At 40.3% G+C, this 60,948-nt stretch overlaps 1 protein-coding gene across 1 annotated transcript; it reads left to right on the top strand.

Moving 5' to 3' along the window:
• Positions 1-372: 372 nt before the first annotated feature.
• LOC114642849 (butyrophilin subfamily 1 member A1-like) lies at positions 373-46,141 on the top strand. The gene is made up of 7 exons (XM_051922408.1): positions 373-505; positions 10,112-10,186; positions 10,874-10,903; positions 37,217-37,255; positions 43,280-43,306; positions 43,392-43,418; positions 43,548-46,141. Exons 2-7 carry the CDS (start codon positions 10,114-10,116, stop codon positions 44,045-44,047), a joined length of 696 nt encoding a protein of 231 aa, XP_051778368.1. The 5' UTR covers positions 373-505; positions 10,112-10,113; the 3' UTR covers positions 44,048-46,141.
• The last annotated feature ends 14,807 nt before the right edge of the window (positions 46,142-60,948 follow it).

The raw sequence follows: 60,948 nt of genomic DNA, 5'->3' as shown, positions 1-60,948 counted from the left end.
AACTTTCATTCGCTGTGTAAATAACTTTCATGACCAGATTTCAAGTACAGGTACAAAAACAAGGGAAATTCTCAATTCACAATAAAGGGAGTCTGAACAGCAGGGAGGCTCTACTGATACCGTATATGAATGGTTCACTTATAATTTTTTCATTGGCCCTTACATAACAAAAAGAAGGATATTTTTTTGCACTCTATGCAGTTACAGCAAAAAAAAGTAAATTAAAAGAGTACAAATTACAAGAAGCCTGACAAGTTCAAGCCTATACATGCTTCAATTCTGTTTTTAAAGTAGATGTTAGGCAGAATTAAAGCAGATTGAGTAATACTTAGTCATTGGCAATAAAGTAGAACAGGAAGAACAAGGAAGTTGCAGGTGATCTGTGTGCGTAGGTTAATATTTACTTTAGCCAGTGGATTATAGATTAATAAGGAGCTTTTGTTTCAATTCAGCATTTTCATCCAACACGAGAACATATACATATATTATGCTTCTCTCTCTTAAGGTGAGTGAATTTACTTTTTTATGATACTTTGATTTAAGTTAGATGTTTGCTATTCTAGTCCTTCTGTCTGCCTCACTGTGTGACCTGAAATGCTTAATTAACACGTCATTGTAAAAACTGTTTTTAAACAAAATGTACAATGTCTTTATCTTCTTAAGTTAATATATCTGCAGATAAATACAGCTGCCCTAATACACAATAACAAAAGCAACATCTTAAAACTTTCAGATTTGAAAACCTGTTTGTTAGGCAAGAACTGGAGTAAAGTTAATATTGCAGTTTTATGTGCTATATCTGATATTTATGATATTATGCATGGAATACTGTGCATTAGTTCATAATTAAGTTTACATTTATATTTGTATGAAACCTGAAGAGAAGTATGCTATATATACAATATGTAACAGCATGTGTACTAAATGTAAAATGCTAAAGTGGTATCACCAGATAGTGATACTATATGAAGTAATCCAGAAGTGAAGTGTATGAACTCATTTGCTAAGTGAGAAAAGTACTAAAAATAAACCAACACACATTCTTCCACATAAAAAATACAATTAAAGGGAAAAGTAGAAAGTCAGTGTTTCCGTTCTTAGACCTTGTAAACGGTGCTATATAGCGCCCGACCCGGCATAGACTGACGCAGAGGCACGTGTAAAATCCAACAGGCTTTTTATTTTTCTTCACTTGTGGGGCAGGTCTTCCCTGTGAACCCCACAGGCAATACACACTCCCAAAGCACTTAAACAAGACACACAACTCTCCACCTTGGCACCACCACTCCTCCCAGGCAACCTCATCCTCTTCCTCCTGATTCTGGCCGTGGAGTGGTGGTGGCTGGCCCCTTTTATAGCCCACTCAGAAGTGTTCCAGGTGCTTGACCACTTGGTCCTAATTGCATTCCTGGGTGGGGCTGAAGACTTGTCCAGCCGGGCTGTTAAATCCATGCAGCACCCCATAGCGGCCACCCCAGCTCCTAACCAGGCTGTGGAGGACTCCATCTCCCATCACCGTTGGCCAAGGAGGCTGCCACCAAGCATCCCAGGGGAGGTATTGAGTTGCCCATGGTTGCTCCCCTGGAACATATGCAGCAGGGGCGTTCCGGCTGGGCATGAGACCCAGCCGCCCGTCACACCGTTCATTGGGTGTGACACTAGCAAGGAATGACTGTGTTTGATATTAAAGTGCTCTACATTATGGCTACATTATGCACAGATTGAATTCTAATTGTTCTACAGACTAGCGTTATAGTGACCTCAATAAACGTTTCTGGATGTATAATGGATTCAGGTTCAGAAGGGACTTTTTCTGGATCAAGCATTTTTGATAAAGCGTTGGCTTTCCCATTATGTTTTTTAGCTAAGGAATGCCCAAAATAAGTTGAGATATGTATTTAAAAAAAACCACAAAGAACATAATAGTTTTTTGATTAAACAGACCTATTTTAAAGTGTATAGGAGGACTAATATAATCTAACAGTCCTTTGCCAATTGGATTCCCATCTACTGATAAACAAGGATAGTGGTTTAATACCAAGTGCTTATAAAATATATTTGCTAGTAAAATGTTCCACTGCCTCATTATCCATCATAACCATAATGTTCATCTCATCAATTACTGTAGGCACCAGGATTACATTTTTACACAGAGCTTAACTATTCAGACCGATTTTCCTTATGCCAAGGCTGGCTAACTGGATAGGGCTGTTGTTTAAACCCCTTGATATTTACATTCAGTTAATTTCTCAGTGCCTCTTTAAATGACCTGTATGTTGTTTTTTAAGTGCACAATTTCATCATACATACCAAAGCAAACTTTACTTTTACTAATCTCTGTAGTGACTGAGATTCTGACTCTAACAGTCTATGAGACAGAAAGATTTTTTGAAATGGACTGGAATAGAAAATATAACCAGAGACACACAAAGTTCATTAGCCAGAAGGCAATTCTATTTTTCATTAAAACAAAAAGGTAAAAATCAAAATCATCATCAAAAATCGGAAAGAAATAGGTTCTTTTATGCCAGAAAATTCAAAGAAATGATTGCCAAAGAGTTCACAAGTTTTTATACATTCTTGGATAAATCAGAAGCAAAAAGAACAACCTTTAAATAGTCACATCAATGACATCATCGTTGCACTGTCCTGGTGAACTGTGGGAAACATTGCCCAGATAAAAACAACATTACATCCACAAAGCAGCAGCAACCATTGTCCACACACGATGGGACTAAACAATAAAATAAATAATACATTTTTTTAAATTATTTTTATTAATTTTATCTAAAAACAAATAACAATCCAAACAATCAATTCACACTTAATAAAACCAAAACCCTTACCCAAAAGAAAGAAAGAGAGGAAAGTCAGCCAAAATATCAAATCTTTAAAAGCAGCAAGGAAGGAAGAGTACCTTTTTTCCTGATATAGAAGTTTATTCTAAAACGTTATTGATTAGATCCTACCATATTTTTAAAAACAAGTTTTGAGCAGATCCTCTGAGTATTTGATTGTTTCTAATTTCAGATAGTATTGGACATAAGTTACCCACTGCCTTAAAAGAAGTGATGGGTTGGGATTCTTCCAGTTGAGCAAGATAAGCTTACATGTTAGTAGTGAGGTAAAAGCAATTACAGTTTGTTTGTTCTTCTCCTCTTTAAGTCCATCTGGTTAGGAGTGATTGTGACACCAAGGCTGTCTGATAGGCATTCAAAGATTTCTGTCCAAAATTATGTTAATCTGGTGCACATGCAAAACACGTGGCCCAGTGAGGCTGGAGCTAGAGTGCAATGTTCACAGGTTGCATCTTGCCCTGGAAATATTTTAGATAGTTTAAATCAAAATAAATACACTCGATCGAAAATTTCAAGTTCACAAAATATATCTATACTAATAAAAGGCAAAGCCCTCACTGACTCACTCACTCACTCACTCACTGACTGACTGACTGACTGACTGACTGACTCACTCATCACTAATTGTCCAACTTCCCGTATAGGTGGAAAGCTGAAATTTGGCAGGCTCATTCCTTACAGCTTACTTACAAAAGTTAGGCAGGTTTCATTTCGAAATTCTATGTGTAATGGTCATAACTGGAATCTCTTTTTTGTCCATATACTGTAATGGAGGGTGCGGAGTCGCGTATCGCGTCATCATGCCTCCTATGTAATCATGTGAACTGAAAACAAAGAAGAGATTTACAGCACGAGTCAAACGCGGGAACGAAGGTAAATGACATTAATTGTTGCGTGTCTTTTAATACTGTGTAAGCATACATATTAACAGATGTGCAATTAAACGTGTGCATTTACGGGGTGATTTCTCAGGTTTAAAAGCTCGCCTTTTATTAAAAAGGTAAATGCAAACTGTTTTCATTCTGAAGGGCACAAACCTTGTTAGATTTCAGCCGTTAAACGTGTAAAAATGTCAGTACACCAGATAAATAAGCGCAACATATTATCAGTTGTATTGTATGCTTACAATACATATAGAAATGTGTTAATCGTTAACTAATAGTATGGGATGGTGTTTTTCGACTCGCGCCTTGATTTAAACGATTGCATGTCTTGGTGCGTTTGCGTAGCTTATTGTCAATATCTTTACACCTCTTTTTAAGACTTATTGACTGAAATGGGCTTTCACGAAAAAAGTTAGGGCTTTGCTACAGGATACACCCTCCACAAGTTAAGGAAGTAAAAATAAAGGTATATATTTCTGTTTTATTTAAACCTTTTAAGTTCGTATGCATAGCCCCATTTGGCTGTTTTAGTTTTTTTTTTTCTTTCTTCAGTAATATTTAATCTCCTTAAAGAAAAACAACATATGCATTTTACTTTTTTTGTATCTCTTTAGTAATATTTTAGTGTAAAAGGATAACCGGTATTTAAACCTTTTATGTTACTTTATAAAGTTATTTTACACAATGTTGAAAAATTAATAAGAAAGCTACATATTTTGGCAGCTGCTGCTTTAATTTTCAATGAAATGAAAAAAGCTCTCCAAGAGAAAACCTCAATGAAGAAGAAACAGTTTGCACTATCTAAAAAGGAGAAACCCTCATTTATAAAGGTTTGCTGCAGATGACTTAACTGAATAGTTAAATAAATGAATAGTTCCTATGTGTATAATACATATTTATCTATTTGACTTATGCCTTTATTCCAGCAACTTGCAACATCTGAGGTACAATTTGTTACATTACTTTTGTTTTTTGCAGCACAGGCAGGTGAAGTGACTTCCTCAGGGTCACACAGTGGTGTCAGTACCAGGATTTGAACTGACAAGCTCCAGGTTTGCTGAAATATTACTGAAGAAAGAAAAAAAACGAAAACGGGCAAATAGGGCTATGCATACAAATGTCCATCCATCCATTATCCAACCCGCTATATCCTAAATACAGTAGCCAATCCCTGCCAACACAGGGCACAAGGCAGGAAACAAACCCCGGGCAAGGTGCCAGCCCACCACAGGGCGCACACACCCACGCACACCCACACACCACGGACAATTTAGAATCGCCAATGCACCTAACCTGCATGTCTTTGGACTGTGGGAGGAAACCCAGACAGACACGGGGAGAACATTCAAACTCCACGCAAGGAAGCGAACCCGGGTCTCCTAACTGGCACCTTTCACTGCACCACCATGCCGCCCGCATACAAACTTAAAAGGTTTAAATAAAACAGAAATATATACCTTTATTTTTACTTCCTTAACTTGTGGAGGGTGTATCCTGTAGCAAAGCCCTAACTTTTTTCATGAAAGCCCCTTTCAGTCAATAAGCCTTAAAAACAGGTGTAAAGCTAAACTTGCAGCACCGCTATTCAATTACACTTGCCTAACGCCTCTCCTAAGGGGAGATACTGTGGGATCTGGGCATCAGTCAAAGCACCAATCACAGGCCCGATTAGAAAGCGGGAAGCTGTGATTTGTCGTCTCCCTCCCATGTAACAATCACAGCCTGTGTTATAACGCACTATGTATGTATGTATGTATATATGTATATGTGTGTGTTTATGTATGTGTGTATATGTATGTGTATATATATATATATATATATGTTCATATGTGTATATATATATGTATATATATGTGGATGTGTATCTATAATAATAAAAGGCAAAGTCCTCACTGACTGACTGACTCACTCACTCACTGACTGACTCATCACTAATTCTCCAACTTCCCGTGTAGGTGGAAGGCTGAAATTTGGCAGGCTCATTCCTTACAGCTTACTTACAAAAGTTAGGCAGGTTTCATTTCGAAATTCAAAGCGTAATGGTCATAACTGGAACATATTTTTTGTCCATACACTGTAATGGAGGAGGCGGAGTCACGTATCGCGTCATCACGCCTCCTACGTAATCACGTGAACTGAAAACAAGGAAGAGATTTACAGCACGAGTCACACGCGGGAACGAAGGTAAATGACGTTAATTTTTGACTGTCTTTTAATACTGTGTAAGCATACATATTAACACATGTGCAATTAAACGTGTGCATTTACGGGGTGATTTCTCAGGCTTAAAAGCTCACCTTTTATGAAACGCGGGAACGAAGGTAAATGACGTTGTTCACTGTCTTTTAATACTGTGTAACCATACATATTAACACATGTCCAATTAAACGTGTGTATTTACGCGGTGATTTCTCAGGCTTAAAAGCTCGCCTTTTACTAAAAAGGTAAATGCAAAACTATTTTCAATCAGTTTATTGAAACGCTCCCGTTAAGGATTGCAATAACATTCGCGAGATAAAACAATGAAGTAGGGGGAAATGGAGGAACAGCCGCAAACAGAGAAGAGCAAAAAATTTATTAAACAATTGAGAACGGAGCGAGTTAAGCATACAATAATAATAAATAATAATTCATTACATTTATATAGCGCTTTTCTCAGTACTCAAAGCGCTATCCACACAGGGAGGAACCGGGAAGCGAACCCACAATCCTCCTACAAGCATGTTCATAAGGGAAACAAAGCACGGTGTAAAACATAAGTTTTAATTAAGTTTATAGAAACGCTCCCGCTGCGGATTGCAATAACATATTCGCGAGATAAAAGTTTAATGAGAAGACACGAGGTATAAACGAACCACACGCCGTGGCGCAACGTTAGGGGCAACAGTTTCAACCATTCTATGATCTGCTTCTCGCAACTGAAAGACGGCACATGGCGGATATTAGCCGACTTGCTGACCGCAACGTTAGGGGCTTCAACTATGGCGCTGACGCCATATCTCAGTGCCAACACTTTGCAGACTGTACTTAAAAGACACGCCCTCCTCACTGGACAGTTAAAAACACCAATCAAACTAACGATGACATCAAGTATTACCCAATCAAAAGTAGGAAAGGAGGCATCTTCATAAAATGCGTGTGGGATGATTTGCATGAGACGCTGCTTTAAAAAAAAAATGATAAAAAAAATACGGGATAAATCCCGTCCAGTATTGATTCAAAACGGGACGCGCAATTTCATTCTCAAACGCGGCACGATTCCGTATTTTAAAGGACGGGTGGCAACCCTACAGTGCCAGGTAACCACCCATACAATCAGATTGTGATTCAGACTAGGAATGCAATGAATGTAATTACCCCGATCTACATACAAGGCGAAAGTCTTGCAACATTCAAAGATGATGGTTTGGGATAATTAGTACTTATTAAGTACAACATTGAACATAAAAGAGCTTATGAAGCCTTGAACCGATAAAAGCAAGATCTCAGAGATCGTAAAAAAAAAAAAGGAGGTAATGTCGTTTTACTCGCTGTAGATTTTACTCAAACATTACCAGTTATTCCACGAGGGAGACCAGCAGATGAACTCAACGCGCGTTTAAAATCCATGCTTCTCCCACGGTCGGTGATATGTCGCGTGTTCTCGGGTAGGTACACCAAAAAATGTATACATTTAAGCATGTAATGGGCAAAGAAAAAATGAGGTATACCTGAAGGCACTGCAGTAGTACTCAATGTAACTTTACTTCTTAAATGTTAATGTTTTACTGTTTAATAATTTATACACTTCTTATATATTGTTCAAATTCTTTTATGAAAATACCAGTGACAGCGCAATGCACGATAACATGGAGTGAATACACCATACGCATCTGCCCACGGCTGCCCTGGTGTGCGCAGATAGGAGTTGATTCTAAAATAAAATAAACATAAAAACAGTAATACATTCATCACCCATAAAGCAGATAGCAGACGTGACGTATTATATGTGTACCACATTTCAAGTCAATACGTGAAACGGTTTGCAAGCTACAGGTGATTTAAAATCCTGGACAGACCAACGAAAAGCCACGGTAGCAAATTATTGAAGAAGATTTTACTGTTTAATAATTTATATTTATATGAAATGTGCTTCTTATATATTACTTCATATTCTCATATGATAATGATGTTAATGTCGTTTATATTGATTTCTATGTTATTGTAAGTGCATCTATGTGTGTATATGTATGTATGTATGTGTATATATATATATAAAAAATATATATATTAAAAATATATGTGTATATGTATATATAATATATCTGTATATGTGTGTATATGTGTGTGTATATGTCTATATGTATATATATATGACAGCAACACTCATAACAATGACAACACAATTACATTGACAATCATGTTACGTTATTTTTAAAATGTTTCCTTTACTTTTTCATAACCTCTTTAACACAGTACTTCTCCACTGCGAAGCGCGGGTATTTTGCTAGTATGTATATATGTATATGTATATATATGTTTACATAACCTCTTTAACACACTACTTCTCCGCTGCGAAGTGCGGGTATTTTGCTAGTATATATATATATATAGATATATAAAACTACTCAAAAAAATTAAAGGAATACTTTGAAAACACATCAGATCTCAATGGAAAAAAAAATCCTGCTGGCTATCTCTACTGATATGGACTGGGTAATGTGTTAGGAATGAAAGGACGCCACATCGTTTGATGGAAATGAAAATTATTAACCTACAGAGGGCTGAATTCAAAGACATCCCGAAAATCAAACTGAAAAAAATTATGTCGCAGGCGAGTCCATTTCATTGCAGCAACTCCAAATCGTACTCAGTAGTTTGTATGACCCCACGTGCTTGTATTCATGCCTGACAACGTCGGAGCATGCTCCTAATGAGACAAGGGATGATGTCCTGGGGGATCTCCTCCCAGATCTGGACCAGGGTATTACTGAGCTCCTGGACAGTATGAGGTGCAACCTGGCAGCGTCGGATGGACTGAAACATAATGTCCTAGGGGTGTTCTATTGGATTTAAGTCAGGTGAGAGTTGGGGCCAGTCAATGGTATCAATTTCTTCATCCTCCAGGAACTGACTGCATACTCTCACCACATGAGGCTGGGCATTGTTGTGCACCAGGAGGAACCCAGGAGCCACTGCACCAGCATAGGGTCTGACAATGGGTTCAAGGATTTCATCACACTACCTAATGGCAGTGAAGGTGCTGTTGTCTAGCCTGTAGAGGTCTGTGTGCCCCTCCATCGATATGCCTCCCCAGACCATCACTGACCCACCACCAAACCGGTCATGTTGAATGATGTTACAGGCAGCATAACGTTCTCCACGGCTTCTCCAGACTCTTTCACGTCTGTCACATGTGCTCAGGGTGAACCTGCTCTCATCTATGAAAAACACAAGGTGTCAGTGGTGGACCTGCCAATTCTGGTATTTTATGGCAAATGCCAATCGAGCTCCACGGTGCAGGACACTGAGCATAGGGCCCACTAGAGGATGTTGGGACCTCAGGCTACCCTCATGAAGTCTGTTTCTGATTGTTTGGTCAGAGACATTCACACCAGTGGCCTGCTGGAGGTAATTTTGTAGGCTCTGGTAATGCTCATCCTGTTCCTGCTTGCCCAGAGGAGCAGATTCCAGTCCTGCTGATGGGTAAAGGACCTTCTACCACCCTGTCCAGCTCTCCTAGAGTAACTGCTTGTCTCCTGGAATCTCCTTCATGCCCTTGAGACTGTGCTGGGAAACACAGCAAACCTTCTGGCAATGGCACGTATTGATGTGCCATCCTGGAGAAATTGGACTACCTGTGCCACCTCTGTAGGGTCCAGGTATCGCCCCATGCTACCAGTAGTGACACTGACCGTAGCCAAATGCAAAACTAGGGAAGAAACAGATGAGAAGAGAAAAATGTCAGTGGCCTCCACCTGTTAAACCATTCCTGTTTTGGGGGTCGTCTCATTGTTGCCCCTCTAGTGCACCTGTTGTTAATTTCATTAACACCAATGCAGCTGAAACTGATTAACAACCCTCTCTGCTACTTAACTGACCAGATCAATATCAGTAGAAGTTTTATTGACTTGATGCTTTACTCTGATTAAAAGTGTTCCTTTAATTTTTTTGAGTAGTATATACAGTATATGCATGGAATCTTTTGCAGGGTCACTTCAGAACATTTATGTAAAAGAAATCCATGATGGTATGCATTGAAATGCAAAAGTCTGTCAAAGATCTCTTTGTTTGAAATGGTAACGAGCAGAAACTTTTTAGATGGAAAATATACATATTTGAAGAGTTTTGAATGAGATATGGTGTTATCTTTTCTGTTTTTCTTTACAGATATGGACAAGTGGAAGATAACTGCATTATTATTAATTTTTTTATGTTTTTTCTTATTCGCTACTATTCTTGCATGTAAGTAGCTCATATAAATTATTATTTGATTATTATTTTCATTTTCTCAGTTACTCAACACAACACATTTGTTTATTTGGCATTTATCACATAAAAAGGCACCATTATAAAGAGACTTGCCTCAACCTACCTTTAACAAAGATGGATGCATTTTAACGTCAGTAAACAGTAATTTGGAAGTGCAGTGTTAAAGTGTGGGGGTTACAGTGGTGGAGTGTTTTACACTTCTGACTTGTTGTTCTTTTTCCAGCCTGGTCACTCACAATGTTACACTTGCATGATCTCACTGTGTCTCTTCATTTGTCCTCCATGTACCCTCTTTCCTCCCACATTCTAAAGATCTCCTCTTAGGCTGATTGTCATGATATATAGGGATTTGTCTCCACATCCAGATTTGACATTTCTTGCAACCATAAAGGAAGTAAAGAGGCTGAAAAAAGGGTATGATTTGTTGAAACACATTTGACATTAGGTTAAGTGATTGTTAGTGGATGTCATTTTTAGTTTTATGAGCTGAGGAAAATTGCATTTCTAAATGTATAAAGCTTATCAGACTTGTAAATGGGAAGTATGCCCTGTAACAATAAGTTCAATTGAATGAGAGGGAAGCATGAATGAATTTAAGTGTATATCTTAGTTGAGAAAATTAGCTTAACAAAAACTAACTAAATTTAATATGTTTTTTAGGTTTTTACATATGGTGTAAAAGGAATAATGGTAAGTGTGCTAAAGAGGTATTCATTAATGCTAGCAGAATCGATTAGTTGGTAACACTTTAGGTTAGATACAGTCATATGAAAAAGTTTGGGAACCCCTCTTAATTCTTTGGATTTTTGTTTATCATTGGCTGAGCTTTCAAAGTAGCAACTTCCTTTTAATATATGACATGCCTTATGGAAACAGTAGTATTTCATCAGTGACATTAAGTTTATTGGATTAACAGAAAATATGCAATATGTATCATAACAAAATTAGACAGGTGCATAAATTTGGGCACTCCAACAGAGATATTACATCAATATTTAGTTGATCCTCCTTTTACAAATCTAACAGCCTCTAGATGCCTCCTATAGCCTTTGATGAGTGTCTGGATTCTGGATGGAGGTATTTTTGACCATTCTTCCATACACAATCTCTTCAGTTCAGTTAAACTTGATGGCTGCCGAGCATGGACAGCCTGCTTCAAATCATCCCATAGATTTTCGATGATATTCAAGTCAGGGGACTGTGACGGCCATTCCAGAACATTGTACTTCTCCCTCTGCATGAATGTCTTTGTAGATTTCAAACTGTGTTTTGGGTCATTGTCTTGTTGGAATATCCAACCCCTGCGTAACTTCAACTTTGTGACTGATGCTTGAACGTTATCCTGAAGAATTTGTTGATATTGGGTTGAATTCATCCGACCCTCGACTTTAACAAGGGCCCCAGTCCCTGAACTAGCCACACAGCCCCACAGCATGATGGAACCTCCACCAAATTTGACAGTAGGTAGCAGGTGTTTTCCTTGGAATGCGGTGTTCTTATTCTGCCATGCAAAGCACTTTTTGTTATGAACAAATAACTCAATTTATGTGTCATCAGTCCAAAGCACTTTGTTCCAAAATGAATCTGGCTTGTCAAAATGAGTATTTGCATACAACAAGCGACTCTGTTTGTGGCGTGAGTGCAGGAAGGGCTTCTTTCTCATCACCCTGCCATACAGATGTTCTTTGTGCAAATTGTGCTGAATTGTAGAACGATGTACAGATACATCATCTACAGCAAGATGTTCTTGCAGGTCTTTGGAGGTGATCTGTGGGTTGTCTGTAACCATTCTCACAATCCTGCGCATATGCCGCTCCTGTATTTTTCTTGGCCTGCCAGACCTGCTGGGTTTAACAGCAACTGTGCCTGTGGCCTTCCATTTCCTGATTCCATTCCTTACAGTTGAAACTGACAGTTTAAACCTCTGAGATAGCTTTTTGTAGCCTTCCCCTAAACCATGAGACTCAACAATCTTTGTCTTCAGATCTTTTGAGAGTTGGTTTGAGGATCCCATGCTGTCACTCTTCAGAGGAGAGTCAAAGGGAAGCACAACTTGCTATTGACCACCTTAAATACCTTTTATATCTCATGATTGGACACACCTGTCTATGAAGTTCAAGGCTTAATGAGCTAATCCAACCAATTTGGTGTTACAAGTAATCAGCATTGAGCAGTGACAGGCATTTAAATCAGCAAAATTACAAGGGGACCTACATTTGTGCACAGCCAGTTTTTCACATTTGATTTAATTTCATACAACTAAATTCTGCTTCACTAAAAATCTTTGTTCGGAAAACACCACAGTACTCAGATGTTCCTAGGAAATAAAAGACATACCACTGTTATCTTTTTTGTTGAAAGTAGAGTAAATTATTATGCAGGCTGAGAGGGGTTCCCAAACTTTTTCATATGACTGTAACTTCAAAATTACATCTTTTAATCATAACATGTAAGAAGCAACATTAAAGTGTTTATTTTTCTCTATAATGTGGCTTACTAAAATAACCAGATACATGATTGTCCTGATATTACATATTTGAGCATAACTTTTCATATTCACAAGTAATTTAACCAGCATATCAAAGGCTCTTAATTTACCACATTTCATAGAAATGAGTAACAACCTTATTGATGCTTTCTTAGTGTTAACAAGATCAAGAGAAGCCTTTGTTAAGGTCTTGTAATGTAACATTATTTGAGTAATAGATGCAATTTTGCAGTAACTAAATTGTTATCTATTCTTTCATACAAGTTACCCTTACCTGTTAAAGACAGGTTATAAAATAAATGTTAAAATATTTGATGTAAATGATATATGTAAAAAAATATTTTTATTACATTGATAATTGTTGTAAATATAATTAAGTTTATGATTTGCATGGAGACTAAGGAAAAATGTAATTCAGTTAATAACTTCTTCTTCTTTCGGCTAACAAACTTAAAAATGTTTTTTAAATAATTATTTTCTTCATCAAACAAAATTAATTTATGCATGACTACTTCTGGGGCGGCACGGTGGCGCAGTGGGTAGTGCTGCTGCCTCGCAGTTGGGAGATCTGGGGACCTGGGTTCGCTTCCCGGGTCCTCCCTGCGTGGAGTTTGCATGTTCTCCCCGTGTCTGCGTGGGTTTCCTCCGGGCGCTCCGGTTTCCTCCCACAGTCCAAAGACATGCAGGTTAGGTGGATTGGCGATTCTAAATTGGCCCTAGTGTGTGCTTGGTGTGTGGGTGTGTTTGTGTGTGTCCTGTGGTGGGTTGGCACCCTGCCCAGGATTGGTTCCCTGCCTTGTGCCCTGTGTTGGCTGGGATTGGCTCCAGCAGACCCCCGTGACCCTATGTTTGGATTCAGCGGGTTGGAAAATGGATGGATGTCTACTTCTATATCTGACTAATCAACATATAACTGAAACATAATTTACACCAAAATCTACTGCTACTATTTGCCTCTCCTTACCCAGCTAACCCCTGTTCTACTTTTAGCTCTATAGGACGTCTCTCAACACTATGCTTCTTTTATCATTATTTCTTTCCTCACCAGCCATCATGACCTTCTCATCTTCTCTTCTCTTGACTCGTGATAGAGCCACATGTAGCTAGCCATGTGCAAACACTGTTTGAGGAAGATATACACCCACCTTTTCTTATGTCTGTCCCTGAGCTTTGTCTCTGTATCTTTGCATGCTTTGACCTCTTTTACCTTACATGTACCTGAAGCAGCTCCTCCTACACCTCTTCTTGGTATCCTCACATGTGTCAACCTCTGCTGGACAATGTGTATACTCAGTGTTCTTTCTACGCCTTTCCTTGGTTTCCTCATGTGTGTCAACCTCTCTTGCCTGACACTTCCTCTCTTAATTACATTTCTGTAAAGCTTGCTTCTCAGGACCAGGTTTATACTTCACAAGACGCTATGCACTTGCCTGCGGACTCTACTGCTACGCAAGCGGTGCACTGTTTATACTTGCGTGCGTCCTTCATGTAAATCTTGAGGATTCCACCAGATGTCTTTGACATCATCATTGTGAGAAAACAACATTCTGCTTTGGCATGTTGTGAATTGCCTGAAACATCCATTAAATTCCTAGGACACCTTGCTACAATATCTCTGAAAAGGTTGGATGCTTAATGACTATGTCCATCAATCCAGGGAGACAGAAACAATCTCACAGGGCTTCAGCTCATCGCAAGGTGAATACACACATCTACTAGCATCATTTTAGCTTCACCAAATCCCCAAACCTGCATGTCTTTGGAAGGAAACCGTAGCATACTGTGGAAACCCACCAGGAAAACATGCAGACTCCTGGCAGGGAAGATTAGGGACATGACTCCTTACTGTGAGGCAGCAGCACTAACGCTCCGCCACCGTGCCGCCGCCACATGTGTAATTATGAACAGCATTAATTATTTAAATGAAGTTAACGATTTATATGTAAAATATAACATACTACATTAACACATTTCATCATGAAAGTGATATCAAGTATAACTCTAAGGATTCTAAATGTGCATAAAGATGGAATATCATAAATTTAATGTAATTTGTGTGGCAATTGCTTCCTGCCACTGCTGTCAGTGCAGGAGGAAGCCCCAGAAGCACAGAAGGATTAACAACTAGGTCGGTTTTAAGATGACGTTTACAATGTACTATTTTAATTCCAAAATAAACTAAGAGATTAAATTTCCATTTTAATCACGAAATAGACCTTTTTTTACTTCACTAATTTTTTTTTCTCTGTGTCTTAAATACGTTTCTGTACATTCTGATGCTGTTGTGAAGGTGCAAAAAAAAAAAAAAGAGAACAAAAGTAAAAAAGAAAAAAGAGATAGTATGTGAGACCTTTAAAATGTATTGTGTCATTATGATGGGTAATATGCGACACTTGTATTGCCTGTGCGAGAAATAGATGAAGAAAAACACCACGGATACATTTGTATGTCAGCATTTAAGTCTGATGATTTACTTCACCACATCGAATCATTTATCAAACATCAAAGCACACACATTGATCCTTTAGGATCTGCAAAGCAGTTTGCTGTCACATGTTGATAGTAAACAAAGACTCTGATATCACATTCCAACTTGAACGCACTGTGCCCCCGATTTTTTGCTGGTACTGCATCTCACACACGTGTTGCATTAATTTCTGAGGATGTGCTGAGAGAAACCTCAGACAGCTCCCATTACCTGCTGTGAAAACATCATTTATATTCTTGTGAATACTGTCCACCTTTGATGGTGACTCAAAATGTGTTGCATTAGTATTTAGTGACCCAACGTCATTCAGTAAGTTATTTGCTTTATTGTGGTTGAAATGCTCCATTATAACTCTTTTTTGGAAAAAATAGAAAAAAGAAATCACAATGAGGACTTGAACTTTGCAGTCAGATAGTGACATAATCTGAGTCTCATAATATGTTGATCTGACACAACAACAGCGTATGACAACTATCAGAGCAACCAGACCAATAAAAGGTGTACCCATCTATAGAGATATGGCCACTCCCAGGTCTGCACACCTCAGAGTGTGCCGCCACTGAAATACAGAGTTTAAGAAACTATTCAGACAGCAGAAGAAATAGTTGTGACTAGATGGGTCCAGTTAAATTGTGACCTGAATGACACCAGTTCTGATCCTCAACAGGCCTCAACCCACTGGCTCTCTGGTAGTTTCAACTTTCCCAGTGATGAGGCTTCTTGAGGGCTTTCCCCCATTCCCTTCGTAATGCAAGCAACTTTCCTATGGACTGCTACTGCAAAGCTACTCCTGCAAAGGGCAGAAAGGAGCCCTATTGTCGTTTCGGAGTTGCGTAACATTTTTACAGTGGTTGGAGTGGCACCAACCCCCAAGTCTTCCCTGCAAGTTAGAGTACCACTTGCAGAGCCAGAGGTAATTTAACGTCATACCAAGGACAGGACAATACAATACCTCTTTTTATATTCATGTAACCTGGGTCAGGTTTCAAAAAAAGGAATATATATATATATATAACTGCGAGTTTTGTGTAAATAAAGTTTATTGAAGTTAAGGATGTATACGTAGGTGTCCTCGGATTGGCCAGAAAAAAAAAAAAGACCGGGTTGCAAGTGAGTAAAAAAAATAAAAAGAAGGTACAAAAAGGAGAAGAGGGGAGTGTGAGAGAGGAAGAGAAGAAAAGAGAGTTCAGGCAAAACGCCTAAACGAATAGAGGAAAGAGAGTTTCAGGCAAAACGCCTAGACGAAAGAAAGAAAGAGAGTCGCATTTGAGGCATCATGCCGAAGTTAGACGGACAGAAAGAGAAAAGAGAGTCGCAGTTGAAGCACAACGCTGAAACAAGACGGAGAAAGAACTAGAAGGAGTCACGGTTGAGGCAGCAAGCTGAAACAAGACAGAAAGAACGAGAAAGTCGGAGTTGAGGCAGCACGCTGAAACAAGACGAATAGAACGAAAGAGAAAAGAGAGGCAGGTTGAGGCAAAACGCCGAAACAAGACAGAGAGAGAAAGAAAGAGGGTGTTAAATGTAGCAAACGGCTACAACACAAAGAAGAGTTGGTTGATAAAGGGAAAGACGGCAGGCAGGACACAAGGCAGAAATGGTGATCAGTGAGTAAAGAGGGTGTTTGAGAGAGAGGGAGAAGGAGGAATATATATAACCAAGGTCGGTGTGTTTTTTTTGTTTATTTGTTTTAAAGTGGCTTGAGTAAATTCTCAAGTGAAGGGGCCAGTTTTTGTGTTGTTTGTTTGGCCACTACGCACCCGAGCTACGTTTGGGGCCCCCAACGGATTGAGTAATATTCATTGACTGTGGAAATATGTCCGGGTGAGCTCACCAATAGTGTCGGGACCAATATATATATCGGGTTATAAATAAGTTACTGTTTGTGTTTTATGTATAGTGTGTATATTGTAAATTATCAATTTAAAAAAAAACTGTTTCACTTTCAATTTAGTAAAGAGAGTTTTGTTTATATATTTGAGTAACTGATTTGATTATTGATTATAAGGTTGAAGGTGGGTGATTGTGTACCTTCCCACCATAGAGGTGGCGACACCATTATAAAAGAGCTCAGGACCTTGCATACCGATAACGGAAAGGTGTTGCAAGGGGGTTAGACATGGAGGCACCGCTGGGATATTTTATTTAAGATTTACGTTGGATACCTAAGGGTTCACTTTAAGTTTTCTTTCTTTCTATTTAAAGTATATGTTCTGTGATATTATTGTGAAACTTGTATATTGTGTAATGTTCAAATTTTGAATTTTATGCTGGTCTGATTCTTGAGTGGTTTAATACATTGCTGGGTGAGACACAGGATTGTTTGTGTGTGTAAGCATGGAAGATGCAGAAGGGAGTAATCTCTTGTCGGTTGACTTGCGCAACTGGTGCAGAGGAGAAGGTATAGACCCTGCTCATGCTGTAATGTTAACTGGTATAAGAGAAGACACTGAGATAGCACATATTGAGGAAGCCTTGCATGGTATTAAAGTTTTAGGACGTGTTCGAGTAAGGGGCAAAATGTACAGCCCTACACAGAGGAGTTTAAAGGTGCTTTGCGAATGCCGATCTGAGGTGGATCCAGCAGCACTTCCCCCAGAAGTATTACCTAATGGTGGGGAGGGGGGTGTTTGGAAACTGGTGACTACCAATAGAGTGAGTGGTAGCCCAGAAAGTTTCGCTGGAAAATTTGAAAAACTACTTAAAGATGAAGGGATGACTATGGACGATGTACAAGCTCTGTACATGTGTGATAAGTCTGGTCAAAGTAACCCAGAGTCTATTATCCGGGCTGTTGGGGAGCTGATAGGAAAGACAGTCAGGCCCTCAAATGAAAATAATGCCTATAGGCGTTTAAGGGTTTTTTCTGGTGTGAGTCCCACACCTGCAGGTGAAGAAGGCTTAGATGTTTGGGCTGATCAAGCAAGGCTTATGGTGGAGGAATGTGACTGCTCCGATAGAGAAAAACGGAGGAGGTTGATTGAGAGTCTGAAAGGGCCAGCTTTAGAAGTCATTCAAGCCGTAAGAGTGGCTAATCCTGATGCTCGGCCTGCAGAATATATTGAGGCTGTAGAAAATATATTTGGGACAACTGAGTCAGGGGAAGACTTGTACATTGCATTTAGGATGCTACGTCAGCAACGAGGGGAACTATTGTCCGCGTTCCTTAGGAGATTAGAGAAGTTACTTGCTAAAGTAGTGCGGAAAGGAGGTCTTTCGGCTGATCTAGCAGATAAAGCCCGGGTGGAACAGTTATTAAGAGGGGCTACTGAGTCTGAAATTATGCTGTTACATCTCAGGCTAAGGGAGAGAAAGCCAAACCCCCCATTTTTTTTGAAACTGCTCACCGAAATTCGTGAGGAGGAGGAATGGGAAGAGCGTAGACAACAGTCCAGTTGGAGCACAAAACAACCCCGAGTTCGCTCAGCTCATGTGCAGGAAGAGGTTAATCCTGGGTCATTTGACTTTAACAGTTTAAAAGCAGAAATTTCCGATTTGAAAGTACAGTTAGAGAAGACTCCTAGATTGGCACAGTCCCAAGTTGCAAGTGTCCCTGCTGAGACAAAACAGACAAAAAACATGAAGTTGGAGAAAGATGCTGAACTGCAGGCATTACAGAAACAAGCATTGGACCTGCAGAGGGAGCTAAAAGTGTTAACTGTACATTCCTTGCAGAAACATATACCTGAGTCAAAAAAGACTTTTGGGAAATCCAGTGAAGTGGATAGAGATAGTGTTGGTGATAGGAAGATTCCAACCATAAGGAGAAAAGATGATTACTTCTGCTATAAGTGTGGAGAGGATGGTCATGTATCAAATAGATGTCAAAATGCTGAAAACTATACTGTGGTAATACAGAAGTTGTTATGTGCGATGCGTAAATTAAAGAACAGTGCACCAGGAACTATGGTTGCTAAGAACCAACAAAGTTATTTTGTTAAGAAACATACTACACAGATTTCGCCGGTTACCCATGATTTGCCAAAGGGACTAGTGGGACCCTCAGCTGTATTGTCTGTTAGGGTATGTGGGGTCCCCTGCAGTGCTTTATTAGACAGCGGGTCTCAGGTGACCATTGTGTTTGAAAAGTGGTATACCAAGCATTTGTCGCATGTGCCTATGTACCCAGTATCAGGGCTTTGCATATGGGGTCTGAGTGAGTCCAGTTACCCATATAAAGGATACGTAATAGTGGAACTTGAATTCCCCCAGGACTTGACTGGAGTGAAAGAGTCTTTATCAGTACTGGCATTAGTTTGTCCGGAGCCTAGAGGTCCAGATCATGTGCCTGTGATTATTGGGACCAATGCTAATCTTTTCATGCGATTGTCTAAACTATGTCAGGGAACTATTGGAGCCAAGTGGACACAGTCACTACGTATAAGTTCCCAGGTGAGCGAGATTCCCCAACAGCCTGCAGTGCAAAATCAACAATTACGTGAAGAGGTTGGAGGAGTAGTAAGATGGGTGGGACCCAAACCCTTAACCATCGCACCTCTGGGAGACTGCTATGCCATTTGTCAACTGGAGCAGCTACAGTGTGGGCCTGCAGATATTGTTATGGTAGATGTCTCCGCAGATGACGCCCTTCCACTGGGACTCTTAGTGCAGCCAATAGTACTCCCCGTAGAAAACAGAGAAGGTGATCAAGTTAAAGTGTTGATACAGAACGAGTCCATGAGACAGACCATGGTTCCAGTGGGGACGATTATAGCCAAAGTTTATAAAGTAGACACAGTGACAGCCCCTATGAAGATACCCCAGGCACCCCAGGAGTTGAAGACGGAGTTTTTTAACTTTGGGGATTCCCCAATTTCACCAGAATGGAAGAAGAGGATTAGTAGGAAATTAGCTGAGAGACAGAATGTTTTCTCAGTGCAAAAGTGGGATGTGGGATTAGTGAAAGGAGTGGAGCACCATATTCGATTAAGTGATGCTAGGCCTTTTCGAGAAAGATCACGCCGCTTGGCACCTGCTGATGTAGAGGATGTAAGGCGACATCTACAGGAGTTGATGGCCGCTGGAATAATCAAAGAATCCCGCAGCCCTTATGCTTCACCCATTGTAGTGGCTCGGAAAAAGAATGGAGACATAAGAATGTGCATAGATTATCGTACGTTAAATAGTCGCACCATACCGGATCAGTATACCACACCGCGCATTGAAGAGGCGTTAGACTGTTTAGCCGGGAGCAAATGGTTCTCTGTTTTAGACCTCTGCAGCGGATATTATCAAATAGCAATGGCAGATAAAGACAAGGAGAAGACTGCGTTTATATGCCCGCTTGGGTTCTACCAGTTCGAGCGGATGCCCCAAGGTATCACAGGAGCTCCTGCCACTTTCCAAAGACTGATGGAGAAAGCTCTGGGAGATATGCATCTTCTTCAAGTAATGGTATATCTTGATGACATAATTATTTTTAGCAAGACTTTAGAGGAGCATGAAGAACGGTTACTACGGGTCCTTGACAGGCTGGAGGAGGTTGGGTTAAAGGTCTCTGTAGATAAATGTCAATTTTGTCAACCTCGTGTTAAATATGTGGGGCACATTGTATCTGCAGCTGGCATTGCCACCGACCCTGAAAAAATAGAGGCGTTGACATGCTGGAAGCCGCCTTGTAATCTGAAAGAACTGAGGTCATTTCTGGGATTTTGTGGTTACTATAGGCGCTTCGTGGCAAACTACTCCACCGTGGTCCGACCTTTAACGGAGCTCACTAAGGGTTTTCCTCCTAAGCAACGGGATCGGAGACGCACTATTGCAACTACAAAGAAATATTTTAAAGAAGCTGACCCTTTTGATGAGAGATGGGATGAGTCCTGTACCACAGCGTTTCGGCAGATAATCCATTGTCTGACTCACGCCCCTGTATTGGCATTTGCAGACCCCAGTAAGCCCTACATTTTACATATTGATGCCAGTATGAATGGGCTTGGAGCTGTACTTAACCAGGAGTACCCGGAAGGTGTGCGGCCTGTGGCTTTTGCAAGTCGTAAACTTAGCAACAGTGAGCGGCGTTGCCCAGTACACCAATTGGAATTTTTGGCACTCAAGTGGGCTGTAGTAGACAAGTTCCACGATTACCTATACGGTGTAAAGTTTACCGTCCGTACGGACAATAACCCATTAACTTATGTGTTGACTACGGCTAAGCTGAACGCCACTGGGCATCGATGGCTCGCTGCATTATCTACCTATGATTTTAACCTACAGTATCGCCCTGGAAAACACAATATAGATGCAGATATGCTATCTAGGCATCCATATGAAAGGGATGATGGAGAACCTTGGACAGAGATACCACAGGCAGGGATTAAGGCCATTTGCAGACCAATATGCACTCAGGTGAATTTTGAGGGTTCTTATCGCCTAGTGGACCAGTTGGGCGTTTCACCTGCAGCCATTCCACCAGCATATGCATTTCCCACACATCTGGAGATGTGTCCACTAGTACAACTGACCCCACAGGAGATACAGAAAGGCCAGGAATCAGATTCCCTCATAGGGAAAGTTAGACAGGATGTGATGAAAGGAACTTTGGCAACCTCCTTACCCAGGGATGGTACGGATGCCACTCTCCTACAACGGGAGGGGAATAAATTAGTGGTGAGAGAAGGTCTACTGTACAGAGTAACTAAAACAACACTGGGGAAAGAGCGGCAACAGCTGGTATTACCCAACAAATATCGAAGAATGGTGGTGAAGGCACTACATGACGATTGTGGACACCTTGGTATTGAATGTACTACGGAGCTGGTTAAAGATCGTTTTTTCTGGCCCAAAATGACGTTGGAGATAGAGCAGTATGTAAAAAACTGTGGCAGATGTATAGCCAGGAAGACAATTCCTACAAGGGTTTCAGTTTTACATCGGATAACAAGTAGTGGGCCCATGGACCTAGTGTGCATTGATTTTTTATCCATAGAGCCAGATTCTAGGGGAATAGCTAATGTATTGGTGATAACTGATCATTTTACCAGATATGCCCAAGCTTTTCCTACCAAAGACCAGAAAGCGATAACCGTGGCTAAGGTTCTGTGTGAGAAATTTTTTGTGCATTATGGACTCCCATCTAGGATCCACTCTGATCAAGGCCGTGACTTTGAGAGCAGATTAATTAAAGAACTGTTGAGTATGATGGGAATAAAAAAATCTAGGACTTCTCCCTATCACCCTCAAGGAGATGCACAGCCCGAGCGGTTTAATCGTACTTTGCTGTCAATGCTGGGCACTCTTGATCCAGTCCAGAAAGGAAAATGGAGCCAGCATATTAGTCAGTTAGTACATGCATATAATTGTACCAAAAATGATGCAACAGGATATTCCCCTTATCTGCTGATGTTTGGACGTGAAGCACGGTTGCCTATCGACATTTGTTTCGGCACTTCTCTGAATGAAAGTCATAATGTTAATCACCAAAATTATGTCAGAAGGATGAGGGAGGAGTTACACCAAGCTTACCAGCTTGCATCTGAAGCAGCAAATCGATCACATCTTAAAAATAAGGCTCGGTATGACCAAAGTGTGAAGCAACACCCCCTGGAAAAAGGTGACAGAGTTTTGCTTCGGAATGTTGGCATCACAGGAAGACATAAGTTAATGGATAGATGGAAATCTGATCCCTATATAGTGGTGGAGAGATTGCCCAATTTACCTGTCTACCGTATTAAACCAGAGAATGGAATTGGAGTGGTGAAGACCATGCATAGAGACCATCTATTGCCAATAGGTCAACTGGTTAGAATACCTACCGCTCCTCGGGTGGAAAAGTCCAGTCGGAGGCCAATGACTAGGGGGCGGAGAGTACCCAATGAGAATGCCTTTCCCAACCGAAACGAAATTCCAAGTACAAGTACTGTAGTTGACTCTGAGTCTGAAGAGTATTTGTCTGGATTAGAGGTGGAAGATTATTATGAGCCAAGTAGAGTGATTACAGAACAAGGGTTGCCACAGTTAAAGACTTTGTCTCAGTCACTGCCATATACTTCTACTGAACCAGGTAATAACGTAGAATGTAGGTCAGAGGCAGATGAGGTAGAAAGGGAGCCTGAATCATTGGAAGAAACTGAAAGTGAAAATGGTGGTCATTTGGACTCTGAGGCTGTGGGGAACGACAATTTAGAGAGGGGAGCTGTTCCTAGTATGAGTGATTCACAGGAAGGGGCAGGAATTGTGACAGACGGTATACCCCGACGAATGGTGAAGCCCGTTATCCGTCTGACTTACGACCGTATCGGGGAGCCAACTGATGTGCCTTTGACTGTGATACACCAGGGAATAGTTTTACAGATTGGAGGTGGACCAGAGGTTCAGGAGGTTGAGAAATACAAAGGTTCATCTCACCATGCAAATTCATGTGCTACTTGTGCTAGGTTTGTGCCTTACCCCTTAAGGGAATTGGTGAAACGAGTCTGATGGGGACATCAAGACTTTAGATGGGGGAGGGTGTAACCTGGGTCAGGTTTCAAAAAAAGGAATATATATATATATATAACTGCGAGTTTTGTGTAAATAAAGTTTATTGAAGTTGAGGATGTATACGTAGGTGTCCTCGGATTGGCCAGAAAAAAAAAAAAGACCGGGTTGCAAGTGAGTAAAAAAAAAAAAAAGAAGGTACGAAAAGGAGAAGAGGGGAGTGTGAGAGAGGAAGAGAAGAAAAGAGAGTTCAGGCAAAACGCCTAAACGAATAGAGGAAAGAGAGTTTCAGGCAAAACGCCTAGACGAAAGAAAGAAAGAGAGTCGCATTTGAGGCATCACGCCGAAGTTAGACGGACAGAAAGAGAAAAGAGAGTCGCAGTTGAAGCACAACGCTGAAACAAGACGGAGAAAGAACTAGAAGGAGTCACGGTTGAGGCAGCAAGCTGAAACAAGACAGAAAGAACGAGAAAGTCGGAGTTGAGGCAGCACGCTGAAACAAGACGAATAGAACGAAAGAGAAAAGAGAGGCAGGTTGAGGCAAAACGCCGAAACAAGACAGAGAGAGAAAGAAAGAGGGTGTTAAATGTAGCAAACGGCTACAACACAAAGAAGAGTTGGTTGATAAAGGGAAAGACGGCAGGCAGGACACAAGGCAGAAATGGTGATCAGTGAGTAAAGAGGGTGTTTGAGAGAGAGGGAGAAGGAGGAATATATATAACCAAGGTCGGTGTGTTTTTTTTGTTTATTTGTTTTAAAGTGGCTTGAGTAAATTCTCAAGTGAAGGGGCCAGTTTTTGTGTTGTTTGTTTGGCCACTACGCACCCGAGCTACGTTTGGGGCCCCCAACGGATTGAGTAATATTCATTGACTGTGGAAATATGTCCGGGTGAGCTCACCAATAGTGTCGGGACCAATATATATATCGGGTTATAAATAAGTTACTGTTTGTGTTTTATGTATAGTGTGTATATTGTAAATTATCAATTTAAAAAAAAACTGTTTCACTTTCAATTTAGTAAAGAGAGTTTTGTTTATATATTTGAGTAACTGATTTGATTATTGATTATAAGGTTGAAGGTGGGTGATTGTGTACCTTCCCACCATAGAGGTGGCGACACCATTATAAAAGAGCTCAGGACCTTGCATACCGATAACGGAAAGGTGTTGCAAGGGGGTTACATTCATAATACAATATCCCAGCCACAAGGTATGCACAAACCAGTGTCTTTCTTCGTGCCAGTCCCAAGCCCAGATAAATGGGGAGGGTGACATTGGAAAGGGCATCAGATGTAAAATTTTGCCAGATCAATATACAGACAACAATACAGATTTCCATACCTGATCAGTGGAGGCACGGTCTAGCAACGATACATTGTAGGAAATAGGGTTTAAAACACCCATTTAATTAAATATTAGTCTTGCCTTTGGCAATGCTAATAATTAATTAACACAATTAACAAGATGCTCAAAAAGTTAACGTAGGTTTCATTTTCCAGCTGGGAAGCAAGAAATATGATAAGATCTGTACAATTTATTAACAAGGTTCATAAATTAGTATAAGTCTACATTAACACTTTCAATTTATCTGTTGTGATTCAAATGTGGCAATAGACTAACTTTCACAAATAACCCAGATATGCTTGTTAAAATAAACAACATAAAACTATACGAGGTGAGACACAAAAATAACCAGTTTGGTAAAAAAAAAATATTTATTGATGAATTACAGCATTCTAAACATTGTCACCTTCTATATACACCCCCTCCTGATCTCTACACCATTCTATACATATGTTCCATTGATTGCAACAGTGCTGGAAGTCTTCTTGCTTGAGGCTCTTCAACAGGCTTGCCGTTCCTGTCTTCACTTCATCTATTGAAGAAAAATGTGTTTCCTTCAGGTCACTTTTGATTTTCGGGAACAAGTAAAAATCACAGGGAGCTAAATCGGGCGAATAAGGATGATTGAGGAAAGGAATGTTTCTGTCAGTCAAAAACTGCTTTATGGAAAAGGCATGAGACAAGCGTGGGCGACCTGGGCATTGAACGTCTTCTACATTTTCTTGTCTTCCTTGAAACGTTTGTGCCACTCAAAAACTTGTGTTATCACTGTACACTGTCTTTAGCATTTCATAAGTTTCTGTGGCCGTTTTGTTCAATTTTGCGAGATATTTGATGTTGATTCGCTGTTTGATTTTTTCACCTGACATAATCGTGAGAACTCTTGTAGCGATTGTTGTGCAAATACTGACCGGGCTATTCACAGAATACACCTAGCCTGTCGGTGGCTTGAGAGGGCATGTAGGAGGGGATATGGTTCTATGATTCACATCCAGCCAACCTCCAGACGGTTTTCTAGGAAAGCTCCAAGCCCAGTCCGGTTATTTTTGTGTCTCACCTCATATATTATATATATACATATAAAATGTTGACTCCCTCAGTCCACTAATCAACAAAAGCACTATTTTACATTTAGTTAAAATACTGAAATTTGACACGATGGTACATCTAGGTCAGTAGGTATCTTCTAGGAAAGGACATTTCTATATATGAATATTTAGGGGTAAAACCTCCCATGATAGAAAAGCCAGATAACCTCAAATCCTCATAAATGCCTGGATGGATTTGATAGAAATTTGGTGACATTATAGAAAAAAGAAAATTAGCTGACATATGCTTTTTGGTCGATAATTTTTAAATTTTTTTCAATACCTGTTAATGTTATGCAGCACATATGTTCTGTGCTGCACTGTGAACAGGCTTTATGCAAATGAACCATGCAGCAGAAACAATTGATGGGCCACAGGAATAGTACTGCTAGCCAATACATTGAATGCATAACTTAAGATGGGCTGGTGTGCTGGACAGAAAAAAAGAGACATGATCATATTGTGAAATGGAAACGAAATGTTTGGGAACGCTTAAGGAAGATGCAAAGCTTTTTGGTTAGCAGGTGCATTTTTTTGCTGTTGACTACCGACCCTCATCTTGGTTTTCTGTTCCACTCTGTTGGCCTCCAGCCCCTGGTTGCAGTGCTGAAACCTGACCCCCTTTCCCACCCCTGCTATTTGATCATGGTGCTGAACACGCCAAGGAAAAATGTTGGTCTTAAATAGTTGCATTCAAATTTCTAAAATGGAAACACTCCACATTCATTGCTCTTCACGTGAACACATCAGTGTAACACATAGGGTATCAGCACTTATGTATATCCACTTCAAGCACTGCTGTGCATATACTGTTCATTCATATCTGGGGAGTCTAATACGGCACCACAAACAACAGATGAAAAAAAAAAACAAAAAGAAATACTGTACTTGAGTGAACTGTGTAAACAAATGGAAATAATAAACATCTAAAAATAATAATAGGTAAATTTGCATTGCTGCATAATAAGATGCTATTATAAGATATTGGTCAGCAGTTCAGGGCTCAAGGCAGTTTTGAGAGAGATGGCCAGTTGATGTGACATATGCAAATATGGGTGTCCAGAAACTTCGAGGGGTGGAAACCTCCAGGGAAGACTGCACAGACATGCAAGTACCAGACTGCAAAAATGGGTAAACAGTGTGGAGTGGACTGTTTCTGGTAAAAATGAAGCTGTGGAAAACAGACTGTAAGAGGAGAATTATTGTGCAGCTGGATTCTCAGGAGGAACTTTCTCTGGGAAGCAGGCAGAAACATTGAAGCGACTTGTGGGATTAATATTACTGTTCTCAGGGGTGCAGAGGCATTTCAAGCGTGCTTCTGGCCTGGAATTTCAAAGCTTCTAAGTGGTAACCTTCCTCCCCTAATGGCAGGTAGCAACTTCATATAAATAGTTTTCAGCCCATTGCAGTTGTTCCATTCTTATTTATTTATAATACACAGACCATTGGTTCAAACCCCAATAAATAATTACACTAAGTTAATTTCCTTTACCCCACTACAGTGGTTCATTACAATATATATTCAGATTTCACATTATGCCTACTGATTATCCATTTCAGGCTTCATTTCAAAAGAATACACTGTAAAGTTTTCTTTTTCAATGACCATCAACAAAAGCCAATTCATTAGGAAAAGTAAAAAAAAAAATCAGTAATTGATCTAATGCTGGAATGTTTTCCTCTTGCAATTGTGTGTTCAAGAGGGCCACTGTGTGTTCAATAGTGTGTTCAAGAGTAAGCAGCTTCAGTGACCTAAAATGATTATTGCTCTACTTGACACATTTATCCAAAGCAACTTACAACATCTAAGATTCTATTGGTTACATTTGTTTTGCTTTTGCAATTGGAACACAGGCAGGTGAAGTGACTTGCTTATAGTCACACAGTGTCAGAAATGGGATTTTAACCAACATTCTCAGCGTTTGAAATCCAAAGCCTTAACCACTACACCACATTACCTACTTACAATATTAGCACAACCTACAAATATTGCATAAGAAAAGCACTTAGTTAGTTACATAATACTTCCGATACACCCGATTAACCAATGGCTGACTCCCTTTGTCTGATGAATTATCCAGGATGAACCTGAGCAACACAACTAATTCATTTGTAGTATAAGGATAGCAGAAGAGGAAAATATGTGAGTATATATTGTAATTGCCCAAGTAACTTAACAAAAGTCCCAGGAAATAGTTGGGGAACCAACTGGGAAACCCTTTTTAATTCTTGAACTTAAATAAGCAAGGGCACAATGGCACCTCATTAACTTAAATTAAAAATACAACTGCCCACTGTATTAATGCCTCCTAAGGCAATCTTCAAAAAATAAGCTCTGTGGGAAGAAGAGACAGGGCAATTAGTATGGCATCGCTCTGAAGAGCCACTCTGGCAGCTTTATTTTTAAGAAGAAACTTATAATACAAGTAGAACTTATCATTCAAAAAGGTTATTACCTTTCATTTACAAACACAAATACCATAATACATTAGTTGGCTTTGATGTATCTATTAAGTTGCAATTAATAGTTCTCAAAATGAATGCAGGTGCACTTATAGACTGATGTAAGCAATGTTTTCCTGTTTTCCTGGTCACCTTTCTCCAGCCACGTAGAAGAATCTTCAGCATGCTTCTTACTTTGTTTTAGGAGCTTGTCTCCTTCTTCACCTTGGTTATACCTTCTGGATGCAGGACACTACTGCAGTTTCTTCTCATGTTAAAACACACCATGTTGGTCCTCTTGTTGCTAGCAACATCATGTCTACTGGGAAGCTGGTGATCAGTCAGTTCCCATTTTCAGCAAGACAAATGCGTGGATTTTATGTATACGTTCTTCCTCTACTCAGGCACTTATTATCTTAGCAAGGTTTAGACTAATGGCACCCTTCAACTAACTTCTTTTATGGACTGACTTCCATTTTTCCATTCCAACACTTGTTAAACATTGAAGGAGAATGGATTGCTCTTTGCTACAGTTGCACCCTGTAACCACTTGATTAGTGAGATGACAGAGCAATCAATGTGTTAATGTGTGCTAGGGTGTTTTAAAGGTAGGAGTGGATGTCTTGCCGTTGGTTTCTTGGATGCACATAAGCCCATTCTTTTAAGTTTGGTGTAAAGTTCTGTCCTTCAATGTTTCTCATTATTAAGTTATTGCTATGTCGGCAGGGCAAACTAGATTTGGAGTGACTGGGATAAGAACATAAAATCAAAACAGGTCAAAACCAAGAGATCAAAGAATACAGTGTGTCAAAGGCATAATGAACAACAAGAAACAAAGTCAAGGATGTAAAGCAGAAGGTTGATACACAAACAAATGAAGCACAAAAAATTTTAGCAAGAGATAGAATTGATTTTTTTTTCTGCAGCTTGGATAGAAAATGTTTGCTCGGAAGACTTTTTATATCTGTTGCAACCTCAGAGGACACACCTGTTGTGTGTTTTAACAACAGATGTCCAACAATTCAGCCAAATCCACAATTGCCACTAACAGAATAATTAAAGTCTTTTGTTGGAGTTGAATGTTTAACTGCTACCATGAAAAAATTGCACTGAGGTATCACTTGGTGACTGATCGTCTTATTAACTAAGGCACAGAGACTCCACTCCTAACAAATCAAATCAACAACAAATCAAATCAAATGAATAATATATTGAACAATTATTATAAAAGTAAGTTGAATAAATCAGACTCTACAGCTGCATTTTTGGTGTAACAACCACATGCCAAATTTCATCCATCTATCTAGTTGCGTTTTTGAGATATTGTGTTTATATATACACACACACACACACACACACACACACATAATTCCAAAAAACTGTATTTTCAGATTCGGGGAGTTCTAAAACATCAAGATTCATCAAAATGTCGAGGTCGAATTTTTTTCATGATTAGTATACTTTCTCTATACTTTGTATACTTCAAGTGCGAAGTGGCAGGTGAATTACTGTCAACAAAAAGCAGACACCTGAGAAATAAGCTGAAACGTTACTCACTCGTGATTTTTTTGTCCATACGGTAAAGTTTTTGTTGAGCAGCACATTCCAATTTTAGGCGTTTGAATTACATCTTGATATACAACAAGTGCAAAGAAAGGTGACACGTAAATTGCTTTCTATTCTACAGGCTTTGCACATGTATTCACCTTGCTCTGTCACCACAAATGCTGTGTGAACAGCCACCCTCCATCACCAGCCGCCGATCAATGGATGAATACGTGCAGACAGTTCTTGGTGGATGGCGTTCAGTTTTAGAGTTAAGTGTTATAAGGGTTAAAAACTAACAGCAAGAAAATAAATTCAAAAACTAAAATTATGTTTAGTAAATTATTATTTTATTTCAGTTAGTCTTTCCAGCTAGTTTAATAGTTTCGTTTAGTTTTAGTTTTTCATTTCAATTTTGTTAATTATTTTATCGTTTTGGTTAAGTTTAGGTTAAATTGTGGATGATATTTCCTTAGCCCAAAAAAAAAATCATTGGCTAAGCTGCTATCCTATCATGTTTGTGGTGATATGAAAAAGAAAGGGCACCTCCTTTCAGTTTTAAGGTTTTAGATGTCACCGTCAATAATGGTCATATAATCTTTATCTGAAAAACAACATATAGCATATTTTACTTTGTTGTTATTTATTACCTTTTAAATATTATAGTTATATGCTGCCGTGTGACAATGTGGGCTTTCCCCATTCTACTAAGCTTTAGTGGGGCACACCAGGCCTGTAAGGTAGCAGATTTAACAGAATTCCAGCTACACTAAAACCCCAACTTATATTCTCAAGTAAGTGACTGAACTGCCTGGACTTTATCTGATAACAAAGGTGTAAATTAGAGTTGGACTGACATCTTTGCCGTGGCTGCTCTCAAGACTTCTTGAGCCAGAATGCATGAAATAGAATCAAGCAAGATACGAAGAATCCAATCAGGTCAAGTTCTACATTTCCTTAAAACTTGCTGCACCACCCTGAAGATTTTCTCTGGCTATCTCAGGTAGCTCTTTCAAGGGAACTCTGAGGAAACTCTCAGGGGATTCCCTGAGGCACTTTCCAAAATGACTAAAAATCTCTGAAAGTTGTCACTTAAACTAAAAAGCTGAGAACTGACTTCTTTCTCTCTGTGGATCGGATACTAGCAATCTCACCACCAAGCCAAACTGTGGGCCGATGCGTTGATGAGTGCTAAGACTTAATTTCAGCATCTGAAGTCTTGTTTATGAGAGAGTAATGCTTTTCTATATGAAGTTGCAGACAACACAGCAAAAGGCCTAACAGCAGAAAGCAAACTGAGAAAGCAGCATCACTCAAGACCAAACAAAGGATCACACAGCAAAGAGAAAGTGGACTCCAACATAAGAAGAATCCTCCATTTGAACCTGGAACAACAACAAAGCAACAACTCCACACAATATCGGATATCACCTTTAAAGACTTGGCATTGTAAAACTGCCTATCTGTGCCAAGATAAATTAAAACTCTGAATAACCAGCAAACAACAGGTTTGTCTATCTAGTCTGTCTGTGTCCAGTCTTATACATCCATATGTATTGTATGAACTTATGATACCTCTTCTGTGTGTGTTTGTGTGCGTGTGTGTTGTGGATACCATAGCGAATGGACAGAAATTCTGACTAGGATGGAGGATGGAATGTAATATATTACCCAGATGGGAGACTATAATGGCAGGACTGGGGGAATCTGGATGTCAGAGACAATTTCACCCCCAACATGACAGGAGGCAGTGTTCCTTAGGCATGGTCCCAGTGTGGACACCCTCAGGGTTGCCTGGGATGTGTAGTTCAGAAGAAAGGCATCGTCGGGGTCCTTGGGTGATGGCACGGGTCTCTGCCAAGACAACACATTCCTGTTTCATGGGACTTCTACTTGATTTGGAAGTACTTCCATCATCCAACACTATGGCACTGGAAGTACTCCTAGGTACTCCATAAAAGAGGCTGCTCCACTTTGAAAGTGCAGGCAGAGATGGGAAGTGGTGGATGTGGCTTTCTGGGAGGAGAGTGGAGGAAGAGGACTGCAAGTGTGCTGCTGATTGTAAGATTCAAGACAAAGCCTGTTAAAGGTTTTATGTTAAATATAAGGTGGTTTGAACCTGGGACTTGTGTCTGTGTGGTTGTGTTTGGGGTGCTGCAACACCCTCCATTGGTCACAGTGTGTATCTTCTCTGAACTTTCCTACTGAATTTAGAAAGAGAAACTTATAACAGCTAAAAATGTATCCTTCACAAACATTATTATTTTTTATTTACAGTGATACCAATATCCATTAGCTGGCTTTATGCTAACTTCCTCTTCTTCTTCTTTCGGCTGCTCCCATTAAGGGTTGCCACAGTCATCTTCTCCCATATCTTTCTGTCCTTTGCATCTTGTTCTGTTACACCCATCACCTGCATGTCCTCTCTCACCACATCCATAAACCTTCCTCTTTTCCTCTTCCCTGGCAGCTCTATCCTTAGCATCCTTCTGCCAATATACTCAGCATCTCTCATCTGCACATGTCCAAACCAACGCAATCTCGCCTCTCTGACTTTGTCTCCCAACCGTCCAACTTGAGCTGACCCTCTAATGTACTCATTTCTAATCCTATCCATCCTTGTCACACCCAGTGCAAATCTTAGCATCTTTAACTCTGACACCTCCAGCTCTGTCTCCTGCTTTCTGGTCAGTGCCACCGTCTTCAACCCACATAACATAGCTGGTCTCACTACTGACCTGTAGACCTTCCCTTTCACTCTTGCTGATACCCATCTGTCACAAATTACTCCTGACACTCTTCTCCACCCATTCCACCCTGCCTGCATTCTCTTTTTCACCTCTCTTCCACAATCCCCATTACTCTGTACTGTTGATCCCAAGTATTTAAACTCATCCACCTTCACCAACACTACTCCTTGCATCCTCACTATTCCACTGACCTCCCTCTCATTTACACACATGTATTCTGTATTGTTCCTAGGGACCGTCATTCCTCTCCTCTCTAGAGCATATCTCCACCTCTCCAGGGTCTCCTCAACCTGCTCCCTACTCTCACTTCAGATCACAATGTCATCAGCAAACATCATAGTCCATGGGGACTCCTGTCTAATCTCGTCTGTCAACCTGTCCATCACCATTGCAAAAAAGAAAGGGCTCAGAGCCGATCCCTGATGTAATCCCACCTCCACTTTGAATGCATCTGTCACTCCTACCGCAGATCTCACCACTGTCACTCTTCCCTTGTACATATCCTGTACAACTCTTACATACTTCTCTGCCACTCCCAACTTCTTCATACAATACCACGGCTCCTCTTGAGGCACCCTGTAATATGCTTTCTCCAGGTCCACAAAGACGCAATGCAACTCCTTCTGGCCTTCTCTAAACTTCTCCATCAACTTCCTCAGAGCAAACATCACATCTGTGGTGCTCTTTCTTGACATGAAACCATACTGCTGCTCACTAATCATCACCTCACTTCTTAACTGAGCTTCCATTACTTTTTCCCATAACTTCATGCTGTGGCTCATCAATTTTATCCCCCTGTAGTTACTGCAGTCCTGCACATCCCCCTTATTCTTAAATATCGGCACCAGTACACTTCTTCTCCACTCCTCGGGCATCCTCTCACTTTCCAAGATTCCATTAAGCAATCTGGTTAAAAACTCCACTACCATCTCTCCTAAACACCTCCATGCTTCTGCAGGTATGTCATCTGGACCAACAGCTTTTCCATTTTTCATCCTCTTCATAGCTGTCCTTACTTCCTCCTTGTTAATCTCTTGCAGTTCCTGATTCATTATCTCCACATCATCCAACCTCTTCTCTCTCTCGTTCTCTTCATTCATCAGCCTCTCAAAGTACTCTTTCCATTTGCTCAACACACTCTCCTTGCTTGTGAGTACGTTTCCATCATTACCCTAACCTGCTGCACATCTTTCCTGCTTGGTCCCTCTGTCTAGCCAATCTGTACTGGTTCTTTTCTCTCTCCTTAGTGTCCAACCTCTCATACAACTCATCATACACCTTTTCTTTGTGAATGTTTAATTCAATAATCAGTGCATTGGAAGGGTAAAAGCCTGAAGACCATTTGTGAGGTTTCAAAAAGAAACCTGCAAGCTCCTGCTCTTTAATCCTCTTTTTATTAGATGTTTCCTCTCAAACTGGATAATTACATTTGAAGTGCATTTTATGAGCACAATCCTGTCTTGGTCTACAGTGGTTTGAAGTAATTTGGGATTATTTTTGTGAAATGTACCTTATTTTGATGCACTGATATTTCAGGCACTTGTCATTGCCTCCTTGTGACATCATTCTTTTTGAATAATGGACTTGTTAATAAGGAAGCCTTTCCATGTTGATCTTGGAGTGCATTAGACAATATGTGATGAAGCTAACAATGTTTTATACAAGGACCTTAAATTAAATGGACATTGTATGGAACTGTAGTAGTAAAGTAAAGTAAAGTAAAGGGAAGTGAGCTAAGTCCTTGCACAACACATTTAATTTACTGGTAACTAGAATGAGATTGTGGGTGCATATGGCCTACACGAGGTCTTACCCAGTGAGCTGGTCGCACTGTTAATGATAGGGTGACGTGTTCAGTAAAAAAGAAAGGCTATAGTGTAGAAGTGCTGATTCTCTGAATTGAATGGAGTCAATTTAGTTGGTTTGGTAATGGGTATGAAGATAGGATTCCTCCTGTGTACCTGCCACAGGGGGTGTATTATGTGTGACCCTCAGCTGGAAGATGTGAGTAACATTCAAGACATGCTTGAGAAATGTTGTGACTGACATGGGAACATCTAAGAATTCCATAGAAGTACATCGAAAAAGTTGTTTAAAGTTGTATAACTCAGTGGTCAACTAGACAAGATGTATATGTATGATAGTATAATAAATCTACTCATTTTTGTAGGATTTTGTATGGTTTCAGGCCTGTAATGTTGTAATGAATAAGTCAGACAAAAAAAAAACTGAAGTGGCCTTAGGAAAACTGTGATATTTTTAAATGAAAAATGTTTAATTTATTGCATGAAAGATAAAAGGGAAATGATTTGTTTAAGGGTGGCACGGTGGCGCAGTGGGTAGCGCTGCTGCCTCGCAGTTGGGAGATCTGGGGACCTGGGTTCGATTCCCGGGTCCTCCCTGCGTGGAGTTTGCATGTTCTCTCCGTGTCTGTGTGGGTTTCCTCCGGGCGCTCCGGTTTCCTCCCACATTCCAAAGACATGCAGGTTAGGTGGATTGGCGATTCTAAATTGGCCTTGGTGTGTGGGTGTGTGTGTCCTGCGGTGGGTTGGCACCCTGCCCGGGATTAGTCCCTGCCTTGTTGGCTGGGATTGGCTCCAGCAGACCCCCGTGACCCTGTGTTCGGATTCAGCGGGTTGGAAAATGGATGGATGGATGGATTTGTTTAAATTCATTAAGTCAGTACTTTTATCACATATACATAAAAAAACTGGAGAAAAACCATCATAATTAGCAGATACAGAGTAAGCTATTATGCTTCAAATAAAGGACAGTGTCTGAATAGGAAAAACATAAGTAATCGTAGAAAAACATATATTTATGAAAAAACGTTAAAGTTTAGTTCCGCTCTGAAAAGAAAAGAAGGTGAATGATATAATGTTTCAGCTGTATAGCCTTCATCAGATATACAACGTAAAAGAAAAAAACAGATGGAGTGGAGAACAAAACCAGGGCAGATGATAAAAGAAAATGCGACAGTAGGTGAGAAAAAGGTTCCATTAGAGAAAATAAAGGGAGAGGGTAAAACATTAAAATATGTGATGCCAGGTTGAAAATAAGCTTAGCTTCTTCTGTTTTGTTTGAAAGGAGTTGCTAAAGCCCTGTGAAAGAACTCAGACAGAGAGATCAATGTGGCTATGATCAAGGGATGTGAACTTTACACTTTGTAAGGTCATTGTCCTACCCTGCGTGGAGAGCACTTTGAGTGGTGATAAAAGTGCTATATAAATGTAAAGAATCATTATTATTACTATAACTGTGTGGATGTGCTCTCTGAAATGTTCTGCTAGCTGACTCCCTGTATCGCCTATGTATTGTTAATGGCTGGACACTTCCTACAAGAAATGCAGTAGATAAGGTTTTTGGACTGGCAAGAGGCCTGTTGTTTAATTTTGAATTTACCACATACTAACATATTGTTGGTGACATACAGGTCAGACTGCCTGATGAGGAATGTGGCTGTCCTCTGTGACGTGAGCTGTGGACCAGAAGTTTGCATAGGTTAGGTGGTTGATGGAAGGAGATCAAGTGAGTGTTAGGAAAAAAGGCTCCTATGGAAGGATAAGTCTGTAAAACAGGAAAATTGTATGTGCTGACCTATGGGAAAGATGGAGTATTAAGGTGGAATGGGAGGACCACGGGGTGCGGATTTCATTATTGGGTTTCCTCTTAGAATGGATGTGACAAGGTCTGCTCCTGGTTTGATTGAGGATCCTGTCCACAACATGAGAAGGGTACTCTCTATAAATGAAGAAACTCCTCATTCTGAGTGCTTTGTACACAAGTCAACCTCTTTACTGCAGAGGCAATTGTGTCTAAGGAATTGTGAACGGGTTAGAGAGAGTTTAGTATGCCATGGATGGAAACAGCTCTAGACAACCTAACTGTGTGAGTCAGTTGGCTTGTAAAAGACAGAGGTTTTAAGTCCTGGAAAGCTGATAGAAAGAGTTATACTTAAAAATGATAGAGCTATCAAAGAAACTTCGACTATAGTGGTTGATGGAAACTAGTAAAATCTTTAATGAATTCCTGTAGCAGGCTTCTGGAACAAAAGCAATCAAAAGAAAAATTTGAAAACAAAAATTTTTTCAAAAATTTGAAACAAAAGCACATACAGTATCATTTACACAGGTCTGGTACAAAGCAAGCCTAGGTAGCAAAAAAGAAATACTATTGTACACACATATACAACAAATCTTATGGTTTTATGGTTACATGATAATCTTCCATTCAGTAGATTGACTCTGATTTTGCCATAAAAAGCTACATGAAGATAATTAGGGTAGAAATACATTTAAAAAAAGGCAGAAATCGAAAGTAAAATAAGTTCTTAGGAAAGTTTGTATGATAAAAGTACCAGGAGAGCTATTTCTTTTTCTGTAATGCTGAAAAAAATATGTAATTTATTTAAAATCTTCAGAATTATTGTTGGTTTCTGTTTCAGAGAGAAGAAGAAAAGAAGATTATCAGGATATGGATGAAGGTACTGTTTTAAGAAAAATATTTTCATGTGCTGTGAATTTTCTTTGCTCTGAAGCTGTTCTTCAAAGGAGTGTTGTAAGGTGGTTGGGAAAGCAGACTTGGGTAGTTAGGCAAAAGGTTGGGGTACTAGCTGGGTCACCTTTTTTAATAATAGCAAAAAACAAACAGCCATGCTGTGGCAAAAATAGTGGTAGCAACAGAGCTGAGGCTCTGTCCTTCTCAAACTGCAACTCAAATACTGATGCCATCTTCCCTTGGCGGTTCCTTTTTATACTGTTGGTGCCAGAAGGGGCGGAGTCTTCTTAAAGCATCATGGGTGGTGCTGGATGTCCACATTGGGCAGATTTTCAATGCTACAGGAGAAAGAGAAGATAATCTGTGGGTGGAATTGCTTACCTCAGCAGCGCCAGGGAGGTGGTCCCCTGGCAAACATGCGTGTCAGTGGTAAAATGAAATATAATCATTTTTATTAAATGTCTACAGATATTTTAAAAAGTCTTTCTTAAAACAATGCTAGTGGAAGGGACTAATCATTTCTATATTTGTGTACATACTTGTAAAGTGCAAAAATGGTTAGAAAATATAAATTCATAAATAAATGAATATTTGGGTGGATGGTGTGCATTATCCACTGATATATGGAAAGGTAAAGTTTAGGTTTGGAGAAAATGATATCCTACAGTAACTTCAGAAAACTGATGTGCAGATGCTGGAGTCACTACTGTGGTCACAGCAGGTCAGACTCTTCCTGTTTCATCATCACTAGAATCAAAGTCACACATAAATAAATATATTTTGAATTTGTGGCACAGAAGCATTTAAGGCAAGTGGTTCATTTTTATTACAGTGCCTGCTTGTATTTTATAGTAAAATATTGTACTCAATTAATTCTTGCTCATTTCATTGCTGTTTTAGGTAGCTCGCTATACAGTACTTACTAGAGTGCTGCTCACTTTAGCCTCTAGAATGGCGTGACTTGCCCATTTTATTAACTTCCTGCAGCTGACACTGAAGCAGCACATTTAATTATGGAATTAAAATATGTTTACAATTGTAATGTTATAATATGCCATATTTTCAATTTCACAATATGAGAAATACAGCAGGAAAAATGTACTTAAATCCCATCTAAAAAATGAACAAAAAAAGGTGCAAAGTTTAAAACACACAGTGTTCTGTGCTCTATACTGAGGGCAAGTCTGTAGCCAAAATGTAGGAGCTTTACTTTTATTATTTTCTGAGCAGAAACAATCATTTCACTGGTTTGTACAAAGCAGTCATCACGACTAAGGGTTATGTGCCTGCATGTTTGGAATCATATGTACTCTGGAACAGTTACAAGATGCATAACACAAAATTATATTGATGCTGGAGCAAATAATAGAAAAGCAGCACATTCTAATATCGTAGCCTGCAGAGGAACATCTGACTGCTATCTTTGCAGCTTCGATTATTAACTTAATATTATTAGTTAAGATCTTTACTTGGTAATTAGAAAGCCTATTAGCAGAGATGACAGCCTTCCATTTCAGTTTAAGCAGCTGTGTCATGCTGTGTGTTCTTAGCAGTCAAAACATATATAGGTTACATAACGCAGTTTCAAATATTAGTAATGAAAAAGAAAGTCATACAATTTTATTGCACTGTCTCAGAGATTCTGCCTGTTTTACTCTTGCCTTCACATTTTTCTTTGTATTTAGATTTTGATTACATTTTAGAACATAAGAAATTTGATAAACAAGAGGAGATTGTTCTGTCCACCAGTTAACATGGTTAAGTTGCTAAAAATAATAATTTAATAGTTGCTCAATAATCCTGAGGCACTACAGTTGTGTCTCACAGCTATAAATATAAATGTAATGTCAGGAGGAAGGTCCACAATTCAAATGTTCATTCAGGTCTGAGCAGGTTTTATTTTTGTTCTGAAAGTGTTGTTCAGTGTTGGTCACCACAGAACCCTATTACATCGCATCATTTGTTATCTCCATTATTATCATGAATTATTATTATTATTATTATTATTATTGTTATTATCATCATGAATGCATGAGATAAAAGTCAGTCATCACTACATACTACAGCAGATAACTAACATAAAAAATGATCAGCAGGTGCAGTATTCCTTTAACACACTGACTGCTGGACCATTTAATCACCAGGGACCTCATGTATAACGCCGTGCGTAGAACTCACACTATAACATGGCACAAGCACAAAAGCGGGAATGTGCGTACGCACAGAAAAATCCAGATGCAGGAATCTGTACGCACGCAAACTTTCACGTTCTTCCACTACATAAATCCCGATCAGCGTGAAAAGTAACGTACATGCACGCGCCTTCTGTCCCGCCCCAACTCCTCCCACAATTACGCCTCTTTGAATATGCAAATCAATATAAATAGCCTTCTGTGAAAAGACAATGGGAAAAGCACAGGGGAAAATATAAGAATTTCAGCGAATACCAAGTGGAGGCAAAGGAAAAACGTACTATTTGCTGGTTTAAACAGTGGTATAATCAACAAAAGGAAGCTGATCGAGTGACAGAGTGTCGGAGAAACTCGAAAGATCAAGTTCACAAAGTCGCACAGTGTCCGAAATAAAAAAGAAATCACATATCAAAGTCGCCGTGAAAAGGCGAGTCGTAGCCCACCGTCTGAGTGTCATATGAAAGCTTATTAGGGTACAGACAAAACAAATAGGCACACAGTGGGAAAAAAGCACGAAATGTCAACTTTAATCTCGAAATTTCCACTTTAATTACGTAGTTTATTTTGCCATTAAAGTAGAACATCATAAACTTCATCTTAAAATCGTTTATTTTACTAGTTTCTCAAGTAGCACGTTAAATGCTTTGTTCTGTATTTGATCTTCTATGTACTCTATGTGTGTGAATCACTACGTGCTTCCGTTCTTTCTCTTTCTCCGACAGGACACATAATCCATTACATTCGTGATATTACAGCTCTCTGAATAATTAAAATACTGAGATGTATACGTGATATCATTTTCATGATGATAGGAATGAAAGCATGTTATTAAACATGGGAACACGGTGGCTCAGTGATTGTTCATATCTCACGCAAGAGTCTTGCTGCGCCATGTGCGACCTTCGATTAAAAAATTTATTACAGAAGTACTGTCTCATTCAAATGTACTAACCTCCAATTCCTGTCCTAACTTTTCTTTCTCCAAATGCCCAATCACCACACAATCAGCTCTGTAATAGACGTTAAGCCATCTGTAAGCTTAGAACGCCGATTCTTCAAAACTTTTAAGGAACATTAAAATATCTTCGTAGTACATGTTAATTATTCTATCCGTCTATCTTTCCAGTGTTGCGTCAGCGCAAGAATACAACGCAATGCAGGAACAATCCATGAACTAGCTAGCGCTGCGGCAACGTGTCCTCATATGTTTAATTATTAACAATACAGATTATTTAAATGAAGTTAAAGTTTTAGCTGTATAATATAATCAACATATTTTGCTGCATTTCATCTTAAAAATGATATCATCATACGTAAATACACGCTTCATAAAGTGGCGCAGGTTGTGCAATATTATAACTGTAGTGCAAGTTTACAGTGAGGTAATTGTACTTATAAGTTCAAACAGTTCTACAAGGAGCACTTGATGGACTGATTGAGTGCGTTTATAGTTCTTGGGATGAAACTTTTTCTAAACCGCGAAGTCCGTACAGGGAAGTCTCTGAAGCGTTTTGCCTTGGCTCAGGCAGCGTCTGCTTCATGCTGTGTACCGATAATTCTCTTTCCGATCAGCTGCTGCTGTGAGTCCCCACTCAGATACAGTGATATAAATACTCCGAGAGGTGCAGTGAGAGTAATATGGAAAAAGATGATCTGCTGTGGCAACACCTAACGGGAGCAGCTGAAAGAAGAAGAAGATGCAGTGAGAGTTACAACGCTAAAGCAGTTATGGTATTTGGAATACTATGGCTATTCCCTGGACCATTATACTGCTGCAGGTTAATTACAATCAGATGCATTACACTAATAAACAATATGCAGCTAGTTTCAGTGTATTTATAAAGCCGCGTCAGGAATGTGGATCTAAGAAAGAAAGGGTGATCACACAGGAACAGTAGCACTGCTTTGACGCTGGGTGCCGCCAGTCTGCAAAACTGAGCGGAGAAATTGCGTATGCCAAGGTATGAGTTACCGTGGAAATGTGCGTGGCTTTACGCCAAGTTTAGGTTTTATACATCACGATTTGAGCGTGGAAAGGTTCGTACGCAACATTTCTGTGCGTACGCACCGTTTATACATGAGGCCCCAGGACTCTACAGTATAGGTGTATGTATATATGATAAATGAGCATATAATAATAATAATAATAATAATAATAATAATAATACATTTTATTTATACAAGGTGCCTTTCAGAGAACTCAAGGACACTGAACAAACAATAAATAAATAAATAAAAGACACAATTATAAACTATCAACAGTTGTAAAAACTATAAAGAAATATATTAGAAGCCAACAGCTTTAATATCAACATTTACTCTATCAAAAATGTAGAGAAATTTTTAATTACTTTATTTTGTCCAGCAACACAACTAACACAGTATTAGTTCCTGGAAGTAGATCTAATGCATGTTATTATACATACATATATGTTAAAGTTGAAATATGTTAAATAGTTAAAGTTGAAAGACCAAGTTAATTTTGTTTTCATAACACATTTGATTTCACAGACTTTGGTGTTTACATAATAAGAAACCTACCTAAGAATGCTGCTGAAGCTAGATGAAGAAAAGAGAGCAATATTAACGATAATACTAAAGATAATACAAATCTACATGATTTGTAAAGAATGACACTGAGTCCTGAGAATGTAAAATTCACTCTTGGTGTATTTTTAAAAGAGAATCTTTTCTACAAATGCTACCCAGACTATAGCAGAATATACCTACCCTGAAAGGAATCGTTACTCATAAGGTACGCTAACTTGACCAAGATGAGTGTTTCTAAAACTTACTGGTACTACAATAGCTACTGAAAACAACAAAAACACTATGCAACATACTTTTTTAGTAATATGGTAGTGATTGCCTTTAATAGGAAGTGACAACTGACTATTATTGGTGAGGTGATTGACTCATACATTTGAACCCATAATTTTAGGAGTCTAAATCTAAACTGAGTTTATTATATATTTTGAAGTCCCCTGAATGTTTATTGAAAATTGTGATGGAACAAAACATTGCAGTTTCCATAAGGTACTGTATTACTGCATGAATGATTGCAAATACTTTGGAAAAACAGAAATTAAGGAACATAGAAGAACGATGATGGAGAATGACACAGCTGACTACTGGAGTAACGTTTGCACATGTTCCCCGTGTTAACTTGGTTTCTCTAAGATGTTTACTTACAAACTTAAGCCCCTCCGTTGTCAGCATACATGTCATGATGCTTGTAAGCAAATTCTGTATTTGTGCCTGCAGCTGCCTGGATGGAGTCTGATGCCTTAAATGTAAATAAGAGTGCAAATAAAATGGAGAAATTAAAGTTTAAATGCATATGTTTTTGTAAAATTAATTTATTCTCATTATAGCATACTGTATTTCAAAGCATTATATTATATTAACATAAACTCACCAGTACAAACATTAGTAGGAGAAATTTAGATTTCTCCAAAAACTTGTTCAACTTCAGTTCTCATTCCACTGGACCAGTTTTTGCAATAAAGGAATAGTAACGTGGATTTTTGAAGACACTATTTGTGTGAAGGATATTTGCAAAGAATGTAGTATTTTAAGTTTAATGCTAAAAAAAACATATCTTTTTTATAAATTAGCAGTTTTTGTGTCTGCGTATTGAGACCCAATGCACCTTTTTGTGTGATTAAAAGGTGTGATAGCACAATGAGGTTGAAGTTTATTATAAGGATTTAAAAGGCACTTTGAGGCTTGGCATCATGGAGATGTTGTGTTTCGCTGACAGAGGTCATTATATGAAAAGTTTGTATTTCATTTAGACTTGTTTTCTTTTTCTGCAGAAGAAAGAAGATATACTACAAAAAGAGGTAAGAACTGATATTCTTTGTGATGATTTACTTGAACTGCTAATGATTACATTAATACTTATTGCCTTTACTTTTTTTTGAACAGTTTGGAAATCAATTCAGGAAAATGAAGGTAAACAATACATTTTAAATGTTGACATTTGGGGACTGATGTGAATATTTTTGTTTTGCTTTAAATTGAATGTGTTTAGATGAGGTATCATTTTGACATTAATTTCATTCCCTCTCCTACTCTGTACAGTTGATGTAGTCCTGTTCCCTGACACAGCACACCATGAGCTTTCTTTGAGTGATGATGCATCTCAAGTACGATTCACAGGAAGTACACAAGGCCCAGACAGGTGGTACTGTGTCACAGGCAGCAACTGGTTTACAAAAGGAAACTGCTACTGGGAGGTGGAGGTGGGAGAAAAGGCCAGCTGGGCCCTTGGACTGGCAACTGAGAGAATCAAAGAGAGCAGAGTCATTCCTGAGAACCCTGAAAATGGATTCTGGATCATCCGTCTTTGTGGCGGGAAGAAGTTTGAGGCCGTCTCAAGCACAGTCAGTGCACTACATGGAAAACCCAAGAAAGTAGGGATATACAAGACAACTAAAGAGCTGTCCTTCTATGATGCAGAGATGAGAACTTGTATTCATACATTTTATATTGAGTACCCTGGAGTGCTGTATCCTGTCTTCAGTCCAGGGTCACGTGACAAGGGACCGCTGATCATCAAAAAAATAAAAGGAAAAAAGTAACATGGTATGGATTAAAGAAAGAATATTGCATTTAATTTTTAAATTTTAACTGCAGCAGTTTAACATATTCTTCTTTATGAAACACAGCCTGTCATTTGCTCTGTTCTGTAGTGACAATTTTTATTGTTAAGTTTAACTAAATGATGTTATCTTACTTACTAGATGATCTGCTCAAATTCACAGGTACATTCTGGAGACTGCAGTGGATTTATTCATAGCATCCCAAGAAATAGTTGATTTTACATTATGCCAAAATAAAAAAAAATGCATGCTTCATTGTGGCAGTTCATTAAGTAGTTACAGCTATTTCATCAGCTCGATGGTCCTGGATTTAAATCCTGACCTGGGCAAGCTCAATGTGGATTTGTATGCAATCATGTTGGTTTTCTCCAGTTATTCTAGTTTTACTCCCACATCCTCAAAAATGTACATATTATGTGAATTGGCTTTTCTATATTGCCAAAGAGTTAATATGTAGAGAACTGAGAGCCCTTACAGGGCTTGTTGCAGACATTTGTCAAAGAGAAGACTCTAAAATAAGTGGACTAGTGGAATAACAATAAGGGAAATTGTAACACCATTTTGCTTATACCATTAGTATTTTTTATTTTTGCAAAGATAAATCTAGAAAAATAAATTTTTGGTTTAATTTTTAAATCATGCTTCTTGTGATATAATTAGTTTTAGTGGTTCATTTACTCATACTCTTGGTCATACTGAGAACAAGTGCCCAGTTGGCAAGAGGTTACTTGGGTGAGGACACTACTAGGATGACACAGGGCCGATTAAAATTCATAAACTTTTTTAAGATGACATATGAACTGATATTATTTTGAAATCTAACTTTATGGACTCTTTAATGCTCTTGTTTTAGACTTTGTCATACTTCTTCCTTTCTCTCTAGAAGCCACATCTTAGGTAGCTTAGCCCTTTTAAGCAATGATGAAGACACTCACATTTCCATGCCTACTCTATCTGCCAGGGGATGCTTGCTTCTTTCCATGTCCTTTAGAGCTGTTGCCACATTACATGACTGTTACTCATGAGGCATGTCAGATTTGCAGACTGTATTTACTGACGTCGTCACCCATCATGTCAATTTACATGACAGAACTTCACTGGCCATGTCACATTTGGCGACTGCATGCTGTTCTATAAGCATAATAATGTGCTGCCTGACAGAGCAGTTTTTGTATGAATGTTTAACAGGTTTATTATCCTAGGTGGCAGGTTTCATAGCCATGACCATAAGGTAGGTTACATATTTGTTCTTGTCTGAGATCAAAAGTTAGCTTGTTATCAATGATTGTCCCTAAATATTTGTATTGCTTTAATTAAAATTGAGGTAGTAAGAGGAGGCCAACACCTAAAATCTATAAGTGTACTATAGAGATTGTTGTGATGTGAGATTTTACATATAACTTGATGAATATTTTGTACTGTATATCTTTATTTGTAATTTAGACAAAGCAGTGTAATTTAGTGTTTACCCCCCCCCACCCCCCCACCCCCCTTAGGAATGGGTCTATTTAAATTTTACGACAGGATTTGGGGGATGTGTGTTTTAAACCAGTTTGGCAAGTGTTTCCTTGCTAAAGTCATTTCTACCCCCGCAAATGGGCTAAGGTTTACTTTAACATATGGTTTGGGGGCAGGTGTTAAGATGTTCTATTTCCCCCATTGGTCTGAAGTATGGCTGTTTGGAATTGGCTTGGTTCAGAAGCCTTTAAGTACCATGATGTGCTATTGGCTCTCGGGGTTGGACAGAACATATATAAATGTATGTGTTTAACCTCAGTATCTCTCTCTTACCAACCAACATATGATGAAGAAGCATCTCTCTTGCTAACCTGATGATGAAGACCACACAATGAAGAGAACAGCTCAGCAGCCATTTTGAACAGGCATGTGGCTGAAAGCTGAGCACCAATGATGCCTTAACTAGAGACATTTAAGTAACTACAAGTCTGTGCCGCCTGAATTACATATCACCATTTAATCAGGTTGTATGGTTGCCAATATTCAAATGTACTTTGCATTTTGTTATTATTTATGAATATTATCAATAATACTAATACATTGTTTAAACTGTAACTTAACTTCTGCTTGTCTTTTACTGCATCTAATTGCCTGAGGTTATAGATATAGAAGGGAAGGTGGGGATAAGTTATATACAATAATACCTTATAAACAGTGGTAAGTCTGTGAGATTAGGCATTCTAAGGCTACATATTAATAATACAATAGGGGAAAGTAGAGCAATATATATTACTCTACCAAGACAAAACAGAGATATTTAGCTGCAAAAAATGAATGGCAACATAATAGAACAATAATTCCATGACTGAACTCCTTATATTATTATTGCAAAAAAAGAGAGCCGATATTCGTGGCGGAAGATGGCTGCCAGCGGAGCAGAGCCGGGTCCGTAGAAGGTGAAAGGAGCAGACGCATAGCCGATTAGCCACGAGGTCACAGGAAGGTAAACAGAGAGCCCTTAAAGTGGGGAAGGGACAGAAGCAGGCAGGCAGACAACGATTCAATCAACAAGGCTTATGAAAAAATAACATGAAATAACTATATACATACAATAAATAAAAATCAAACAACAATCCAAGGTTTATGAATAAATAGCATCCAATAACTATATTCATACAATGAATACAAAAGGCAGTTTTTTGCAATAAAAAAAATAATCTACAGATTAAATAAATAGAATGATAAATTAAAAACAAAATCCTTTAATGGCAATCCCCACCGGCATGATTTTGCTTTTCTATTTTCTTTTTCTCCAGCCACTCCTGGACAGTTTTTCCAGCTGAGGTGGAGCAAAAGGTTTCCCTCCCAAAGCAGCTGTGGCCAAACTCTTTCATTTTAGGACGGCCACAGCGCTGGCAAACAAAGGCCTTCACCTTCTTCCTTTGTTTGAGAGGGATACCTTGCTGTTGCGCCAGCTCCTACGGCTCCTGCTTCTTCGTCTGCCACCAGGCAGTGGTGCGGGATACTGAAGTTTGTGCCGGTGGAGGCAGAGGAATGGCAGTGGCGGCCGGTGGGGGGAGTGGCTGGGTGGCAGGTGCTTCATGTGGCACGGGGGGTGCCCATTGATGGCTGGTGCCACATCCACAGGGTCCCGAGGTTACGGTCCGGTCAGGTGGGTCACGGAACTCGAACTGTTGTGCAGCGGACTGCTCGGGGCCCGTGGGCCGTGGGCGTACGGCGGGGTGGGCTTTGAAGCAAGGGTCGAGCTGCTTGGCAACGGCAAGGTCATCTCTAGAGCCCGCCATACCAGCTCCCTGGTGCGAGTATAGTGCCTACAGGGACACAAAGCAAAGGAAATCAGGGTGGGAGGGAGGAGAGGGGCATGGTGGACCCCACTTTTCCAGTGTGTACTTACCATTGTGCCAGGGTGCGCTGATTGAGGGGGAATAGCTGAGTGTGTGTCTGGGCCATGAGTACTGGGTTTGTAAGGAAATTCTCCTGAATGCAGATGTAATCTCACACTACAGCTGCCCAGCGGTTCACCCTCACGCCACAGATGGTGGTTCCTTCGGGGTGAATCCTGGACAGCTCTATACAAATGGCCTCCACAAGGCGGCTGATGTTTGGCATCTGTGCAGCTTGGCCGCCTATACACCTACAAAATTCGGGGAGTGGGTTTGGGAGAGAGAGAGAGAGAGAGAGAGTCCTGCCATCGATATTCGATCAAAAGGAAAGAGGCCACGCCAAAGAGGTTGAGCACCTACCGTTGCAAGCTCTCCACTCCCGGTGTGACACTGGTCTGCGAGTGCTTGCGTCGGAACCTCCCCTTCACCAGTCTTTCCTGGTGGTGTGGCAAAAAGTGAACTGGGGCCTTGTCGCCCTCTGTCAATCGTTCCCAGAGGGCGACGATCTCCGCCACTTGCTGCTGCGTCACGTAGGCATGGTGACGCAGCTTCAAGAGACTGCAGGCCAAGTTGACCACATGCTCGTAACCTGGGCCAGTGTCAGGTTCAAGGCTATTCTGTTGGGGGAAGAGAGTGAAAAGTGAGAAAGGGGAGTACTCAGATATTCCAAAAGGTATATCTCAACTTGTCAGGAGAGACTTACCGGCTCGTGGGACACCCTTTAAATGGCCTCGTCTCCAGGGGATGTCTCCTGGTCAGCTGGCCCAGACTGAGGCGCCGATGGCAGGGTGCGACTGGGACTTGTCAGAAGACAAGGGTTTGGGTGTTTGTCGGGCAAAGTCCTCCTCAAGGCCGAAGAGGGTGTGGTCCAGAGGTTCCTCCACCGACCCCTCGTCATCTTGGAAGCCCTCGTCGACACTGTCATCGTCGTTGTCTGTATCAGTCCCAATCGGAGCATCGGGATTCCTGCCCATCACTTCCTCCAGCACTTAACCAGTCTGCGAAATAGGTACTGGACGCCAATGAGCTCACCTGTAAAAAAGAAGGAACTGGTTTAAAATGAAAAGGTGGGAGGGGGAGAGAGAGAGACAGAGAGAGACAGACAGACAAGAGCTCGACACCCACCTCACCAGTGTACTTCGCAGGCCGGGTGTAATCCTTAACCAGCTTCATGTGACATACAAGTTCACTCAGCTCATTGAGGGAGTGCTGGAGTTGGCCACTGTAGCAGACAATATCACGGTCTGCTGCCTCCACTGCCTGTGCTGCACGGTCCTCGTTCCACCGTGCCAGGCCTTCCAGGAGATAGGCCTGAAAGTGGGCCGCACTGGCTGAAGTGCCTGAAAGACACGGTGAGAGAGACAGAGAGAAATATATAATGCCATACACTCCCTCGCACAACACAGGTCACAAAGAACAGGTTTCTGGGCACCCTTACCAGATATGAAGTGGTTCAGATGCAGGTGGAACAACTCCAATGAAGTTGAACCTCGCGCACACCTGAACACTGGCAGTGTGATCCCCCCTTTGACCAGCTGCCTGGTCTGCATGTACAGGTGCATGCCGGCTGGGTCCTGGATGCAGTGGAGGTGGCGCCTCTGAGTCTTCCAAATGTCCTGGATCTTGTCACAGTCCAAAAGCGGGATACCCATGGTGTCAGTGGCATCCCTGAAGACCTCCAGCATCTCGTCAATGAGCCGGCCGGTCTCCTCCACCCCTCATGTGCGACGGCAGCAGTGGTGGGCCAGCTCCTTTAATGGGATGTTTCCAAAGCCGGAGCCTCTGGGACCCTTCCCCGCCTCACCAGCCTCGGCCTGTTGCAGCCAGGCAACGTCTCCCAGATCCCACTCAAAAATACAGAACGAGAGACGCAACATAAAGAGGCTGTGTAGTGGGTGGCACTCTGTGGTGACACCTGCTGCGAAGCGTCGCATCAGGGTGTGCCACACGTCGAGCCACACCACTAGCTGATCCCACTGGTGGAATAACAGGGACACCTTGGATGGCCCCCCTTGGGAACAGCAGTCTCGGTCCACATACAGGAACAGAGGCGGGGACACACTGGCATCACAGTATTGCTGCATCAGCCCGGTGGCCATGGGGTGCAGGCCAGTGCCCTCGGCTGCACTGAAGACACTGATCAAGATCTGGCCGTGCTCATTCTCCACGTTGGTCACCCAGGCTACCATACCTGCCGCGGCACCAGCGAGTTTCTTGGTCACCTGAACGATGAAAGAGAGTGACGGTGAGCTGGAAGGAAAGGAGAAAAGGAGGAAGGAGGGGATGGCGATATTGCTCACCTTCTTGGTTGAGTCCATCTTCAAGATCGAGCCAAAGATGGAGGTGATCCGGGCCTTGGTCATTTCTAGCCTCGAAGCCACCTCCCTGGTGTAGATGGACAGCAACCACTCTGCACCGTGCACTGGGGTCATCCGTGGTGATAGAGGCGGAGTTGCAGATGGCTCAGCACCCGATGTGATGAACTTGGCAAACGCAAACAGGTACTTTTTGGACCGCAACATCCAGGACCTGATGTGCTCCTCAAGCAGATTTTTGCATAGCTGGTTGGCCCCGTTGCTCAGCGTGCGCTCACGCATCTGCCCGATGAGCTTTTTGTCGCAGGATAACCTGTGTTAGACAGAACAGAGACGTTAGGATTGCCTGCGTGTGCCCGTCTACCTGTGGAGAGTTGATGCAGCCATCGGAGACTCCTTGTCTGACCTGTAAGTCAGGATAGCTGGAAACTCATCCCGGTGGGTGTGGTGCAGCTGATCCAAGACATCCTACAACCAGCCCGCCACTCCAGGTACTCCGTGGCCATAAAGTGCCATCTGTCTGTGTCCAGGACCCTCCGGACAGTCCTGTAGAGTCTGGCTCCTGATAAACTGTGGCGGCACACTGTGCAGGAGAGCTTGTAGCCCCACATGCGGTACGGCATCCACAGGAAGAGCGGGCGCTGAAAAAAGGTGTCGGTGATGTCGGGGGCTGGAGGTGCACGTTGCGGGGGCTGGGAGGATGCCACCAAAGACGAAGGTTGGAGATCAGCGCAGGCTTTCCATCCTTGCCCATGGTGAAAAGGACCTGACTTACCCACACTTGCTGTTCCTTAGGTAGTGAAGTCCTCCAGCCCTCGGGCAAAAGTAGCTGTGTGTATGTGTTGTGTGCGTGCGTGTGATTGGCTTCTGACCAGCAAGACTTGGCTCACTGGGGTTTTAGGGGCTGGGTTTCTCGTGTGCTGGCTTGTACTTTATTCCAGTACATTTTTGAGTTTCCCCAGTCCCGTTCCACTTCCGAGCCCACCTTCACCAGGTCTTCCATCGACCCCACAACCCCGAGACCCCCAGCTAACCGCGGGTTACAGGCATTAAGGATGCGGCGGACCACCTCTTCTTCAGACATAGCCAGCCGCCACTTCAAACACAAAGCCCGATATTCATAGGCGAAGTCCTGGATGGATTGCGAAGACAGTTGCACCATGGATTGCTGCTTGTCCTCCAATTCGGATTCGTAATCTTCCGGAAGAAAAGCCGCAAGGAAAGATCGATGAAAGGATCCCCAGTCTTGAATGTTCTTCTTTGCTGTCAGACACCAGCTCCGCACCGGCCCCGAGAGGGAGGCCCCTATCACCCCCATAAGCTCTTCTGGGGTTAAAGGGTTAACAGCCAGATACGCCTCCCCTTCTTCTACAGTTGAGGACATCATCGATGTTATATTGAGCCCGCAACTTGGGAAAGGAAAGGCGCACCCCAGGAACGAAGGGCCGATTGATGTATTCACCCCCTCCACGAGACTCGCACGGCGTAGAATGACAGGGTGACTGACGTAAATTCTGGAGACTCCTTCAGACCTCCCCCTGAAGAGTTTCTTGCCAGTGTTGATCCCGCCTCTGGAGGCACAACACAATTTCCCACCCCAGGAGTTTAACTTGATCATGGAAATATTCTTTTATTTCCTCCTGGGAGCTGCTGATCCGAGCCCGCAAGGCATCTTTGCGCCCGAGCGCACTTTCAGCAACCTCGCGGACTTTCTCATTCAGCCGGGTTAGTTGTTGTACCAGATCAACCCACGGAGGCGAGACATCCTCCAGGCATTCCTCCTCAGGTCCATGATGATCTTCGAGGTACAGCGACTGGAAAGAATCCATCACCTCCTGCACCGCTGAACACGCTCTGACCGTGACATGACGCGCCCCGGATACTCCTTCCTCACATCGCGGCGAAGCAATGGTGTCGTCCAGTTCGGCATGCTCTACATACTTGATGTTGATTGGAGAAATGTTTAAAGGCAGACAGCGATAGTATTTATTAAGATTCCTCAGAGAGGGCACCACTTATGTAACGGCCGACCCCTCACCCAGCCGGCAGCTACACCTCCAAGACCTGTGGCCTTGATAAATTACTGAGATTGAATCTAAATATTAAGCCATACCTCTAACACATACAATTTTTCCCCCAGTCGACGGATTAAATATAGGCACACAAAAGCAAATATGTACAATTAAAATGATTAATTATATTAAATGAAATAACAAAAATACAAATTCCATACGAACAATACATATATATAACTATGGATGTCCACCACCAAACTAATAAAGTGCCAACACCATATACCTGTATATATATAATAATAAAAACCTCCCTTGGCCCAGTAACATATAACAACACAAAACACAAATACAAATAAATGGATACAGAAATGCAGATGATTGTGAATTAGAGTCTGGGTATAAAAACTGTCCTGAATACGGATGACTGTGCGAGAGATAAGTGATTTGTTTGAATTTCCCGGCAAATGGAGCAACCTCACCGTGAATCCTCGGCGCGTGGTGGATGATGTAATCTGACCCCGGGGTCTCTGGTGATGAGGGATGGAAGACAGTCCGGCGGAATAAAAACAAACTAGTGCAAAAACGCAATGTGGAAAACAGCAAGTAAGTTGGTTCGTGGTGGTGAAAAATGGTCTCCTTCTTTCTTCCCTCTCCGTTTCCTCCTGATTGCTTAAATAGTCCTGTGCCAGAAGTAATTGATTGATAGTTAACAGGTGTTTTCCAATTTGGGGCTGCGGTCTCTTTCTTTCATCCGTCCCCCTTTACGGGGACGACATTCACTGACACACACATAAACAGCAAACGGGACAATGGAAACAAGACGCACTTAGTACTATCACTGACAACACTATTACTACTATGTGGCCCCGCTACAAACTAATAGGTTACAACCTACATGTAGTCTGCACCAAGCGACGTGGGCTCCAACAGAGTTAAAATAAGGAGTAACTGAGCATGCAAAAAGGAAAAAAATGAACAAGGGAACAACAGGATGATAAACCGCCACCTTTGAACAAATTCTATATGCACCAAGCCCAATATTCCAAAAAGTTTTTTTGTTTTTTTTATTAATCTTTGTGATGTTGGGTCTATTAAAACAACGCAATCAACCAGAGACAAAGAGCGGTTAAACAAACCTCCTATGATGGAAAACAATTTTGGACGGCGTTTTCCCTCAATCAGTCCATCAAGTGCTCCTTGTAGAACTGTTTGGACTTATAAGTACAATCACCTCACTGTAAACTTGCGTTACAGTTATAATATTGCACAACCTGAGCCACTTTATAAAGCACGTATTTACATATGATGACGATATCATTTTTAAAATGAAATGCAGCAAAATATGTTTATTATTTATACAGATAAAAATTTAACTTCATTTAAATAATCTACAGTATATTGTTAATAATTAAACATGTGAGGACACGGTGCCACAGCGCTAGCAAGGAGCTGGCACTCCGTTCACGGATTGTTCCTGCCTCACACTGTATTCTTGTTGGGGCTGGCGCGAAACTGAAAAGACAGATGTATAGAATAATTAAACATGTACTATGAAGATATTTCAGTGTTCCTTAAAAGTTTTGAAGAATTGGCGTTCTCAGCTTACAGATGGCTTAACATCTATTACATAGCTGATTGTGTGGTGATTGGGTATTTGGAGAAAGAAAAGGAAGGACAGGATTTATGGGTTAGTACGTTTGAGAGAGACAGTACTGCTGCAATAAATCATTTCATCGAAGGTCGCACATGGCGCAGCAAGCATTTTGCGTGAGGCATGAACAATCACTGCACCACCATGTTCCCATGTTTAATAACATGCTTTAATTCCTATCATCATGAAAATGATATCATGTATACATCTCAGCATTTAAATTATTCTGAGAGCTGTAATATCACGAAAGTAATGGATTATGTGTCCTGTCGGAGGAAGAGATAGCCTGTTTAAGAAGCAGGTAGTGATTCACACACATAGAGCACACAGAAGAAAACATACAAAACAAAGCATTTAACGTGCTACTTTAGTTAAGATGGGATTTGAGAAACTAGTAAACAATTTTAAGGTGAAGTTTATGATGTTCTACTTTAATGACAAAATAAACTACGTGATTAAAGAGGAAATTTCGAGATTAAAGTTGACATTTCAAGCTTTTTTCCCACTGTGTGCCTATTGTTTTTCTTTTCTCTGTACCCTAATAAGCTTTCATATGACACTCAGACGATGGGCTACGACTCACCTTTTCACGGCGACTTTGATATCGGACAACTTGTTTTTTATTTCGGGAACTGTGTGACTTTGTGAACTTGAGCTATCGAGTTTCTCCGACACTCTATGACACTTGATCAACTTCCTTTTGTTGATTATATCACTGTTTAAACCAACAAATAGTAAGTTTTTCCTTGCCTCCACTTGGTATCCGCTGAAATTCTACTATTTCCACCCCGTGCTTTTGCCATTGCCTTTTTACAGAATGCTGAGCTCAGGGGCTATTTATATTGATTTGCATATTCAAAGAGGTGTAACTCTGGGAGGAGTTTGGGGAGTGGCATCAGGCACATGCACATGCGTTACTTTTCAAGCTGACCAGGATTTATGGAGCGGAAGAACGTGGAAGTTGTTGTTCGCACAAATTTATGCATCTGGATTTTTTTGTGCACACGAACAATTCTGCTTTTGTCCATATGTCATGTTTTAGTGTGAATTCTACGCACGGTGTTATGCACGAGGCCAAACTTAATTATCATTGACTTTGTCAACTAAAACATGAAACTGTATAGTATTAAAAGCAGAGGATAAATCAATAAACAGCAATCCTATGTGGAGTATTGCCCTCCTCAGTCCTCATTCAGCAGATTCAGGACTGCACCAGTGGTGTCCTCCACCCTCTCTTTGCCCTGTACACAGTTTGGTAAGGGTTCAGATATGCCCAGGGTTTGCTTAGCAGCTCTCTGTTAATCAACTCAAATCAAAGGACTTTATAATATGAAAGGTTTAAATTATTAAAGGCTGCCGTGTCACCCTGGAAATGCTGTCAGCTGCTTCACCCACCACTCAGGTGAATATCCTACTGTTTAGACTCAGAGAATTTGACCTGTTTAGTCTTGAGAACAAGAGATTGTGTGGGGACTTAAGCCAAGTCTTCAAAATCCTCAAATTCATTGATAAAGTGAATCCAGCAGAATTCTTTCACCTTAAAGGTGGAAATTAAGGATAAGTGAATTTAAAACTGAAGCAAGGAAGCACTTGTTTACACAAGGAGTTGTGGGACTCTGGAACAAACTTCCAAGACATGTAGTTGAAACAGAAACCTTGAAAACCTTTAAGAGGAATCTGGATGAGATATTGGGACAGCTTAGCTAAATAAATGAGCTTGATGGACTGAATGGTTGCCTCTTGCTTGTCAAGTTTTATGTTTTTAATATAATGGTTACTTCTGAAGCAATGATAGATTAAACATAGCATTTAATGACATAGAATGATATAGAAACACACTTAGCCAGTGATTAATAATTTTTGCAACATGGCATTTAGAGATGACAGCGTGCTAACAAGCTGAGTGATGAGACTGGGGTTATATTTGCAATGAATAACAGGTCACATATGCTATTTAAATCAAAAAGATTTCAGCTGGTTGCACCACTTTTGCAAATAGAAGCCAATAACACACACATAGCATTACTAAAATGGATGAATAGCCCATACTCAAAGTACGTGACAAAAATATTTTTTACATTGTTATGTTTAAACTTTTTATAATTATGAAATGAACTATGAATGAAACATAGCCTACAATCTTCACCTGTACAAATGGAGAATCTGTGCCACATTTGTTGGAGATGAGTTCAGCAGTGTGAATTTGCATACCAGACAATCACACATTCAACTTTAAATATTAGATTATAATTTACATTTTAGAAATATTCTGGAAACACCTGCAAGATAGCATAATAGGATTGCTCTTTTGAGACAACACAAGAGTGAAGACTCAGGAAGTACAGGAGCACAGTTCCCCTTACAAATTAATATCTGATGCAGTAATGATTCCATATTTATTCCAGTGGACAAACTGTGCATTTAACTTCAGCAAATGGTCACAGGTGATATATTTATTATATATTATATTTATTTATTATATTTATTTTGTTTTTTTACCTCAGCATTTACAGATTGCTAATGAGAAGCTGCAAGAGCACCAAAGCAAACAAATATCCCCACCGCAGAAAAGTGGGTTGAGTTCTCCTCCACCAAGTGAACAGAATGGATTTAGAGTTTCTGAAGATTGAGTACAGTCCCATTCAGACAATGGCAAGAACCACTCTACACGACTGCTTGTTCATCTATGAAAATGGCTGTGTACTCCTGCACTGTTGACCAGGGAAAAATCTTGCATACACACTGTGATGTTATGAAAGTTAAAACCATTTTTTGTAATTTTATTTTCACGATACTTGACTGCATTTTTACATGTAACTGTGGGTTGAAACCAGTATATTCAATAAACCTTCGCGCCATAATGCCAACAAAAAGAAAAATTTATTCATATGGGCTTGTGTATGACCCACTTACTGTCTACATTCACACTGAATCTCTACATCAGCTCATGTCAGCACCTGATTGGCCTTGACTGACATTGTATCATTGTGATTCCCTTTGAGCCACACAGCCAACTGCTGCGCATGAAAATATAAAGACCCTCAACTGCCTAAACTTAAAAACAATACATCCAGTTCGGAATTGATCAGCTTTTAGGTGAGGAAGGCCAACTCACAATCAGAATAGGCTAATGTTAAGAGTGGTGTTCCACAGGGGTCAGTGCTAGGACCACTGCTATTTTTAATATATATATAAATGATTTAGATAGGAATATAAGTATCAAGCTGGTTAAGTTTGCAGATGATACCAAGCTAGGTGGACAGGTAAATAAGCTGGAATCTGTTAAATCATTACAGAAGGACTTGGATAGCATACAAGCTTGGGCAGATTTGTGGCAGATGAAATTTAATGTCAGTAAATGTAAAGTATTACATGTAGGAAGTAAAAATGTTAGGTCTGAATACACAATGGGCGGTCGGAAAATCGAGAGTACACCTTATGAGAAGGATTTAGGACTCATAGTGGACTCTAAGTTATTGACTTCCCGACAGTGTTCAGAAGCCATTAACTCTTTGAGGGCTGAATATTTTTTCCCAAAGACAGTTTCTGGAAAGCAGTAGTTTCACACAGAATTCAACATAAAATGTCTGTTGCTGCATGCTGTGGCTGCCTGTTTGCCAAGAATGTGCGACAGGCTTGGGGCCAGGCTGTCTTCGTGTGGCTGGTGCAGCAGCAGCAGCGGTCATGGTTGCAGTGCATTGCAATCTGGTTTCTACCTCTTATCATTGTTAAGTGTCAGTCCTCCCTGGTGAACATTGTCAATACCACAATTAGCTGGGGACCAATCAGCTGAAGCTGGAACCTCACATTCATTTTTGATCACTTGTATCAAAATCGGAGTCCGCCAAGTCATAGTCCAGTTCAGAGATAATAATATGCAAACGTCATCCACAGAGTATTTTGCTTTACGCATTTGCTTTGATCTCTCACCAGATGTCAGTCCCATTTTATTTGTTGTTTGCGCCTTGCTATTCACGCGAGTGCAGGAATCTCGGTCAAACCAATGAATCTAACTTTCCTTCTAGCAACGAGAGACCAACTAAAACATAACAGTTGGTTTTGTCACCGTTTACAGTCGATTACCATCGTCAACTCTTCCTTTTGACAAAAGTCGACATCAGCCCTGAAAGAGTTAAGAAGGCAAACAGAATGTCAGGTTATATAGCACGATGTGTGGAGAACAAGTCCCAGGAGGTTCTGCTCAGGCTTTATAACATGCTGGTGAGGCCTCATCTTGAGTCCTGTGTGCAGTTTTGGTCTCCAGGCTACAAAAAGGACATAGCAGCACTAGAAAAGGTCCAGAGAAGAGCGACTAGGCTGATTTCAGGGCTACAGGGGATGAATTATGAGGAGAGATTAAAAGAGTGGAACCTTGACAGTTTAAGGAAAAGAATATTAAGAGGAGACAAGACTGAAGTGTTTAAAATTATGAAGGGAATTAGTAATTAGACTGTTGTTTTAAAATGAGTTCATCAAGAACACGGGGACACAGTTGGAAACTTGTTAAGGGTAAATTTCACACAAACATTAGGAAGTTTTTCTTTACGCAAAGAAAGATAGACACTTGGAATAAACTACCAAGTAGCGTGGTAGACAGTAAGACTTTAGGGACTTTCAAAACTCAACAGTGTTTTTTTGGAAGAAATAAGTGGATAGTACTGGCGAGCTTTGTTGGGCTGAATGGCCTGTTCTTGTCTAGATTGTTTTAATGTTTGTGAAAGGGAGCGTCCCGGACACAGACAGGCAGACACGTTTTCAGCCATCACCACACATTTATTTACACTATATAATACACAAGTCTTAAGTGCACCGCCACTAAAACCCCCACAGTCTCTCACAGTTCCTGGCTTCTTCAATAGCCGTCTCTCTCTCTCTCTTCTCACACTCCAGGCCTCCTCGCCACCTCCTCTCCGACCTCGTCCACCTCCTCACCCGACTCCAGCCTTGATTGAAGGGAGGTGGCTCCTTAAATAGGCAGGCGGCAGCGGACCACACCCGGCCACCTGCGACATGTTCTAATACACAAAGGATATGCAGCCTACACATATTGAACAATTTGGACACAGGACTCTGGAGGTGTTCTGATGATTGGTGTTTGCCACACAGCATGAGGATGGCAAACCACAGCAATGTTTCACTAAGTACCAGTTATTGCTATACATACCGTATTCATCTTTGAAACAAGTGCATCATAGCTAAGACCACTTTTACAGGTAGAAACTGTTCTATTTTCTACTCAAAGTGGAACACACCCCAAGGAGAAGCGGTTGCTCCTCCAAAATCCCCTCTAAAATGATGATACAATGGGAAACAAATACAGTTTTTTTTACCTCCTCTTTGCTCGATCAGCTGCTGGATTGCTGCTACTGCTGCTGCTGCCATGGGGTGCCGCGTGATCTGCATCTTGCGTAGCACTTCAAACATTTAAAAGCCTGCACAGCAGCTGTCCTACTCTTTGTCTTTTATTTCCAGTCCCAGGCATGGTTAAATCTCTTGGCACAAAGTCTCATCTCGCAGGACGCGAGTTTTTGATATTTTTTAGTTTATAATTTAAAAATGGAATAAGAATATAAAAATCTAACAATATCACATTAATGTTTGATAAATTCTGAAAAGAATGATACAAAACATATATATGTAGGTTTTAAAATAAGCCAGATTTAAAGTGTGACAAAAAAGTAACATAAAAATGTCACATAAAATCGTTGCACAAAATCGTTGCACTTTTAGGCTTTTTATACTCTTATATATAGAGAGTAGATTCATACAACTACTGGGATGGCAGAGGTCTGGGTGCTTAGTATGATGAATAGCTCCAAAGGACAGGCTCCAAAATCCAAGCAAATTTATTTCTAACTTTAGTAAATCCCAAAATAAACCCCAAAAAGATAAAGAGAAGAAACTCCATGCACATAGAAAGAAGAAAAGTTTCCCTAAAGGAGGTTCCAAGTCTGAAACATTTATATCTTCTATGCTTATAATTATGTTATTACTGAAAGATTAATATATTATATCATTGTCTGAAAATGACAGTATCTACCTTCTAACCCTGTCATTTTAAGTTTCTGCTGCTCAGAAAAACACTGTAATAGATCAATGCATTCAATTCATATGTGAGTATGCAGGAAAAAGAAGAACCTTATAATATCTGTAAAGCAATGTAAAACTAACATTGTATTTTATAAAGCCAAATATTTTATCATAAATAAGCAAATTCTAACAATAACATAACTTAACTTTCCCGGCTAGGCTCTTACAAAGCACCATAACAGCAACGGTTAAAAAAGACATTAGAAAGCCTAAAAGACATTGGGAGAGAAATATTGCAGAAAAGACAAATGATGACCCATAGAGATTCTTTCAATGTTTCAGTAGTAAAGGAGTAGTCAAGAAGGAGACGAAGAGTATTAAGACTGTGAAAGGCAAACTAAGATGTACTTACAATGAAGTAGTTAATGCTCTGAACTTGCATTTTTCTTATTTGCATTTTTTTACATGTTAAGAAATCAATAAGCTCCCCAAGGTAACACTATAATGGAGGTAAAAGGTGATCTGGATATTATAGTGAGAGAAGTACTGCAAAGATTAAATAGGCTGAAATCAAACAAACTGCCAGGATCAGATAACATTTATGCCCACTTGGATAACACTTGAAGCACCACAGCTGATGCCAAATGGCTTTGTGTTTTTAAATGCTGAATTATTTAATCTGTGTGTGTGTCACACTCTTGTGCCTCTTTGACTTTTCCTAATTTGCTGTTCTGCAAATTGCCATGAAATTCTGTAAAGAAAATGTGGTTGATAAAAATTTTCATTCTTTGTTTAACACGAAAGACCACCTATTACGACCACAAATGATGCCATTGAACACTGGTGCCCAGGTGTGAATCGCTACCTCTCTTCTCCAGTATACACTTGACCACATTTGCATATTCTTTTAACTTCAACAAATCCAATCAAGATGCCTTTAGTGAAATTATTGTATATTTCTACCAAAATGTGAATTGCTGTCTTTGTCTACTACAGATGACTATACAACAAGCACAGAAGAAATATCACTTATAATCACTCACATTGTTTCAGTACATATAAAAAGGTAATAGGTTAATCTGAAAACTATTGTGCTTTAGTTATTTCAGTTTGTTTAAAAAATGTATATAGAGTTAACTGAAATTGCATTGCAATGTTTTCACAGAACTTTGAAACAAAGTACATCACCTGTATCAGTTTGGCATGTGGAAAGGAGAACATGAGACAGCACATTGTGAACAGAATGAACAGCGAGTGAAGTGGCCTGCTTTAGAACATCCACTGACAAAGCAGACCTACAATGTATGCAAATGTGAGAATTAACAATGCAACGAGGTACTTCACTCTGAATGAGGCACCATTTAAAAATATATAAATAATTTGAGCACAATGATATTAAAATGCTGGTGCGTGTACTGAATCACATGCACATATGGTTTTATGAAGGATACATACACCAGCAAAGAATGTTGAGTGTATATTCCTGCACTTTCATAAATTGTATGGT

This window comes from Erpetoichthys calabaricus, chromosome 2 (assembly GCF_900747795.2).
Source record: "Erpetoichthys calabaricus chromosome 2, fErpCal1.3, whole genome shotgun sequence".
NCBI lineage: Eukaryota > Metazoa > Chordata > Cladistia > Polypteriformes > Polypteridae > Erpetoichthys > Erpetoichthys calabaricus.
Note: the sequence above shows the minus strand (reverse complement) of the source record. Positions and strands in the feature narration are given on the sequence as shown.

Coding starts and splice junctions, on each gene's coding strand:
- LOC114642849 (XM_051922408.1), top strand. CDS start 10,114: ATGGACAAGTGGAAGATAACTGCATTATTATTAATTTTTTTATGTTTT. Junction 37,256..43,279: donor TTATCAGGATATGGATGAAG/GTACTGTTTTAA, acceptor CTTTTTCTGCAG/AAGAAAGAAGATATACTACA. Junction 43,419..43,547: donor ATCAATTCAGGAAAATGAAG/GTAAACAATACA, acceptor TACTCTGTACAG/TTGATGTAGTCCTGTTCCCT.